The sequence below is a fragment of the Chelonia mydas genome, chromosome 19 (assembly GCF_015237465.2).
Source record: "Chelonia mydas isolate rCheMyd1 chromosome 19, rCheMyd1.pri.v2, whole genome shotgun sequence".
NCBI lineage: Eukaryota > Metazoa > Chordata > Testudines > Cheloniidae > Chelonia > Chelonia mydas.
This window is the reverse complement of record NC_051259.2, coordinates 609,171-681,259: the sequence shown is the minus strand read 5'-3', so window position 1 is coordinate 681,259 and position 72,089 is coordinate 609,171. Positions and strand designations below refer to the sequence as shown.

General features: G+C 45.0%; 2 long non-coding RNA genes across 2 annotated transcripts; one reads left to right on the top strand and one right to left on the bottom strand.

Moving 5' to 3' along the window:
* Positions 1–39,584: 39,584 nt before the first annotated feature.
* Positions 39,585–68,222, bottom strand: LOC122463301. The gene is made up of 3 exons (XR_006286516.1): positions 68,204–68,222; positions 67,046–67,052; positions 39,585–39,699 (listed from the first exon to the last, which is right to left on the bottom strand). It is a non-coding gene; the product is annotated as an uncharacterized LOC122463301 (long non-coding RNA).
* Positions 58,233–68,049, top strand: LOC122463300. The gene is made up of 3 exons (XR_006286515.1): positions 58,233–58,264; positions 62,498–62,681; positions 67,379–68,049. It is a non-coding gene; the product is annotated as an uncharacterized LOC122463300 (long non-coding RNA).
* Positions 68,223–72,089: the final 3,867 nt, after the last annotated feature.

The window sequence follows — 72,089 nt, the reverse complement described above, 5'->3', positions numbered from 1 at the left end:
GGAAAACATCAGCAAATAATTCCCTCTGTGGATGTGGGCTGAGCAGCAATTTCAAGCCCCAGTTTGTTTCTTACTTATGTGCTCTCTGCTCACCAGCTTGCAATCCATCTCTAATCTGCCTTTTCCAGACTGTGGGTGGTAGCTGCAGGGAAGGAGCAGTGAGACAATTACAGAATCAGCAGCATCCCTTTGGCCTGCCGAGCACCCCCTAGGAACTCCTGATTTTCCCACTCTTCCTGGAACAAACCTCACCTTCAACCAGAGCCCACACTAGATTGGAGGGAAGCAGAGAACATACTGGACGCTGCAGGGAGTCAGGCTGCCTGGTATTCTCTGCTGTCCTTTGTTATCGGCATGCTGTCTGCATGACTTCAGTCCAAGCTCTGGCTATTGCACTCTGGAGTGGGACCCTGACACAGGTACTGTGGGGACAAGACTTGGTCTGTGGTTGATGGTTCTCCTTCCGCTTCCTAATCTGGCTGACAAAGAGGGAACAAAGTACAGGTGGAAGTGGCCATAGAGAAGATTATATCTGCATTCGGTACTAAACATAGGTTGCTACAGATAAACAATCTGAGGCCCAGGTGTGTTTATTCCTTCCACTGCTGCATTTCCTTGCTTGTGCCTGGGAAGTAGCATTGACATGGACTCTGTGAAAACAGGATCTAGCAAGAAAAACAATGCTGCTCATTTGCATTTATTATTCCAGCTCAGAGTCTGAGTTTGCAAATAAACCTGCCACTAAACCAAAAGCACAAAGTTTTGATTTAGAAGCCATTGTTTTAAATACCAGATACATGCTGAACCTTTGCCTTCTTTCCAAGTCAACAAAACAGATTTGAAACCCTGCTGTAGATTCCAGCGACATTTGATAAATAAATCCAGAATGAAAAGTCTGAGCTGACCCACCCCTGGAACGCTCAGCAGCTCTCCCACTGGGGTCCAGGCTCTTTTCACCAGTTTTACATTGAATTGCCCCTCCTGCTGACCACAAATCCTGAGTGTCTGGTTCTCTCCTAGCCTTCTACATTTATTGAAATGGGCTCAGGCTGATTTACTGAGACAGTTACAGAATCACAAAATCTGCAGCCCAAAGTAAACCTGTGCCAACTAGTACCTAGCTCTGTGTGAAAAGCCTGTTTCCAAGTTTCTAATTGTTCTTATTATTTACAAGTTCATAGCATCTCAAAGTGCACTGGGAACACCAAGGAGGACAAGGACACACAAGGCCTGTGCCCCACGGAGCTCACCATCTAAGTTCTGACATGATGCAAAAAGGTAGGATCGGGCAAGGCCACAGCAATACAGTCATTCAGTTTAGACACGTGCACACCCTGCGGTGGGGCCATTATGGGTTATTTTTAATATACAGAAAAGATAAGGACGAGCAAGCTCTCAGTGAGTGAATTCGCCTGACTCACCAGCATCACAGAAAAGGTGAGTTGTCAGGAGGGATTTCCATAAGGAACGTGCTTCAGACAGAGACACTGTGGCTAAGGGCAGTCAAGGAAGCCCCCTCCCTTCTGCTCTACCACCAGTCTCTTCTTTGGCCTCTTCCGTGTTCTTGGCAATGCTAATCCCCACAGCTCCTCAGCCATTCCATTTTGCAGATGATATGTTGAAGTTTGCAGCTGATGGGGTCCCTGGGACATTTCCAAACACCCTCTTTTGGTAATGGACGCCCTGGTTTAGAGCAATATAAATGTTTAGATCTGTAGATTAGTTCTGTGTTTTAAAATCAGATCTTTCCTACCTATTCCGATGGCCTAGGTATACTTGCTCCTGCCTCAGTCCAGGGGACCCCTTGAGGTCCCTCCAGCACTACATTTCTATGATTATATAATTATTTCACAAAAGCCACAAACTGTATTTAACCTTTGTGTAGCCATATAAGGACCCTAGGAACAAACCTGAGCAGACAACCACTGGCTGCATAGTAGCCTAAGCTAAACCTCATAATAAGTTTACTGGCTTCAATGAGAGCTTTGTTTGATTAAGGGCTGCAGAATGTGGCCCAGAGAAGTATCCTGCCACAACAGCAGCCTAGGGGTAAGGTGGAGGTTTGGAGAACTATGTTGTTGATTTGATTCTTCATGTATTTCTTTTAAAGTCAGATACACAAAGGGACAAGGAGAGAGGCAGCAGTTTGATCTATAAAGACGTCTCATTTGCTTCTCCTTTTCAGACAAACATTTGGAAAAGGAGGGTGGGAACTGGCACGGCACAGCAAAGTCAGTAAATATGTACACACCAAGTTCCAATCCTTCTGTTAAGTTCTTCTAGGCAAGAGAAATGGTGCTCCAGCAGAGAGGGAAAAACCCTGCTATTCATACTGACAATTCGCTTTTAAGACACAGAGCAGCAGCAAAAGCATGGCTCATGCTACTGATAACACACGCAAGCTGCAGGCCACCCAGAACAAACCCCTTCACGCACGCAAGGGAACAGGGGAACAGCTTTTTAGCATGATGAGAAAAATTAAGTGTGCTTCGGGAAGCTGCAATTGGACAATAGGTATCCCTTTATGTCAGCATTTGCCAAGGAGAGCACATGATGTCACGAGGAGATCAATCCCTCGCACAGCATTGTATCCCAAGGCCTAAGCACAGGGGGAAAGATAAGGGGGCTACCCCAGGGAACAACCGAGTGGGCTGATGTGGGAGACTTCAAACAAGAATAGTTTTCCACGGCTGAAGGCCATGACAAAGCCCTGGCTGGGATGATTTAGTCGGGGATTGGTCCTGCTTTGAGCAGGGGGTTGGACTAGATGACCTCCTGAGGTCCCTTCCAACCCTGAGATTCTAGGATTCTCTGATTCTAAGGCTGCTTGTTGGCGCAACTGCAGAGGCGGCACTGATAAGGAGTGTCAGGGATCTGTGACCAGCATGTGTTTGTATGTGTGTTGCACCCACTCGCTGGGCAAGGGCACACGTGTGCTGTTGGAGATCTGGAGTCTGGGTTCCATTCTTAGCTCTGTTCATAATTCCTTGTCTGACTGGGGGCAGGTCCCTTCCATTCTGTGCATCAGTAACAAGACGCTAACTCCTTGCTCCTGGGATTAGCTGCAAATCCGTGTCCCAGATGGGCTAATGTGCAGGGTCCATGCTAAACTCTTTCATGACTGCTCCAGTTGATTAAGAACCTTCCCTCTCCTTTTATTCTAGCTGGTAACATTGCAAGTCCTGATCATACCTTAAAAACCTAATGTCCCGACTCCACTGACCAAGGCAAAATAACAACCAACCTCGAGGCGTGGGGGAAGCTGTTCCTCTGAAATAGTCAGTTCTATTACAGATGGGGATAAATGGAAAATTCCCTCTGCAAGTCCAGAGACAGGCCAAGGATGCCAGGCTCTTGGCATTCAACTGAAAGCAGCAAACAGTTACACAATATCTGTTTTTCTAGCTGCTTCCTCTGCCAGCCCTATTCACCACCTTCCCAAAGAGAACAGAAGCCATTTGAATGCCCAATTCCATGTGCTGTTTCAGTGAGGCCACACTGCGGTGTCTGGGGGGGGAGCGGGGGGGCTGGACGTATCTCTTTGAAACATACCAGAGTCGTGGTGAGATTTTTGACAATCTGTATGTGCAGTGGTACATGTGTTGTGAGTGTTTAGGGAAGAAACCCTGCATGGTGCCCTGCATGTCGAGTCAGAGCTCAGAGGAGATTCCTGTTTGCCTTCCCCTGTAACAGGAACCCAAAGCATTCAAAAACCATGAGGTGGGCCCTCCCCCCACAAGCGTAATACATTTGGGATTCTCTCTCTTTGTCCTCTGCTTTCTGAACCGTTGGTTCTCACTTATGTCACATTTTCTGGGTTCTCTCTAAAACCTCGGGAGCCAGAAACTTACTTATCGTTGTTAAAAAATCTCAGATATTTCTTGGTTATAAAATCAGGGTTGGCAACCCTTCTTCCCCTCAAGTTCCATGCCTAGACTACCTTCTGCCAATGAAAGGAAAGGTATTTGCAGCAGCTTCCACAAGGGATCAGAGAGAGAGAATGGCCTAGGGAGCTTGCAGTGGTCAGAACAGGTGTCTGGGAGCCAGGACTCATTGATTCTACAGCCAGTTCTGCGAGGAATTTGCTGTGTGGCATGGCCATATTCCGTCTCCTCTCAGTCTGTAAAATGGGGATAATCAGAACCCATGAACCCTAGAGGGGAGCTGCAAGGTTTAATCATTGTTTACGCTGCACTTTCAAGAGATGATGCCGTGCTAAGCATTAGCATAACTGTTAGTCTGCAACGCCGCTTGGGCAAAGAGCTGGGAGAAAACCCAAGCTCCAATCCCTAGGGATGGGTGAGAGACACGTCACAGGTGTATCCCAGACTGGTGAGTGTCACCAGATCACTAGGGCCTTGCCAGCGCTGCTGCTGGCTTTATACAGTTACAAGTGTCCTGTTTTTTGTAACATTTGTCTTTAGCCGATAAAGGTGAGGCTGCCGTAGGTGTGTAGTGAACTTTATTACCCTGGAGCTATTGCCCTTCCTTTTTCTGCCAGCATCCTGTTCTTTGCTCTGTTTAATTCCAGCAAATTGCAAAGCCTGGTTTAGAGAGACCCTTTTTATTGCCAGTGCAATCACCAGTGCAAATTCTTTTCTGGCCAGAGAAGAATTTTAGTTCCCACTGATTCATGCTCTGCCTTTCTGCCCTGGGTACTCTGATGCTGGACTATCAGGCAGCAATTAGAGGTGGGTACTTACTACTGGACATGAATAATTTCCAAGAGTCAGTGCATTTTGAAGCTTCGCAGAGATACATTGTCATAAGGTGGCATGTTATATAAGCTTCCTTTAAATATACATTATTCTACATTCCTGGAAGGAGACCACATGAAATCTTCCTTCAGATGGTGGGTAAAAAAAAATTCATAGAGTAAATTAAAAAAAAAAAAAAATCATATAATTTACAATGCAAATCATGGAAGGAAAGTTAGTAAATTAAGTTAGAGAATTGCCTAAATTAAGCTGGCATTCTATTCTAGTGCATCAGAACTCGGAAAACATTTCTGGCTGACAAAACAAGCCCTGGAATGATTAGCTAAAACCTCCTTCAGAGGCAGCAGACGAGCAATCCCTTTGAACCTTCGCAGCACATCATAAACGCTCAGCAGACTTACAGTGTGGCAGTCCCAGTGCTATCAATTATTTACCCTTTTTTTCTGTTTACCTTCAGGCAGCAAGTAATTATTTTTAAATATTAATTTAGTTGTGTCATGTACAGTTTGTGGTTTAGCCCTGAGATCTGAGATACAGAAAAGCAAACTGCATCTCAAATCACATTTAGCCAGTGAGGCACTGATAGTCGATCCCTCTCTCTCTCTTCAGCAGCTGCACTGAAGTTTTTGCATCATTAGAAAAAAAAGTCTATTCATTCATTGCAGGAAAATGAAAACAATTTTCCTAATGAAAATAAGACACTGATTTATTGGCCTGCTATCCTAGAAGCAGGAAAATCTAAATGGCAACATTCTATCCTGAAAAGTTTTAATTTTTAAGACTGAACTTTTTTTCCCTCTTTGTTTCCCTCCAGATTTTTTCCCAGGATGTTTCATTCTTTTTATCCTGAACTAATTTAAGTTAAAAAGAAATCAGCTGTTGTTCCTGCAGCCCTAGGGGAAAGAGGCTCCACTGGGAGAAGAGCTGCCTTCCTGCACTGAAAACATCACCTCTCAGAATATCAGCAGGCAGGATGGGTCTTGTCAACTCGCACGAACATCCCTCCATGGGAGACTGAGTCTTTCTTTTAAAAACTTTATATGGTAAAAATAAATATTCATTTCAATATACTTGTATAAAGGCCCAGCTCTATTGTGTGAGAGAGGGCAGCTCTGCAGCATGTTTGGGGCAGACTTGTTGGTTCTGATAGACAAATCAAGGTGAATCTGTCTGACCAGAACTGTTTGAGGCTTGGAAAAGCCTCTTAAGCTGCTGTGAGAGAGTCTGATCTTGGGCACTTCTGCTCCAGGTAGCACTAGGGAGAACAGGAAATCTGACCAAGCAGCCTGGTCAAATGAGAGTTCTCCATCAAATAAATTGAGGTCAGCTTTGCACCAGCACAGACTCAGCTTCTCTGTGCTTATCTAAACCAAGCCTCGGTGGGGTTCGCCCACTAGTGCACGATTGTTGTTCGTATTACTTTGCCTCCTGGAGGTCCCAAGTGAACTGGGCCCTAGACTGCTGGATGCTGTACTGTCCCTGTCCCAAAGAGCTTATAACCTTAGTTTGAATCAAGATGCAGCAAGCGGTGAAACAAATAAATGGGTGAGTAAAGGACAGGGTGGCAGCATTACAAACAAGGAGCATTTATACCATGACCTAAAACGTATTCACAATCCACCAGGGGAGACAGACCACCATGACCCTGGACGAACAATAGCACTCAGTCAACTTATCTCCCCTGCCTCCTCTGAGCACCTCTTTTGTCACTGCTCCTTCGATCACCTAGAGTCTCCTGCTGGCGCAACCATCTACAGACTTGGTGAGCGTGTTCGTCTTATTACCATGCGAAGGGCACTTTAAGTGTCTTATCTTAATCTAATAAAGGAAATTGCAACCCCTGAGTCACCTCTCTTTCCCTCTTCTCATTGCACTTGGGGATTGCAGAGCTCACCAGTCAGACAGTGCTGTGGCTTGGCGTGTGTGCTGTGCAACCTAAAGCAGCACATCAGGGTGCATTACAAAGTCTGGGGTTTCAGTAGCCTGGGTGACAACTGGGATGTGTCATTGGAAATGCTGAGAACTTTGCAGCAGCTAAGAGCAGTCCATAAGACATGTCATGCTTTCACTTGGATCCTTAATGATAACTGAAAATAGTTTTTTTATGGCTCTACTGCAAAGGACTTTCCCTGAACTGAGGGAATCAGAAGACTGTTTCTTATATCCTGTTCTGAATTCCTGTTTGACCCTTGGATCAGCTACTGGGACATGCATTTACATATCATGCATTATGAAGCCACAAAGTCTCTTTGCCCTGGATGTCTCTTGATATATCCTTATCTCTGATTCCAACACAGGAAGAAAGGACAAGGACATGAAAAAGGGAGGTTTAGCAAAGTAGTAAGACAAGCAAAAGAACTGTCCAAAAGCAAAGCAAAGGAGATCTGGGATAGAAGGTGCTAAAGCAAAGCTTTGCTATGGTAACGGAAGTCTACATTACAGTGACAAGAAGAACAAAAGAAGCTTTTTTCTTTTTAAAAAAAACCACTAACTCCATGATGAATGACCTGCTGGGTAGCAGGTACCTGATATTGGACTTCCCCTGAGCATCATTCTGTTTTTAAGGGTCTTTGTCTACAAGCAACAAGGAAAAGGAAGAGAAAATTAGCATAACAAGTTCACAAAAGCAGCAGAGAAAAGGGGAAAAGCAGGCGCCAGGAATTCATTGACAGTGACTAGAGGGAATATGGTTGGTGTTGTCATAAATTCAAGTCAAGCTCACTTCTTTAGACTCTGACATTATGACTGTGGGTGGGTTATTTTAACCTGCCTCTCTGTTGTACCCTACATAACCTTCAGGCACAGCACACCCGCCAGAATGAAACGAGCCAGGGCAATTATTGCATTTATAGCTTGCTCTGCAATGGAAATGCAGAATGTTCTGTAAAACCTGAGCCATGGGCATCTTTCACACCTCTCCCGACCCCACTAGGAGCCCAGAAAATAGCCACAACTTTGCTGGCTTGCCTCCAATCCACCTTGGTAGCAACACTGACCAAATGATGCTGCCTGGAGTGATGCCAAGTTTCTCCTGCCCTTGGTGAGGAGACAGATCACATGGTTTCACTAAATCTTTCTGTCCAAGGTGAATGAGGATAATGTCTGAAGAACCAACTCAAGTGTTAAGGGTAACGGCGATGACACAGCCCTTGTCCCCTAATAGGGAGACATGCCCTTGAGGCTTGACATCTTACCAAGAGCTGGCTTCGTACGTACCACTTCTGAAACAAGTAGCCAAAAGCCACAGTCCTCAAAGGCAAGTCCGGTGCCTTCTAGTAGTGTGAGAACAGGACTCAGCAAAGACACAGGAGAGCCAGTGGAGTACATTGTACTCTACAGTGACAATTTATTATTCACACTAAGTCTTTCTTGCCTCTTGACATAGAATCTTACAGCCAGCTGAGTAGTGAGCTGGCTGTAGGTCAATTCTGGGCCAAGATCCATTTTTTCTGAGTCACTTGGTAGATGTTTTAATGGCAGCAGCTTCAGCTTGCACAGGAGAACAAAGCAAAAGCAACAGAGGGTGATAGGGAGGAGGAAAGGCTCAGTTATGAAAGTAGAGATTTGCCCTCCACTGCAAATTTGCTCTAGTTCTTTATCTTTATGTGCCGTGCATTGGTGCTACTTCCACTCTCCAGCATTTCTCCTCTGCCAAGTGCTGTCTCTAGTAAAATCATTAACCAGCCCTCAAAATAACTCCATAGGCATGAGTAATTGAAACCTCAATAGTCATTATTTCTTCCGTTCGTGACCTGGGAATAGAATTTTAAGGCTAAAATACAAGCCCAAGCTGTGCTGAAAATCAGGTCTCTGGGTGACTGTAAATCAGAGGCCATTTCAGGGAGCAGTAATTCCACAGAGCTGTGTTTGGGCTTCTCTGGTTTATAACACAACACTGCAAGAAATTTATTTTTAGAACACATCAGACCAGTAAAACTGAAATTTGTGATGTGATTAAATTGGCCAAAAAAGAAAAAAAATCTTGTGAATGAGCTGAGCAGAAGCCATGCAGCAAGGTTTCTCATCGAGAGCCTTCCCATCCGCCCCACCTCAGGTAACCCAGACAGCAGCTGTCCCCCGTCTCTCGTTAGAAAGGGTTGCTGGTTTGAAGGCTGGCTGGGAACTTCACAGCAGACACAGTTCTTGAGCCAAAGAGCCCCAGGCTAAATGTTGTTCATGACACAGTGAGCATGGGCCAGGGTTCCAACACCATTAGTTCAGGCCTGGTCACGACTCAGGGGTTCGTTAATTTTTTTCAGTAACTAAGACGGTGTATTGACTCCTTTACTGTGGGTTTCACAGGAGCAGAGAGGGTTTGGGAGGGATTTAAATGAAGAAAGTCTTGTTGCAGCAAAGGATGGAGGGCATTCCACCCATCAGATGAAGGAAGGGGAAACACTGACACGTCACTATGCAATGCCTGCTGTTTGCCTCTCCTGGAGAGCAGCACCCAGTGCTTGGGAAACAAGTGACACCAAGGCCTTTTCCCAAGAAGGATTTAGTGGACATAGCAAGGCACTGGCAGGGAGATGGGCACTCTGCTAAGGCCGTTTCCAGGTGGCGGTGAGAGTATCTGGCTCTGCCTATTTAGAGGCACCAAACACCCAGCATGCATTTCAGGAATAATCATGTAGGTACTTGGAATTTTCTCTCTAGTCCTTGTCCACTTCTGGTGTGGGCAGGATTGTCTTGCGCTCAAGGCACCATGCCGGGGAATCAGGTGAGCTGGTTTCAATTCCCAGCTCCGCAACAGACTCTATTATATGCAGGTTCTGATAGTGTCCTCATACCCATAGTGTCAGAGCCCCTTCCAGGAGTGCATTAAGCAACATAACTCACGGCTGTCATGAGTAATTCATTCTCTCTCCTCATGTCTCCCCTGGGGGAAATTGTGTTGGGGTTTTTTGTTTTTTGATTTAGCATATCGCCTGTGCTCTGCATCTACATTGGCAAAGGCCGGTCGAAAAGGCGCACCTTGCACTTGGAGCAGAAAGTGGTGAGGGAGGTGATGGTTGTTCGCTCCTGCAGGAGTTCATTCCACCGTCTGAAGCTCCGTCTCCTGCACGGTTCCACCATGCCCAAGGAGCAGCGCTGTCAACTGCAGCCCTCTATCCAGAGCTTTAGGTGTCCTAGGCCCCAACCCACTGGGTGTCTTGAAGATAAGGACTGAAGACCCTGAATGTGATCCTGTGTTATATGGGAAGCCAGTGTAGCGAGCACAGGCCAGTACTGATGTGGTTGCAGTAGCCCATGCCGCCGTGGAGTTGGGCTGCAGCATTCTGTACTATCTGATGTTTCCAGGGGGCTGATGGCTTCATGTCGTTTCGCATTGCTGCAGCCCAGCCACACGACAAAGGCACGTGGTACGACAAGGGGCAGGGGATAGTCTGTCACGGTGGGATGGAATCACCTCCCCAGCCATAGACGACAGAATGCGTTACTTGTGGATGCTGGTATGACACCTTGGGCCAATCACTCAGTCTCTCTATGCCTAAATTCCTTGGAAACAAAAGTATTGGGACCGACTGTTTGGCTGGTGACAATAGGGGAAGAGTCTAGGCACAGGGAAGGTCCCTATTGATACCCCATGAGGCCATCAGGCAGGAAAAGGAAAACAAAGACCTTTGGACTGGATTAAAAACAGAGCCCATGGAGCACAGGGGAGAGAGGGTCAGAGACTGTGGAAAGCAAATGGAACCCCAGTCCCCGAAAGTGGAGGCTTACCTAGGCTTTAGGTGAGACAGTTACGCATGTAGACTATTCATTGTGTTATAGACCCTTTGGCTTGTTATACTTTGTTCCTACCGTTGGATTAAACAATACTTTTAAAAGGCTGTTTGGGGTCATTATTCACACGCTCACAGTTCCTGAAGGGAAGACTTGCAGGCTGCTGAATCCATTCACAAACACAGCCCAGCATGTGGCCAGAGCGTAGAAGAATTCTGAGATTCCACCCCAGTGAGGCAAGGGCATGAAGGCAAAAACCTTGGAAGGGGGCACTAAGAGAGGAACCAGAAGTTCAGTTAGTCCTGAACTGTAACAGTCACTTTAGCTTTTCCATACTTTCTATCTAAACAATGTTTGAGGGGTTTGCCAAGGCATTCAGGGTTCTGCCCAATGTGGAAAGGGCTGCAGGTCCTGAGAGCATTTTCTTCCTCCACTTAATTTTTCTGTGCCTGTCCTGTTCCAGAGTTCAGTCTCTGTGCTCTGGCCGTGGTGCTGAAGTTACATACACCAATGGTTGAAGCAACCCTGGGCAGCTAACTGCAGACGTTGAACCTGGCTGGGAGTTGGTTTTAGATACTGGTGGGGTTGCGGAGTTACACAGTTTCCCTTGGACATTTTGGTGGTGACTAAAATTACCAGAGTGGCTTAGGAATTTCAGTTTTACACCATCACCAGCTGTTATCTAAATGAAAGGGAAACCAAAGAGTCAGTGATATCTGCTTGGATTTCTCTTTGAAATGAATTCTGATTCCCACAGAAGGTTTTTAGGGACAATCAGGGCAGCTGAGAAAACAATGACATGCAGAAATGGCTGATAAAATTCAAATGAAACATCTGTTGACACTGATTTTGAGCCTGTGGCCAGAGATGAATGATTGAAACACCAGGCTTGTGAAAGCTAGAATGCTTTTGATTTCTCTTCTCTGCACTGAACAAGATTTAGCTGGAGGGAAGTTAGCAATCCACTAATTGACATTGAATTAACCATGAAATGCAGTATAACTACTTTTGTTCTGAATTGCATTTCAGCAATACTTTAACAAGGCTTTTAATTATTGATTATTACTTACAACACACAGTAGATCTCCTTTTATTTATCAAGTGTTGCATCCTTCAAAGGTGTCAGCTCCAGCATTGCCCTGAAATTTTCCCTTGTGCTACCACAAGCCGTTACAAAGAATCAAGAGAAAGTGATACCTTATGATCATCTTTAGCAAAAGGAAGACAAAAGGTACCATTTTTTCCATTATTCTGGCTGGATTAAGAACCAGTCAGTGTCCTAGCAATATAGGTAGATAAGAAACCCATTGCACCTGTGTGAAGGCTGGGAACTAGAAGAAGGAACTTGTGGGGGTTTTTCCACAAAACCCACTGGATTTACTGTTGCCTTGAGAAAACAAATATTTAGTATTCAAAGGATAGTCTCTTGCATGAACAGGAAGTTAAAACGCCTGTTTGCTGCATGTCTGAGAAGCTGGAAGTGGCACAGACGGCAGTGAACACAATTACAATCTGTGCAGCTGCATATGCACCATGTCAACTCCAACAGGGCTCCAGCTCCACACATGCTGAGGAAGATGGTGCAATCTGCATTACTAACTGCTGTGACAAGAGCGTGAGTGGAAGATGGCTAGGTCAGTGAGTAATGAGGAATCTGTTAAGACTGTAACACATCCAAACCGTGACCAGGAAAAATATGAATAAAGTCCAGGGCAGAGAGGGGTGCTCAGGTATTAGCATGCTCAGATGGTCTTTCTATTCCAGAAACCGGCACTCTGTCCTCCCGGCAGTTGTGCTATTGCTCATGGAGCCACCAGCTCATCTTTATTGCAATGCTGTGGCCCTGTCTCTGACATTTATGGTACAGCCCCAGCAGCCCAGTATTTCTGAAATGGTGGAAATATCATTCCCAGAAGTCCCAGTTGGGTCACATCAGGGGCCCTTTATCTTTGTAAATATCTGAGTTTTGTTCAGGGCACCCACAGCCCCTCTGCTTTGGAGTTAATTTTTTTTAGTGATAATTGATGTCAGCAAAATAATTTGCAAGTTGCCCCAATGTATTGTCCACCGAGTACACGCAGAATCAATGGCCCTTTGTTCCTGAGGCTGTGGCATTTCAGGAACAGAAGAGGTTTATTTCCTGATTCAGCCATTGCAGCTGCAGCATTGTACCAAAGTAGAGAAGAAGCTAGACAACCAAACCCAGGTCGTGAGGGCACACTGAGTGTGTGAGCGGTACCAAGTGTTCTAGAGGGTGCCCAGTGCACTGATAGTGTGTGATGCTTCCCAGAGGTACCCAGAGTTGTGAGGCACCTCTCTACCACCTGTCTTTAGCTTGAGGGAGCCTGTTTGTGCCTGAGCTCCCAAACACAACCTGCCCCTGGCAACACAAGCACTGCCTTCCAGGCCTCTGCAGGCCCTGCTCTCTCTGTAGAGGTTAACCACAGGCATACTCCAACGCCCCAGTGGTCCGAGCAACTCCCTGGAGTGACCAGTCCCTGATCCACTGGATACTCACAGAATTCCCAGATCCTCTGTTCCCACTGGCACAGTCCAGCACAGCTCCCTGGTTGTGCTGTGTAACGCACAGCACTTAAAGTGCTTCTGTAGAAAGCAACTATGAGTTTATTTAACACAAAACAGAGATTCAAACGATAGCAAGCAGAAATATTGGGAAAAAAGGGCAATATGTAAACCAAATCATAACACGCATACTAGAGCCTAAACTTAGCTCATAAAGACACTGTCCAGTCATAAGAGCAAAAGGTCACCCCAAATCCTTCCAGCGTATTACAGCCAGGCTTAGCTGTGATGTTCCATTCATTGGCTTACTTTCTAGGTAAAAGCTGCAGAGTTTGTCTGTCTCTACAGTTATTGTCCAAAAATCCACTGTCTGCACCCTCCACCCCACACATCTGTGTTTTCCTGGCTAAACAACAAAGTCAAAGAAGCAGTGAGAGGCAAAAAGGCATCCTCTAGAAAGTGGAAGGTAAATCCTAGTGAGGAAAATAGAAAGGAAAATAAACACTGGCAAATGAAATGTAAAAATGCAAGTAGGAGGCCAAAAAAGAATGTGAGGAGCAGCTGGCCAAAGACTCAGAAAGTAATAGCAATTTTTTTTTAAGCACATCAGAAGCTGGAAGCCGGCTAGGCAACCCGTGGGGCCACTGGACAATCGAGGTGCTAAAGGAGCCCTCAAGGACGACAAGGCCATTGTGGAGAAACTAAATGAATTCTTTGCATCGGTCTTCACGGCTGAGGATGTGAGGGAGATTCCCAAACCTGAGCCATTCTTTTTTGGTGACAGATCTGAGGAACTGTCCCAGATTGAGGTATCTTTAGAGGAGGTTTTTGAATAAATTGATAAAATTAAAGAGCAATAAGTCACCAGGACCAGATGGCATTCACCCAAGAGTTCTGAAGCAACTCAAATGTGAAATTGCAGCCCTATTAACTGTAGTCTGTAACCTATCATTTAAATCAGCTTCTATACCAGATGACTGGAGGAGAGCTAATGTGATGTCAATTTTTAAAAAAGGGCTCCAGAGGTGATCCCAGCAATTACAGGCCTGTAAGCCTGACTTCGGTACTGGGCAAACTAGTTGAAACTATAAAAAAGAACAATATTCTCAGACACATAGATGAACATAATTTGTTGAGGAAGAGTCAACATGGTTTTGTAAAGTGAAATCATGCCTCACCAATCTACAAGAATTCTTTGAGGGGGTCAACCAGCATGTGGACCAAGGGGATCCAGTGGATATAGTGTACTTAGATTTTCAGAAAGCCTTTGACAAGGTCCCTCACCAAATGCTCTTATGCAAAGTAAGCTGCCATGGGATAAGAAGGAAGGTGCTGTCATGGATCAGTAACTGGTTAAAAGATAGGAAACAAAGGGTAGGAATAAATGGTCAGTTTTCAGAATGGAGACAGTAAATAGTGGTGTTCCCCAGGGGTCTGTTCTGGGACTAGTCCTATTCAACATAGTCATAAATGATCTGGAAAAAGGGGTAAACAGTGAGGTGGCAAAATTTGCAGATGATAGAAAATTACTAAAGATAGTTAAGATCCAGGCAGACTGTGAAAAGCTACAAAAGGATCTCTCAAAACTGGGTGACTGGGCAACAAAATGGCAGATGAAATTTAATGTTGATAAATGCAAAGTAATGCACATTGGAAAGCATAAGCCCAACTATACATATAAAATGATGGGGTCTAAATTGGATGTTACCCTCAAGAAAGAGATCTTGGAGTCATTCATAGATACTAAGGTCAGAAGGGACCATTATGATCATCTAGTCTGACCTCCTGCACAACACAGGCCACAGAATCACACCCACCCACTCCTGCAGAAAACCTCACCTATGTCTGAGCTATTGAAGTCCTCAAATCGTGGTTTAAAGACTTCAAGGGAGCACAGAATCCTCCAGCAAGTGACCCGTGCCCCATGCTACAGAGGAAGGCAAAAAACCTCCAGGGCCTCTTCTAATCTGCCCTGGAGGAAAATTCCTTCCCGACCCCAAATATGGCGATCAGCTAAACCCTGAGCATATGGGCAAGATTCACCAGCCAGATACTACAGAAAATTCTTTCCTGGGTAACTCAGATCCCACCGCATCTAACATCCCACCACAGGCCATTAGGCCTATTTACCATGAATATTTAAAGGTCATTGTGCATAGTTCTCTGAAAACATCCACTCAATGTGCAGTGGCAGTCAAAAAAGTGACCAGAATCCTGGGAATAATTAAGAAAGGGACAGATAATAGGACAGAAAATATCATGTTGCCTCTATATAAATCCATGGTACGCCCACATCTTGAATACTGTGTGCAGATGTGGTCGCCCCATCTCAAAAAAGACATATTGGAATTGGAAAAGGTTCAGAAAAGGGCAACAAAAATGATTAGGCGTATGGAACGGCTTCCGTATGAGGAGAGATCAATAAGACTGGGACTTTTCAGCTTGGAAAAGAGATGGCTAAGGGGAGATATGATTGAGGTCTATAAAAATCATGATTGGTGTAAAGAATGCAGATAACTTCTCATAACACAAGAACTAGGGGTCACCAAATGAAATTAATAGGCAGCAAGTTTAAAACAAATAAAAGGAAGTATTTCTTCACACAACGCACAGTCAACCTGTGGAACTCCTTGCCAGAGGATGTTGTGAAGGCCAAGACCATAACAGGGTTAAAAAAAGAACTAGATAAATTCATGGAGGATCAGTCCATCAATAATTATTAGCCAGGAATGGTGTCCCTAGCCTCTGTTTGCCAGAAGCTGGGAATGAGCGACAGGGGATGGATCACTTGATGATTACCTGTTCTGTTCATTCCCTCCGGGGCACCTGGCATTGGCCACTGTCGGAAGACAGAATACTGGGCTAGACAGACCTTTGGTCTGACCCAGTATGGCCGTTCTCATGTTCTTATGCCTAGGGTTTGCTCTGGAGATTTTGCAATCATTTGATCAGCATTTTGCTCAGACTCTAAATGTGTGCCCATCGTGAACCATACAATACTCAGCTTACATGTAGACAGACAAACATCTCTGGCCTGAAGTAAACTTGTTCCTTGCTTAAAGCCACAGACCTGAAGAACACAATTTTCAGTATATGTACATAATGCCTTACATGCCACCCATCCATACATTTCACAATGATTATGAGGACCAGTATGAGACAGGCTTTTGTTAGCGGCCTCACGTGACACTCTCTGGTGAACTAGGATGTCGATACCACAAGCAGCTGAGCCCAGTAACCCTTATGCGCCCAGACGCCCTCTGCCAGCTGGTACCAAGCAGTCCCTGGGTTGCAGTGTGCAAGGGTTACCAAGCGAGCCTGGGGCACGGAGCCTGTCACGCACGGAGCCAAGTGAGGCACAATGCGCACGGGGCACGGGGCAGAAAGCACCGGTCACACTGCGCACAGAGAGGGGCACTGCGGCCATAGGGCACTGGGTGGGCTGGGTAGGGCATTGAGCAGACGGGGAGTGCAGAGCTGCTAATTCATTTTAGATGGGGAGACACTCCTAAGGAAGCAACCTCTCTGCCTGTTCTCCTGGTGACTCAGCTCAGAGTTTCTCCAGCCGATGCTGTGACCATTAAACCCTCCGTGGCTGTTCAGACACGCTGCGCTTCTCAGCCTCCATCTCAGCAGTGTCTTCCACCGGCCTTCATTGCAGTCACTGCCCCATTCCCTCACCCTGCACGCCTTGACCAGTCACCGATCCCCTCCCCTCCCCTCCCCTCCCCTCCTCACTGCCGACACAGAGCCCGTCTGGGAGCACAGATCAGGCAGCGCAGGCCACTGGAGCTGCAGCCCCAGAACACTCTGGTGGCCAACGGGTTGATTTTCAGACACAAACCAAACTGCCCCTCCAACAGGCCTCCCATCACGTTTGTTTCTCTCTGCCTGAATCTCTCCCGCTCATTCTGCAGCCAACAAACTCAGGGTTTTTTTTTAAAGAAGTTTGAGAGCAGAATGTTATCAACCAATCAGCGCTGCCCCCAGGGAGTGGAGAGCAGAGAAAGGGAGGATACTGTATCACTCGAGGCTCAGAGTTCACACACAGCACTCCCATTCAGCAGGTGTAGAGATCAAAATAAGTTACCCTCTGGCTATATTCCAGATGGCCTAAGTCTCCAGTCAACCTGATTACCTTAGACTTTTTTCAGGCTCCTCTCTGCATTTACGTGTTATACAACCCTTGCCTGCTACACAGAGAGCTGTGTCTGGCCTAGGGTGTGAACATCTGGTTCTGACTATCATATCCAGCTGTGAATCTTCTGCAGTACCACTCCATTAGATTCCAGTGTAGACAAGTGCAAAGCAGTGCGCAGTGGGAAGGAACAATTTAAACTACTAATACACACGAATGGATTCTGAACTAGAGATCCAGGCATCACTGTGGATAGTACAGGGAGGATGTCTGTGCAGAACTGTATGCTGCAACGGCCACAGAAGGAAGGAGAAGTCAGGCTGTGTTGAGAGAGGGATGGTGAGTGCTATTCCATTACTATAAAATGATTATATTTTAATCTGCTTTGTCCTGTGGTGCAGTGTCTCAGCTGGGGTTGCACACTCTAAATTAAATTATTACTATTATTAATCCATGGCATGATGTCTTCCCCTGGAATCCTGGGGTCAAGCTTAGTTCCCACAGTGCAGAAGTCGGGCGCTGGCAAGAATGAGAAGAGGTGAGAAGGGAGGATCGGGTTCCCCTCCTGCGGGCACGGGGGATCTGGGAACAGCTGCCAGGCTAAGCTGAAGAGTCTCATGCTGCAGCTGGCACTGCCTGCACTACGCGGGTGCTGGGGGCACCTCTGCGGCGGCTGCTGCCTCTTCCTGAATCCCAAGGGACAGCCCCAGGATGTGCTGCAGAGTGGAGAGTTTGGGTGTGGGGTTTTCACACATATAAGTGCTGAGGCTTTCGCCTGCTTGTGTGAATCATCCCTCTGGGCCAGACTGTCTCCAGCCTTGCCCCAGCGAGCAAAGGAGAGGGCGGCGATACAAGGAGCTTCCCTTCCACCCCACCCCATCCAGGGGCTGGCCAACGTGCCCTGCGTATCTCCCAGAGCTCAGCACAGGGCACGTTCTACACTAGCACCTGCTGTGGCAAGAGCTGTGCTGAGTGTTTGCAAAATCCTCTCCGAATACACAGTCCTTGTGTGCAGTTCCTCTCTGGGAAAGGCCTGAGCATTCAGCGGCTCATGTGCGCGTTCCGCCTTTTTATGCTTGTTAGCTCGGCCGAGGCAGCACAGCGAGGGAGGGGGACTGGCCTGTCTTCTGCTCATGTACCAACAGAACTATTAACTAAAATCCAAGTGCAGGGACTAAATTCTGTCCTCAGGGATCTGTACAATCACCAAAGAAAAGGGTCTACTTTATGCTTCATTCTCATTGGAGCTGCTTTTTCTTCTACACCCCACACCTTCTGCCTCCCCACGCACACTCTTGGTGTGGAAGTTACACTAGCTTTGCACACCCACTAAAGCTGGAAACACTGCGAGATATGCCACTTCCCATAACACAATCACTTCCACACATTCTACACCACTGTGGAACTTGGCCCAGAAACGCCCAGGTCAGTTGCACATTTGCAGTGAGTTTAGATGCAGCAGTAGGCAATGAGGCTCTCACCCAGCCTTTCTAATCAGGGTGCTGCTTTTTTTCTAGAGGGAACAAGCATGAATTCCACTCAGTGATGAAGATTGTTTCTTTGCTCCCTTCCTATCCCAGCGCCAGACATCCAGACTTCGAGACTCCCGGACGGAACACATCCCTAGTGCACCAGTCCTCCGGGTGATTTTAAGCTGGTGGATGGTAGGGGATCTGTAGAACCTAGATCCCTCCCTTTCTCCCCCTCTCCCTCCTTCTTTGCTTCTGGATGAACATACTTGTCGGGACCAGATGGGGAATGTAATTAGAGGAAGCTTTTCCCAGAATGCCTCTCCCATTTTGGCAGCAGATGGAAGGTGTGAGCTCAGTGCTGCTGAATTCCACACCTCCCCCTCCCAGACTCCCACCCACACGCCCTTTGGAAACACTGCAGTGAATAAATCACACCAGCCCATTAGGATGTCAAGCTCTGGTGATCGCCCACAACCCCAGCTCATGGAGCTTATAAACAGAGTTCTCACTTGCTTCCTGGAAGAACCTTCTCCTTCAGTAGAAGTTTTGGGAGGCTCACTTTCCCTGGCCCATTGCTCCAATTACCAAATCACCAGTTAATATGGCTTCTTTCCTGGGTTGTGGGCAGTTGTCTATCTGTTCCCAAATCTTGGCTCGCTGGTGTTCCCACACACTAAAATTATATAACCATGGTACAGAGCTGACTATTTCTGTCTTCCCAAGCAACGCAAAGTAAAGCTGAAACAGCTTCCTTCTCCAACCAGCTGAGTCTATGCCCTAGAGCTCTGGTAGGCTGGGAGGTTCCCATTATACCTGCCAACTATTTAATTTCATTTTAATATAAAATATAAATAGTAAGTTGTTGTATTTAGCCTAGAAAACACTTATGGAAAGGCCTGAAAGTCAGAAGTCTTGGAAATGTGTTATTCTATGGCAAGTCTACAGCATTGGGTCCTTCAGAATTGCTGCACAGATTTAGGGAAATTTTACACTGCCGGGAGATTGACAGATTTAAGGCCAGAGGGATCATTGCAATCATCTAGTCTGATGTCCTGCACAGCACATGCCATAGAACTTCTCCAAAATAATTTTGCAAAGGAGAGTCCAGAAAGTCTGCCTAGATCCCATAAATTAATTTGTTTGGCATGTCAGGAACTTAGGAATTCTTACAAGTTTGTCAAACAAGTACTTGTGTTTGTACAGAACCTAGCACAATGGGACCTCAGTCCTGTCTGAGCTACCTTAATACAGTTAATCATAACAGCCTACATGCCTGATTATCTTTGCCAATGCCTCCCCCTTGCACAGTATACAGTCACAAGCAATCCTTTTGCCTAAACCCTCCCCAGCATTGCAGCTGGGTGTTCAGAGATCGTGTTCCAGCAGCCTCTGCCCTTTTTATTAGCATCCTATGGGAAGCAGTGCACGTGTCATAGACAATGCAGATGGAAATGTTGCTAATTTAAAAAAAAAAAAAAAAAAAAGCCTCCCCGCCGCAGCCATATCTCACTTCTCACACATCTGGCCTTTGTACCGCTGCACCCCCGAAGAAAATCTGAAGACAGTCAGAGCCGCCCGAATAAAATAACCCTGTGTAGATAGTGGTGACAACCCGAGGCACAGCAAAGGGTAAATCGAACCTTAATTTCTTTCTGACCAGCACTTACTGTACATAGAACACTAGATTAAGCTCCATTTTTCTGGGCAACAAAACAATGTAAATGATAAATTGTTTAAAACACAAGTGCATCTTTATGTAGAAAAATGGTGCCCTGCACACCTGCAGCTCTGTTTGTCTTATTTATAATCCAGTGAGAGTCCATGTAACCTGAAGGATAAGGATTACGCAGAGAGGTGGAGCTGTGGCATTTGTCTTTTCTGATAGCACCTAATGAAGCCCAAATGACAAAAGGTGACATACTGTATGTGTTTTAGCTCATTAATAAATAAGCATATTTATCTCTTAAATCAGATGTGACTTGCACCACAACATCAGTAATTAAATTAAATATTGATGTGTGATGGTGGTGTGCCGAGGCTGCACGGTAAGTGGAATTGCCATATCTAATTAACATCTTGCAGAAGTGGCCCCATTAGGGTTGTTAGTTAATCCTCCAAATGGTAATACTAGCAAAAGAGTAACTAACACTTAACCACCCTAATTAATAGGCATCTCATTAGGTTTGACTAACATCCTTTTGTTTTGGGGGGCTGCTGGCTGGGCTTTCCTCATGTCTTTGTAAAGTTGTGCGCTGTTTGGGAGTGGGGACTGCAGTGCTTTGCTTCCACGTCTCAAGGAGACATGCTGCTTATTGGTTCTTTGAATGAACACATGGTAGCATGATAGGGTTAGAGATCCTTGGAGAAAACCACACTGAGATTATTTTAATAAGAGCTCCAAATTCACCCTCTGCCCCTGAGAGAAGAAGCATGTTAGAGGGGTGGGAGGTTGGGTGTATTTGTCCTTTGTCAAGCATGCAAGATTGGCTAGTGCCCTAGGTTTTGAAGCTTTACCACCTCCTTACTATACGCAGACACTCTCTCCTTGGAGAGGACTGCAAGGATATTTTGTTGGAATGCTCATTAAATTCCAGGGTCCTGTAAGCAGTTCAGTGGTGCCATTGCAATTCTGATTGCTGTTCGACTGTATGTGGAGCTGAGAATACAAAATAACCTCACTTGGGATGAGAGAGAAATTCCAGGCCAGATTTTAGGGATAACTCTTAACTATTAATCCTCTGTGACTATCACTCCCTTGTATAATATAATCCATATAGTGGCTGTTACACAGACTGGATAAGTTACATCATCTGAAGTGATTAATACTCATGTTCATTTAACTACTACAGATGCTATTCTCAGCTGTGACTGAGTGAACAAAAAATCAACTGTATTAAAAAGCTATTCCTCAATTTGAGCTTTAGAAGCTGTTCCCGGGCTGCCCATCCTTCTCAAGCATCACAGGAAATAACTTCATAGAGGACTCTTCCTGCTGCACTTTAGACCAAAACAACAACATCAGGACTTGTGTCCATCCAGCTGCCTCCAGTGAGGCTGCAATTCCATCCTAGCATGCTGGGGACATCAGAAAAAAAAAAAAAAAAAAAAGGGGGACCCAATTCTTGTGCTTTCCTCTCTATCACTAGATGCAGAATTGCAGCTGGAAATTGGATGGGATGGTTCAGGGTATTTTAAGTTCTTGATAATGGAGGGAAACAAAATATATTTTATTATCCTTTATCACCCTTCGTTTCCTCCTCCTCTGCTGTTTCACCTACAAATCTCTTCCTCCCTTCTTGCCCCATCCCAGGCACCACAAAAGCTGCATTTCTGATTTTAAAAATGCTACTCAAGTTAAACAACAAGACAGCTGGTTTGTTTTTAAACTAAACATGCTGGTCCAGGTTCAAGCCTGCTGTAACCCTCCAAGGCCAATGGAGTCACAACTAGGATGAAACTGGTCTGTTGGCTGCAGCCTCTTTCTCGGAGAGCAAAGCAGGGACACACCCATTTCCAGAGCCACCACGGTCATTTCAAAGATCTATATGGAGAGTAGCTGTAAAATAAAGGGAAGTGTAGCATTTCTACCATGCTTTACATCTTCAGAGCCCTTCAAGCGTTAGTGGTTTAACCCTGGCCGGAGCAGAGCATTTAGCTGTGCAAGTGTCAGGTTAAGATGTCCGGACTCCCTGGGGGCCCAGGTTCTATTCAGCTCTTCAGCTCCCAAGGGCAGAGAGTTTACCGCACGTGGCGCTTTCAGACGAGACTCTCAAAGCCAAGATCCCACATGGTCTGTGAGAACATTAAACATCCCTTGGTGTTTGTGGGCCCTGCGGTTTGTTCCAGCATCCTGAACACAATCCCCCTGGTCTCCCCCCTTGCACAGCGCTGCTGTGCACCTGTTGTCTGCCTGGCTGTCCTTGTCCACCCAGGGATGGCTGCATGTGCCAGGAGGGGAAGTGATCCCTTTCTGTGCCCAGTCTGTGAACTGTTGGCACGCAAAGGCGCCAGAGAAGCGTGAGCTGCTGTTAGCAGAAGAGAGTTATATTGTTTGAAGTCTCATTTCCCTCATTGCTCAGCAGCAGCACCAGGGCTGAAGCACCACTGACTACAAAGTGCAGCAATTTCCTGGAGTCCCAGTGGCACCAGACACTACTGAAATCATGGAGCAATAACTTGCACCTGGGGTTCTATTCTCATAGCTAATAACCAAGCACAACTATGCAGAGGAACATGCAATTCCTATTTGTGGCCAGGATCTTCTGGCCTCTGCCCCAGCCGCAGAGTCTCCAGGTCACAGTGACCCTCCTTCCACTTGGGAAAGGCAGAAAGCAGCAGTGAGGCCCATGGGCCAAATACCCTCAGCAGCTGCTCTCAGAGACCACCTTGCTCCCCTAGGCTGTTTGGCTGTCCTCACTAGGGAATGTGCAATCTCCTCAGCAGCGTTTGCAGTTCTAATAGCAGAGTGTGAAACCCACCCCCAGCACAGCACACACACCCAGATCAGCATCCAGCCTTGCCTATCAGCTTCCTGGGTAACTCAGATCCCACAAACAACAGCCTAAATTCTCATCCTGCAAATTCTCTGTAAACCTGAACCTAAGCCTTTGCTCCACCCTTCCTGGGGCACCTCATCCCTCTTTATAGCCTGGCTGGCTTAATGGGACACACCTGCCAACATGACTCATCACTAATTACCCTGACCCTTAATGCAGCATTTTAGCACCCAAGAGTGCCTTAGTAGAAGAGCCCTGCATCCTTCTCCAGGGTCTGGCCTCTTATTATACAGCATGAGGAAAGGTGAGGTTCTGTAGCCTGTAATGTGCAAGAGGTCAGACCAGAAGATCATGATAGTCCCTTCTGACCTTAAAGTCTGAGTGATAGGGCCTGCAGTGCTCAATCTCATTCCAGGGGACTAGAGCAGAGGAGACTAGAGCAGAGGAAATGGCTGTTGCATGCCCCATGCATGCCACGAAGCCCAGCTAGCTGGGTGCAGAAACTCTTCTTGGCCAGCCACAAATATACTTTATAGCTGTTTATTTAGGAGGGCATCAGAAATTTTACAAACCCTCACCAAAGAAATCCCACAATAACTCGCACAACAATGAATGTATTGCTTTTTGTTTAGACATATATATTAGCAGGGATGCAGCCACCACAGTTTCGTATATGGCAGGGTAATACCTTATTACAGGATAATCTGCCCTGTGTCTTTTAGGTCAGTGGTTCTCAGCCAGGGTACATGTACTTTTGGGGGTACACAGAAGTCTTCCATGGGGTACATCAACTCATCTAGATATTTCCTAGTTTTACAACAGGCCACATAAAAAGCACTAGCAAAGTCAATACAAACTAAAATTTCATACAGACAATAACTTTACACTATATATTATACACTGACCTGTAAGTACAGTATTTATATTCCAATTGATTTATTTTATAATTACATGGTAAAAATGAGAAAACAGGCAATGTTCAGTACTTGTGTGCTGTGACACATTTATATTTTTATGTCTGATTTTGTAAGCAAGTCGTTTTTAAGTGAGGTGAAACTTGGGGGTATGCAAGACAAATCAGACTCCTGAAAGGGGTACAGTAGTCTGGCAAAGTTGAGAGCCCCTGTTTTAGGTCATGTTACTTCGAAGTACTTTCTCAATACACTGAATTACAAATCTCTTTACTAGTCCTGACAAACCAAACTGAGCCTATTATGCTTATTAAAATTTTAAGAAATTTGCCAAATACTTGTTTTTGTTGGCAAGTATACTGTCTCCATTTTGAACAAATCCGATATTTAAGTTTCTATTGGCCTATTTTGCTGTGTGCATACCTGATGTTTTAATTTCCCCACACTCACATCATATCATGTATTGGAACCATTTCTCTAATTTAGGACATTTTGTCCTTTTGCCATGACAAGCAATACTCTAGTAGCTACTAACTGTTGAGTGATTTAGGCTATGACTAAACAACAGCTGATGTCAGCAAAACGTGTGTCGCTCAGGGGTGTGAATATTTCACTCCTCTGAGAAACATACATTACACCGACATAAGCGTGTGTGTGCACAGTGTTATGTCAGCGCCTATCGGCATAGAGCGTCTTCACCAGACGCACGGCTACAGCACAATGCCGCTGCAGTGCTAAATGTAAAGACATACCCTTAACGACTTCCTTGAATGAGATCCCTAAAGGATTTGGTAATAAATGCCCAACCATTTGTAATATTTGCCATGAGTCACATCCCAGTACTCTTCCACAATGGGCCATGCTCAGCATATATCTATATAAACTCATCTCTTCCCCCCAGTTTCTCCAACATGCTCACCAAGTCTGGATTTTTTTAACTATGCTGGTGTAATGTCCCTTAGAAAGAATATCTTAAAGACATTTTCTCTTAATCTGCTACAAATCCAGGCTGTGACTCCTCTTTGTCAAATCAAGGAGGAGCTACAACTTTGGCATCATTAGGGCTAACACTAATCAAATTCATTTCCCCAGCCTATCACATCTGGACATTTCCCACCCAAGGAAGTTGCCAGCAGAGCTGACTAAAGCTGGGAATTTCCATCTTGCAAAATACAGACATTTTAAAATTCATTTTTGTTCAGAAAATCTTTTAGAAATTTCCCTCGGAGTGTAAATTTTGGGGGGAAAATTGTTTATAAAATTTTGTACTGGAAAATATTTGCAATTAAATTTCATGATAAAATTTTCATTTTGAAATTTTTTTCTTACATTATTTCATAACATGTCAGTAGTAGTAGTGCATAATGACATGTCACTTTGTAAAAGAAAATAAGATAGCCACTCACTACTAAAATGTCAAACGGTTTCATTACAACACAGACAGGAGCCGCTTTGATCTAGAAAATAAGGTTAGATGTTACACTTACTACCAATTAGCAGCTGCCTTTAATGATTTAAAAAATAGAATATAAATAATTTAATAGACTATTTCATGTTAATAGTTGTTGGGCCTGCCAGGACAGGTCATATTATTTAAAGTAATTCCATAATAGGATATGACCTGTCCTGGCAGGCCCAACTACCACCGACATGTAATGAAATAATGTAAAAATCATATAAAACTGAAAAAAACCTTTCAAAACAACATTTTCATTTTGAAATGACATTTCAATTTTTTGCCTAAACTCAGTTTTTGAAAACTTTTTTTCAGAAAATTTCATCAAAATTTATGATTTTGTGAAAAATTTTGACAGGTTTCAGAGTAGCAGTTGTGTTCATCTGTATTCACAAAAAGAAAAGGAGGACTTGTGGAACCTTAGAGACGAACAAATTTATTTGAGCATAAGCTTTCGTGAGCTACAGCTCACTTCATCGGATGCATTCAGTGGGAAATACAATGTAAAGAGAGTGATCACTTTAGATAAGCTATTACCAGCAGGAGAGTGGGGTGGGGGGGAGAGAAAACCTTTTGTAGTGATAAACACCCATTTTTTCATGGTCTGTATGTATAAAAATATTCTCACTGTATTTTCCACTTTATGCATCCAATGAAGTGAGCTGTAGCTCACGAAAGCTTATGCTCAAATAAATTGGTTAGTCTCTAAGGTGCCACAAGTACTCCTTTTCTTTTTGAAAAATTTTGGTTTATTCAAAATGGCATTTTGTAACAGAAAACTTTTTGGTTGGAAATGTTTTGATCAACTCTAGTGGCCAGAAAAGCCCACCTTTTTAGGGATGGAATTTTGTCTAGGCATAAGCTGAAACTGCCCTTAACTCCAGGCAGCTGTTGGGACATTTCCACCTGTTCTGTTACAATAAGCTCACTTTATGCTTACCCTCATGGATTTGTTTGCAAGTGTCTACAGTCAGGTATTGGCATGTTATTGTGGTCACTCACAAGCTAACTATATAGCTCTCTAAGGCAGAAAATCCCAAGTGAGTATTGGTTGAAATGGACAACCTACCCAGCGTATAGGTCATCTAGCCATGTGGAAGCATTGGGTTTCTGTGTGACAGATTGGTCACCAGCTGTTTATTAATTGTTATTAGTATTATTGGGAGGGAGGAGGTTAAAACAAGATCGAGCCTAGGAAAAGATTGGAAACGAACAGGGATTCTGCAGTAGAGAGGGGGTTGTATGGCTGTGTGGAGGAGAGGAATGATTCGACAGCAGGAAAGGATAGAGAACATTCTTCAGCAGGGAAGGGAAATGGTTTTTCTAGCTTAATCGCTCACTTGTCAGATTCACATCAGTCCCTGAGTTTGTGCTAATCAGAAGACCTACCCTCTAAAGCCACATGTCATCCACACCTGCACTGGCCTCTGCCCATTCTAGACTGGTGCTGTTTGGCTGGTTCTGTTTTCATGCACAGTGTCACTTGTTCCAATAATGTTGAGCTCCGAGTTTCAATCTTCCAGGTAGAAGAGCTTTGATAGAAGTGGAACTATCCAGATTTCATGCTTTTAAATAGCACATGCTGTATTCAGTGAATTTCAAAGACATGCTAAACCCAAATTACTGCTATCCATGGATCTTGAGAAGCTTTTATAAATGGCTGCATTACAGTGTAGTACAAAGCAGTGATTTCCATAATGCTTGTCTAATGTATAGAGCATTTTACATAGAGCAGACCCTGTTTCATCTTGAAATGCTTTTTAATTAATTCAATTCATTAATACTGCTTGTCATGGCTAAACTCTTGAGACTTAACAAAAACTTTACTTCAGCAGTTGTCAACACATTTCATTAAAACGTATGTTTTCGAATGCTTTCTGATAACAGCTATTCTTGATATGCAGAGTGCACTACTTAGATGTATTAAATTGAGAAGGGAAGCCCCGTAAAATCTCTATTATATATTGACAAAGCTGCATTTAGAGATTACAGCTGGGTGAGCCAGCCCAGGAGACACTCACCCACAGCCCCTTAATGAACCAAATCCAAGCCTCTCAGTGGGTTTGGATAGGGACGCCCCTTTCCCCAACTCTCTCTCCTTGGGATCCTCCAGGAGGCCCTGGCTCCCTCCTTCCCTGCATCACACACAGAGCCGGCTGGAGAGAGCTCTTTGCAGTGGTAGACAACTCTCTGTTTAGCAACAAGGCAAAAACCTTTAAACTTCCTCTTGCCATTGGGGTTGACCTCAAAAGGAGTCTCAGATCACCAATGAGCCTCCAGGTCTATGGTAGTGGTCTGAGTGGTAGAGGAGCTTACCTGCCAGTGATCCATGGCAGCAGGAGAAAGGCCATGGAGAGTAGGCAATCGCACTGCTTGGCCAGCCCTCCTGCAGCTAGGGAGCATTTCTACCAAGCAGTTTGGAAGCTCACTGGGCCCAGGAGTCCTTGGGGTAGCGTGGACTCATTGGTTCACTCCCGAAACGGGAAGGCAGAGACCGCTGATCGTTTGAGATGGACATCAGACCAGATTAGGGGTGCCGTTAGTATGTCCCCAAATGTCTGTACTCAGGCTGCAGAGCAGCCTAGGGAGCAGTCAGCTTTAAGAGACTGTTCTGGAGGAAAACAACGAGGAGTCCGGTGGCACTTTAAAGACTAACAGATTTATTTGAGCATAAGATTTCGTGGATAAAAAACCCACTTCTTCAGATGCATGGAGTGAAAATTACAGATATAGGCATAAATATATATACTGGCACTATTTAAACTCCTACATGCCACAGCGGCCTACAGCAGTGGTACCCTTAACTCACCCAACAATATTGTTAATCTATCCAACCACATACTTAGCCCGGCAGAAGAGTCTGTCCTATCTCGGGGACTCTCTTTCTGACCCACCACCCCCACGCACATGATACAGTTCTGCGGTGATCTAGAAGCCTTCTTTTGCTGTCTCCGACTCAAGGAATATTTTCAACACACCACTGAACAGAACACTGACCCACAGGAACCCTCCTATCAGCACTACAAGAAGAAGAACTCTGTGTGGACTCCTCCTGATGGTCGAAATGACAGACTACATGTTAGTATTATTGGGAGTACATAGAGTGCTTCCGCAGACGTGCACAGGCTGAAATTGTGAACAAACAGCATCACTTGCCCCATAACTTCAGCCATGCGGAACACAACGCCATCCATAGCCTCAGAAACAACTCTGACATTATAATCAAGGGGGCTGACATAGGAGGTGCTGTAGTCATCATGAACAGGTCAGATTAAGAACAGGTCGGAGGCTGCCAGGCAACTCTCCAACACCATATTCTACAGGCCACTACCCTCTGACCCCACTGAGGAGAACCCAAAGAAACTACACCATCTGCTCAAGAAACTCCCTGCAACAGCACGGGAACAAATCTACATGGACACACCCCCAGAGTCCTGACCAGGAGTATTCTATCTGCTACCCAAGATCCATAAACCTGGAAATCCTGGATGCCCCATCATCTCAGGCATTGGCACTCTTACAGCAGGATTATCTGGCTATTTGGGCTCTCTCCTCAGACCCTACGCTACCAGCACTCCTAGCTATCTTTGAGACACCACCGACTTTCTGAGGAAACTACAATGCATTGGTGATCTTCCTGAAAACGCCATCCTGGCCACCATGGATGTAGAAGTTCTTTACACCAATATTCCACACAAGGATGGACTACAAGTCATCAGGAACAGTATCCCTGATGAGGCCTTGGCACACCTGGTGGCTGAGCTTTGTGACTTTGTCCCCACCCACAACCATTTCAGATTTGGGGACAACTTATACCTTCAAGTCAGCGGCACTGCTATGGGTTCCCGCGTGGCCCCACAGGATGCCAACAATTTTATGGCTGACTCAGAACAATGCTTCCTCAGCTCTTGTCCCCTAGCGCCCCTCCTCTACTTACGCTACATTGATGACATCTTCATCATATGGACCCACGGGAAGGAAGGCCTTGAAGAATTCTACCTGGATTTCAAAAATTTCCACCCCATCACCAATCTTAGCCTGGACCAATCCACACGAGAGAGAGATTTCCTGGACTCTACAGTGCAAATAAGTGATGGTCACATAAACACCCTGTACCAGAAACTTACTGACTGTTATACTTACCTACATGCCTCCAGCTTCCATCCAGGACACATCACACGATCCACTATCTACAGCCAAGCCCTAAGATACAACCGCATTTGCTCCAATCCCTCAGACAGAGACAAACACCTACAAGATCTTTATCAAGCATTCTTAAAACTAAAATAGCCACGTGGGGAAGTGAGGAAACAGATTGACAGAGCGAGATGGTTACCCAGAAGTCACCTACTACAGGACAGGCCCAACAAGTAAAATAACAGAAAACCACTAGCCATCACATACAGCCCCCAGGTAAAACCTCTCAAGCACATCATCAACAATCTACAACCTATCCTCGAAAATGATCCCTCACTCTCACAGACCTTGGGAGGCAGGCCAGTCCTCACTTACAGACAGCTCCCCAACCTGAAGCAAATACTCATCAGCAACGACACACCACACCACAGAAACACTTACAGGGATTGGTTCCTGGGTTAAAAACCCAGTTGCCTTCTCTGTCCCCATATCTGCTTTAGCAGTATTATCATAGGACCCAACCACATCAGCCACACCATCAGGGGCTCATTCACCTGCACATCTACTAATGTGACATATGCTAGCAATGCCCCTCTGCCATGTATATTGGCCAAAACGGACAGTCTCTACATAAAGAATAAATGGACATAAATCAGACATTGGGAATAACATACAAAAGCCAGTATGAGAACACTTCAATCTCCCTGGACATTCAATAACAGATTTAAAAGTAGCCATCCTTCAACAAAAAAACTTCAAAAACAGACTTCAAAGAGAAACTGCAGAGCTACAATTCATTTGCAAACTTAACACCATTAATTTGGGCTTGAATAGGGACTGGGAGTGGTTGGCTCACTACAAAAGCAATTTCCCCTCCCTTGGTATGGACACCTCCTCATCAATTATTGGGAGTGGACCACATCCACCCTGACTGAATTGGCTTGTCCACACTGGTTCTCCACTTGTAAGGTAACTCCCTTCTGTTCATGTGCCAGTATATATATTTATGCCTATATCTGTAATTTTCACTCCATGCATCTGAAGAAGTGGGTTTTTTACCCACCAAAGCTTATGCCCAAATAAATCTGTTAGTCTTTAAGGTGCCACCGGACTCCTCATTGTTTTTGTGGATACAGACTAACATGGCTACCCCTCTGATGCTTGTTCTGGAGGGTTCTTTGGTTGTCACAGTGGATGCATGGGCCTCATCCTGTGTGTAACAGGCACTGTCAGCTGGGTACTGAAATTCCCATCCCCTTAACTGCCGCACCTTCTAAAACACCCCACCTTCGCACCTGTGGTTTGTAACCTCACCTCTGCTGTCATTCTCCTCCCTCATCAGCATTTCCTTCTTTTTGCCCTTGTAGGTCAATTGCTTCACTTCCACCAATAGCCCTTAAACTGCTTACAGGCAAATATAACAAATACCCCAGAGCACCAGGGACAAATGTACTAAGGCTACAAAGGTGTCATCACAGGACTCCCATCCCATTGTCACCTCTTGCTCATGAAACGGACACTGCTGCTTTGTTGGCAACACCATTCGCTGCAGTGCTGGGGCCTCATGTCTTACTCGTCCCACCCAGGGATTTAGCCTTTCCATTGCAAGTTGGTATAACAGGGCCACACAGCTAATGTTCTCCTGCTTGCTTTGAGGGTTATATTTTCTCTTTTAACTTTGCCCCAAACACCCATGAGTGTCAATTCACAACTGCATGACATGCTAGGCTGATCTGATACAGCTTAGAAAATCCCATGAAGAATACACAAATAGAACATGCTCGGAACAAATTATGAAGAAAGGCTCTTGCAATTTCCCTAGCTGAGCCCCATCTGGAGCGCTCTGATCTGGAACACTCTGTAGTTGCAGACTGTGTTTGGACTGACCCAGGGATGACTTCATCGCTCAGACAGGAGGAGCGTTCTCCACAAAGATCACACAAACACAAGGCAGCCTGCTGGCTCTCAAGCCTCCTTTTCATCCCAGAACACAAGGCTCTTCATCTTACAGCTGTGTGCTGTGCAATCCAACACATCTGGTTCGCTGGCAATGAGAAGAGAGGAACTTCTTTTCCAATGTTGCCAAAAGTCTCCTTGCTCCTGTGACAATTGACACTAAAGTCAGGTGGCCTGAATAGGGTGACGATTAATGCCCCAAGGGTTGGGGGTTACTGTTCAAGGGTCCAAAACAGACTGAGCACCTGAACATGTCATTAAGCAGCTGCTCTGCTCTGCATGTCATTAAGCAGCGTACAGTGCTGAACTGCAGAATCATGAATGTCTCGCTACCCTACAAAGAGAACAGGGAAACCTGATCCTGTTGGACAGTATGTGAACCCTGATTACAGAACAGATCCACTTGAAATAGACCAAAGGAGTTTGGGGGAAAAAAACCAAACCCACGTCTCTCCCTCTCTCACGCCCCACCTCTACCAGACTGTATTCTGCACTGAGAAAATACACGAAGGAAACAAAATTGGAAAGCTGACCGTGTATGAATGTGGGAACTGGAAAAACTATGTTTATCTTAAGTAGTAGGAAGGAAAAGTTTCAGTTGTATAGCTACAAACTGAATAGTTTTTGAAGGCAAAAGGCAGTCCCAGGAGAGATGTGTTAAGACTGTAAAAAATAATGTAAAATATTGAAAACATTTTGTCATAACATTTCCAATGAATATTTAGCATGTCCTGCTTATATCCTAGGCTATGCTGTCAGTCTGTATTTTATGTCACCTTTCTGTCTTACTGGATATGGGGACCTAATGTTTTTAATGCAGTCTCCTGTGTGTGTTTTATATAGTGGAATACTTTACAAATCAAAATGTTATTGGGGAGTAAGCCCATGATCTCCAGTGTGACATTTCTTGGCTCTACTGAACACACATCTATTGTTCAAGATTGAATTGGTCCCAAGAAGCATCAGAGCATGTGAAAGCCGCTGTGAATTTTGCAAAGTGGCTTCAGGGCAGTAAAACACGTCAGAAGAATAAGGTGCAAAATCTGAAAGTCCAAATTTAGGAATCTCAGACAATACTAAACTGAAAAAAATGAGTCAATGCCCCTGGTTATAGCTCACGCACTTTTATCCTCTGACACTGCTAATATAGTTGAAAGCTACATGCACAGCCAAGAAGCAAAATAAATCCAATTATTAAATATGTTTACATGCAATTAAACTGTTAGTCTTTCACTTATTACCACATGTGATTCACAAGATTGTGATTTCATTAACAGATTTTTTTTTTTGCATACCACTCTTATTTAATAAGTGTTTTTTCACTCCCCTTACAATGTGCCTTCTATTTAGTGCTCAGGAAGTTAATGTCTTTTGAAAAGTCTAATACATTGCTACTGGAGCTAGCTCAGTTGAAAATACTGAGATTCAACTTTGCCCAGCCCATTTTTCCACATATAAGAAAATGAAACCTGTCAGGGAAAGACCCCTGTATCCAGGACTCAGAAAGAACAATGGAGTTTATAGCATGAACGTTTAAAAATATCTGTGATTTACAATTATTAATCCACGTTTTTATATTAATTCTAATGCAGCATCCAGTAAACTGATCAGCATATTTCATACAGGTGCTTAGTGAGAATACTTTGGTCCATATGTTTCTCAGGGCTAGTAATTGGTCCTTAGCACACAGGCTAGAGGGCAAGCATGCTGGTATTCCAAATGCTAACTACCTTTGTTACAAACTGTTATCACTTGACCCTATAGAAAGCAGTGGTATCATTTTTGGACAAATAATTATTGCTTGTTTTGTTCTTCAAAGCTGCATTGCACTGAAAAGTAAAACAGCAGACGGAGGGAGGGTGAATTAATTATATATTTATATCTAAAAAAACCTTTAAAGAGAAAAAAATTTAAATTCAGCAAATGAGATACATTTTTCTGAAAATACTTTGAGCAAATCCATCACTCAGGTCTGAGCCCAATTTACCCGTCTAAGGCACGTGCAGAATAGTCACAAACTAAACCAAAAACTAACAAAACAAAATCCTTATTTGAAACTCCCCCAAATGAACTCAAGTTTCTATGTTTACTGAGATGAATTCCTCAAGGACATGGTTCAAAGAATTATCCTGAAAAAGTGGATATGAATTATAGACAGAAATATATGCAAGAGGAAAAAAGAATATTATATGTGTAAATAAGCACAAGGAATAGTAAAAATAAAAACGAGTAATAAGAAACTATTTCTGAATTTGCTATGCACAGGACATACAGCCCAATGCAAAGTTATATGTTGCAGTTACTTAATATCTCTCTCTTCAAAGGATTGCTAATAAGTCAATGACTGAACATCTAAAGGGAAAAAATATTTCTCTTTATAGTTTTAGATAATTGTCCCTGAAAAAAATAACAAACCTTTAATTACAACTCGCATGAAGAAAGCTTGATTTGTGCGCTGTGCCCAAATGCTGAGGAGTCGGATGTAAAATATTTGTAATATTTAGGGAACCCTGAGTTTTACATAAAAGTAAACAGCATTGCCTGAAGGCACAATTTCCAGCAACACAATAAAATGTGCAGTGAATTTATGGCGGCCATCCATTAGCTCTTACCAAGGCAACGTCGCCCATATCTGTCGTCCATCATTATAATAGAGGGTTAATGCACCGAATTTACATAAAAAAGTCATATTGTCTGCATGAATTATTTACACTCTCAGCTGTTTTTACAGCTTGGTTTCAAGCTGGATTCTGGGAGAGATTCTGCCAGTAAATTACTCTGTAGAGACCCAGCTATAACTACAAACAGAGCTAGCAATGAAAAGAAAAGAAAATGGGAATGCACAAGTCAGTAGTTGGAATGGGAGCACAGACTGTTGGCTTTCCTTTCATATGCACAAGAGGACTAGGCGGAGAAGGCTTGTGCAGCAAGAATGCTCTCCCAAGAAGTTCTGCACATGTGGCTCTGTATTAGCACCTTTCTTTCTCGCAGCTGAAAACAGCAGTGTAATTTTGTCGTAGGTATTGTTATTTTCTGTGCATAACCGCCAGAGAGCTGCATAGCCATTCATTCTAGACTGACTGAGGAAAAACTGACCAGAAAATGAAGTTGATTTGCACCCCAAGACAATACCAATCTCCAACCCACACATTAAACCCAACTCACAATCCACATCCACAGGAGAATGGATTTAGTAAATTCCAATCTCAGTTATGGACAAAGGGCCAGCACCAGGCCTATGCATGACATAGATCCTACTGCAACCTCCATGGCTTAGGTTGGGACAAATTCTCTGCTGGCATAAAGGGACACAGCTCCATTGATGTCACGGGAGTTTTCCACATTTACAGTACCAATGACTTTGGCCCAACAGCCACAAATGGCTCAGGTTTTACAGGTGGGCTGATGAACTTGGGCCAGGATATACCAGCCCCAGGTCTGGGGCCAGTGAGCTGACATTCTCACTGACGCCCCCAGCATAAGCCATTGTTGTCTTCATTTCAGAGGGACCTTAGCATACACAGCAGCTGTAAGGAAAGGACAGAGGACCCAGGCTAGCTAAACTTTGTAAAACACTTGAAAGATACAGAGCACCTCATGGGAAAGCCCTACAGAATTTGGTAGGGAAGAAACGAATAGTGTCCAACCGAAATTTAGTAGGCTCCTACAGAAATTATCATATAAAGTTATAGAATTGAATAAAAAATGGGATCCTTTCTATAGGTTTTTTTGCACTATCCTGTAGAATTCTCTTGTCAATTCTATAGGATAGTTTAAAAACCTAGAAATGGTTTACTATGCATTTCTATAGGGCTTTTCTTCCTGGATGCAATATAAGTGTTAGCACCATTTTCCTCACTCTCCATGCTGAGCATACTCCTGGTTCCTCACATGGAAAAGGTCCCTCTCTTGGAGGAGCAAAGACATTTTCTAAAGCGCCACAGAAATGCCTTTATTCCTTTAAAAATAAGAAATCTGTTGATTTCTTTTTTAAAAAGGAATTAAATGACTCCCTCTTTTCCCTAGTAGTGCTGGAGACATTTTCCTCACGATGGTCACAGACCTGCAAGCTTTTGCCTTCGCTGCCCCCCAGACAGAGTGACAGTGCCGCAGTCTATTATTTATTTGATTGCTGCTCAAGGTGACATGTCTTTTCTGCCCAGAGGGGTTAGACAGCAGCCTGCATTATTGAGTGGAGTGGGTGCAGGGATTCTCGGGGACGCTGCATGCTAGGAGGGGAATGGATCAGTGTCTCATCTTCACTGTGTAAAGAGACTGCCCGCATGTTGTTGCAGAATCATAGGGGTGAGATCTGGAAGAAACCTCTCAGGCCATCAAATCCAGCTGCCTGCCTGTATTCTCCCTAGGTGTGGGATTTAGTCTCTCTGTGGACATACCCAGTCCTGGGACCTCCTGTCCCCTACTGCTGCCTTCTTTTTGCTGAAAGGGTCTTACCGTTAGGGAGAGTTTCTTTCAGTCTAACCTGAAGGCACCTTCTTTAGCTTTAGGCTATGGCACCTCGTCACCCAGCCCTTGAATACCGATCTCCTTCCTTGGTTTCACTCCTTCTTGAGCCTGTGGCTAGAGCTATTGCTATCATCATGTTCAGAGCCTGCACACCAACTGCCCATGGTAAATACAGGGATGCAGAGTGTGCCTCTTATCAGAGCCAAGACAGCACCAGGCTTCCCCGAGTTGGTGGGGAGTGTAGGGGAGGAGAAGCCTCTACAGGTAACCCAGTGGAACCTGTCCTGTGCGGGGGACAGTACTCTGCACCCCTTCAAAGGGTGCAGCAGTGGCTCACTCCAATTGTACCCCAGGAAGCATCAGTGGCTTTATAGCCACAATATGGCATTTGCTTTTACAACCTTCAAATATTTGGAAGCCATTCTCATACCCTCCCCCCGTTTGTTGCCATTTTGGTGAGCATAATGTATCTAGCTGACCTCGTCTCTCCCTGGGAACCCAGTCCTCCAGCCCCCCATTTTTGGGGCTCTGGTCTGAATCGCCTCCAGTTTGTCAAAACCTTGTGTTTGTTTGTCCCCTCCAGTTTGTCAACACTGAGGTGCCTGCATTGAAGGCAGTATTCCAGGTGCAGTGTCCCAATTACACTGACGATTGATCGCGCAGAGCACAGGAGCTGGATTTACACAGATTACAAACTTGCCTGTTAATCTACAGAACCAACCTACGGCCTGGCGTACTCAGAAGGTGACGTGTGTTCTGGGGGAGAGCTGTTGACTGTCCCAGTAGCTGTGGTAACTGTTGGAGACGGGAGGGTGAAGGAATGAAGCCCTCTTTCCCCCTCTTGTCTCAGATGCTGCTTGAAAAATGGGAACCATTTGAGTGAAAATCTTGGCAAAAAATTTTCTTGTTGAAATATTTCAAAATTTTCCAACCGGTCCTATGGCTGGTGGAACAATGGGAAGCTCCATACCCCAATTTACCAAGAACGTCCACAGACTTTATGTGGCTATTTGCTCTGCTATTCCATAATAATCAAGTACCGTGGTTACTATGGCAACTGATGTAAGTGATGTTAACAGAAATTTCTTGACAGGTTTCAGAGTAGCAGCCGTGTTAGTCTGTATCCGCAAAAGGAAAAGGAGGACTTGTGGCACCTTAGAGACTAACCAATTTTTTGGTTAGCTCCACAGTGGTTTACACACTTTGAGTTTAGCTCCAGGTCAGGAAGCCTCTTCAAAGCCCTGGCCACAGGGAGCGGAGTGAGTGACCTTGCAAAGTTAAACTACTTAACACCCCTGAATGCCAGACTGTCTCTGGCTCAATGCAGCAGTGGAGATGCAGTGCTGCTGTGGCTGCCAGGGGGGATTTATAAACATGTGCAAGGGGGGAGCGCAGACTGCAGAAAGAGGCTTATATTTTATTCTTTGACATTGTTCTTCAGTGCAAAGGTGCCATTTCTCCACCTTGGGCAAGCAGCATCCCAGGGTGAGGGCTGGGGCTGCAGATGGAGGGACAGCTGGCATGGTCCCCAGTCTCCTGAAAGCCAAGTGAAAGACCTTTGATAGTTTGGGGCTGTGTAGGGGGGTTTAATGTTGCATTTACAAATATTAGACTCATTCTCCTGACACACAGACTCAGGTGAAACAAAGCCGCACTGTCTTCGTCATACTTGGCTACTTCCTTGTGAGCACCAGCCCCGTGAATTCCCCCTTCATACAACACTGAATCCTTAGCTTCCAAAAGTGCCTTTTCCACAGGGAGCTCTGAGATGGGCTCTGCGGCCAAGACAGGTTGTGAAATAGCATCTTACAACAACAGCATGTAAAGTCACAACATTATAAATCAGAATGGACCAGCACAGGTGACTCCTCTCCCCCTTGGTTATTTACACCCTTTAAATATTTGCAGACTTATGTCCCCTCCTTAACTGCTGGTGAGCCAAGCTATACATATTTATCTCGCTTAATCTTTCCTCATAAATCACTCTCTCAAGTTAATCTCTCCACTCCCTAATTATTTTTGTTGCTCTTCTCTGAACTCCCTTCAATATATCAATCAATATCTTTCTGGTAATGATGTGCTCTGCACTGAGCACAGTATTCTGGGGCAGTTGCTCTGGAACTGTAAACAGTGTATCTGTGCAAGTGATATTGATTTTAAGACTGGAAAGGAAGGATGGTCCAGCGGTTAGGACACTAGCCTGAGACCTGGGTTCATGTCCCTGCTCTGCGAAAGACTTCCTGTGTGACCCTGTCAAGTCACTGATCCCATTTTACAGATAGGGAAATGAGGTACAGAGAGGCTAATAGCACTTCCCTACTTGACAGGGATGTTGTGAGGAATAATACATAAGAGCTTGTTTGGTGCTTCAGTATTATGGTAATGGGGCTAGGTAAGGTCCTAAGCTAGATGTAGACAGGAAGCACTAGTCCTCACCTGGACTGTTGGCAGCCTTCTTGTAGTATGGAAGTGCCTATACACATGATCTATTACCTGCCTGTTCTTTGATGTGATGCCCTTATGTATGCAAATCTCGGATTGAACTATTCAGTCACATGAGACATTGCAAACCATCGACATCATAGGCTGCAATTCCCACTGCCTCGCAGATGAAACAATGCCCAATTTTAAAGAAGATTAGAAGGTGATAAGTAACAGTCAACGTCAAATCGTGTCCAACCAACCAACCTGACACAAGAAATAATTCTGACACAAGAAATAATTCTTCCACTCTACTCAGCGCTGATTAGGCCTCAGATGGAGTATTGTGTCCAGTTCTGGGCGCCACATTTCACGAAAGATGTGGACAAACTGGAGAAAATCCAGAGGAGAACAACAAAACTGATTCAAAGTCTAGAAAACATGACCTATCAGGAAAGACTGAAAAAATTGGGTTTGTTTAGTCCAGAGAAGAGCAGACAGAGAGGGGACATGATAACAGTTTTTAAGTACATAAAAGGTTGTTACAAGAGGAGTGAGAAAATTTTTTCTCCTTAACCTCTGAGGTTAGGACAAGAAGCAATGGGCTTAAACTGAAGTGAGAACGGTGCAAGTTGGACATTAGGAAAAACTTCCCAACTGTCAGGGTAGTTAAACACTGGAACAAATTGCCTCAGGAGCTTGTGGAATCTCCATCATTGGAGGTTTTTAAGAGCAGGTTAGACAAACACTTGTCAGGAATCGTCTAGTTATTACTTAGTCCTGCCTTGAGTGCAGGGGACTGGACAAGATGACCCACTGAGGTCGCTTCCAATCCTATGCTCACCTCACCCTCTCTCTAATATCCTGGGACCAACACAGCTACAACAACACTGATTACTGAAATATTATGCCATGATATAAACCAGTGGGAAGCCTCACCTGGAATCTTTTGCTCATTTCTGGTCACCCCATCTCATAAAGAACATAGTGCTAGAAAACCCTCAGTGATGGACAATGACAACGATTAGAGGAATGGACAGGGTTCCATAAGAGGAGTGAGTTTCAATGAAGTCACACAAATGAGGGTCATTCTTGTCAGTTGCCAGCTTGTGCAGATCAAGGAGTGACTGGTTCACATTCTTTTCCAGGTGCAAGGCACACTCCACTGCTGTCAGCCCATTCTCCCAATCATCACGATCTGGTTTCTTGATGTCCTGCAAAAAGATGCGACCGCCCCTCTGGTTCTGCAGCTTCATGAGTTTTTCAGCATGCTCACGCTCCTCCAAAGGTGTATTTGGCTGACAAAAGAGACAAATGGAGATGACCACACTAAAGGTATATAGAACAATGAATGGAAGAGAAAGTAAATTTGGAGCTCCTGTTTACCCTTCTCAGAATACAAGAAGAAAGGGACATCCAATAAAATTAAAAGGCAACACACTTCAAGCTGATAAAAGGAAAAAATATTTAAATAAACAGCCTGACTTCCTTCTTAATTGTTCAAACATCAGGAATGTTGTCTGCTTCACATAGTGTCTCTTAAGATTTCACAGCCACTTTCTCTACTGGTGGATTTTAATAATTTTCCTTTCTAGTATAGCATTCGGAGAATGGAAAATACTATATATGTGCTACATGGTATTATCATCAATCCGACAAGGCACTGCTACCAAATACCAGACCCACAAGCTGTTTTGGGGGACCGACCTGCTATATTAGTGTGGTACATTATGGGATCAATACGTTGTATCAGTGTGCGATTCAAATAAATACAGATCCAGATTCTCCACTACCTTGCACCTTGTGTAGTCAAACCCATGCTAAGTGTATATCAAATGTTCCCAAATCAGAATGGTTATTTGACACTCACTTAGCACAGGTGTCACTGACTACACACTGGGAAGTCAGGACAAGAGTATTCAAAATGCTTCATATGTGGTTATTGTTTCAAACCCTGCACAAACATGAAGCGCACACACACTGTGTAGGACATGTAATGAACATTTGGTTAGAGAGTCTCTAACTGAATTATTGCAGTTTTTTATCTAAGGATAACCTGGTCTTACAAACAAACAAAGAAAGGGGAGTGGGTTAGAAACGCCAAAATAAACTGAAGAAAGCAAAAAAATCTGAGCGTTGCAGTTATTATTCATCAGGCTCCCAGAAATGCATTATAATGTACTATATGCGGTAAGACTAAAAATTATTCCCCACTGAAATGGTATTCACACTGCTTCTGCTGTACTGAGGCGTACATCGTAATATAATCATAATAACTAAAGTAAGTTTCCCTTGGGGATTATACCTTTGTGTGATTTAATCCTTAAATTTGTTTTTGCTTTCATCCCCAGGAGAAGAGAGATTTCAGTTATAAAGTATTCTTCCTAGGAATATCAGATGCTGTACATGCATTCGTAATCTGCACTTACACTTGCAAACCCCAGGCCAAGGGGTGAGCAGAACTGGAAGCACAAGTGTTATCATTTTGTGTGAAGAAACCAGGTTTGTTTTTCAAAAATGAAAGGCAAGGCCAAGGGAGGAGTCCTGCTTATTCAGGAACCTTCCCCACACAAAGCAGAAATCAGTTTGCTTTCGAGAAAGGTCTATCCCTCAGTGTGAGAGTGAAAAGTAAAGATCAGGAAGCCAGGATTTCTCTAACCTTGATACAAAATATAAAGGAGTGTGGCAACTTGTTAGAGTGACCACAGTGCTACTGCCTTGGCTTTTGTTTACCCGGAACACAAAAGTCAGTGAATGAGGCAGTTCTGTGTATTGTTCCTCGGGCCTAGACAAATAGCTGGAAAGCAGACAGAAAACCCCTATGTTGTCTGTCTCTGATTTCCCTATAAAGAACAGCAGGAGGCTGCAGGAAAGGGGAGGTGGATGCTCACTTGCTCAGGGAGAGCAGAGTAAGTAGGCTCCTGCAGAGTGTCTTAGGACTTAGGCCATGTCTACACTACGCACCTTTTAGCGACACAGCTGTGCTGCCACAGCCATGCCGCTAAAAGATGCGCAGTGTAGCCGCTCTTTGTCGGCGGGAGAGAGTTCTCCTGCCGACAAAAAAAAATTCACTCCCAACGAGAGGCAGTAACTTTGTTGACAGGAGCGCTCTCCCAACGCTTTTAGTCGGTAAAACTTTTGTTGAGGGGGGAAGCGTGTTTTTTCACACCCTGAAAACAGAAGCTTTGCTGATGAAAGTCCAGTGTAGACAAAGCCTAAGACTCCAGGCCAGGAGTGGCCTACCAAAGCAGGAAAGTCCCGCACAGGAAGGCCGTAGTGTAGGAAGAGAAAAATTTGTTTTGTGTGGACTTTTACTGAACTTTAATTTGGCACTTGGAGTTTATTTTTATGTTAAAATATCTAGACTCCAAGGAGGGGTGTTTTTTGCCACACAAAGCTTATAGGTGAAGTTTACTGAGCAGTCCAAGATGGAAAACTGAGGTGAGAGGCAGTTTGCAGGGTTCCCCTGAGGTCACCATGGGGCACTGGAGGATGGCCACTCAGTGACATACACCAATACACTCCTCTTCCAAATGTATGGGGTAGCTATTAGGTTGCAGACTGGCCTTCCACAGGAAGTGGTGGATGCCCTTATGCTTGAGACATGGCAAAAATAATCTGTGGAAAGAACTAGGAAATCTCAGGAACAGTCCTGAACCAGACCCTGGGGGCGTTGGTGAAGAAGGATTAGATGTACTTGTATGCATCACTGCATGCGATCCATAGTTGCAGTTGCATTCAACATGCAACACTCAGCACTACATGCAGATGTGACATCTCTAGCAGGCATGCATATGGCTGTGCTCACTGTCGTGGATGATGCTCTTTATTTGCAGAGGGGATAGCAGCAGCATCCACTGGACAAACATATTATCTGTATTGGCTTTATAAAGGTCAATCGTTGTTCATTCTCAGTCATCAGAATCATTTATTGATCAGCAAAATATTCCCAGCTGCACTGAAAATGCTGCCAGAAAGGCAGCTGACATGCCTGACAGCTAGGCTAGCCCAGGCAAAACCACACTTACATAATTTCCAAAACCAGGTCACAAAGGGATTTTCCCTTTTGCTTTTGGAAGAGTTCCTCCTGCAAGATACCAGCCGCGAGATCAGGTGAAGGGAACTCCCCAGGTGTCTTGGTCACTCACAGAAACAGCCTCTTGCTGCTCAGGTTCAATGCTGAAGCAGTGGCAGAAGTTTGTAAAGCCCAGGATGAAAAAGGTTCCTAGCTGGTCTCTCCCTGTCACTTGCCGGCAAGGGCTTGCTGGCATAGTCTGTTGGCCACGTGCTTTTGCTTCCCTGTTCAGATGCGAGTCTAGAATTAAGTAAGATGGAGTGGGAGGAGGTTTTGTATATGAAAATATCCTGGCAGGAAGTCAGACTTAGTGCATAAAACATCCACTAGCCCTTGCTAGTAGGTTTTCAGGGCATTGTAGAGGAGGTTAATATCAGCTTGGTTATCGCTGACTCCCATGGGACCTCCTCCAAAGCTCATGAAATTGGAGACATGTCTTTAAATCTCCATGGGACTTCGTTCTCTAGGCAATCAAGTCCCAGGACGCCAAGTCCGTCTGAGTGTTTGTGAGAGATTGTCTATTCCATGGATGGCCCTCTAGCATTTCACAGGCTTTACACCACGTGAAGTTGCATCCAGTGGTATTTCCTATTTTAACTTTGACAATCTCTGTCTCCTCTCCCCTCCAGTTATCAGACGTGTGTCTGTGTCTGTGTGTGTGTGAGAGAGAGAGAGACTGACCGTCTCTCATGGTTATTACAACATTGGAGCAGAGGATAGACACTGATTTGTTCCTGACACTCGGACAGGATGCTGGCTGCCGTATTATTTTCATGGAGGTATAAGATATAGAGTCTTGTGGAGCCTCTCTGCCAGTCACCCAGATGGAGGCTGTTTGCAATGACACCCCGTGGAGCTGTAGCTGACACCAACGTTGTCAAATGTTTGTCTAGATCAGTCCAAGTATTTGTTGCTCACAGGTTGTCATTCTGTGACCCTGTGTCATGGCCAGTTTTAACAGCATGGGCATGGTGTCATGCTGAAGCAGCCTTTGTCAGACTGCACAATCTGCCTCAGGTGGTTTGGTGCAGTGGCCATGAAAGCACCACTGAGTCTGACAGGTAACCCCAAGGCATAGATCTACCGTGGTAATTCTCTGAGTGGCCAGAAGACTGACAGGTCCCTGTCTACTCAGAGCTCCCACTCCTCATTCACTCTCTGATTTTTATTGCAGTAAGACATTGCCATCTCCGCTGGCTACATCAGCAACTGTGCGAACAGTTCAGCTCACGAGCCTTCTGCCAGTCTGTACCATCAGCCCCTGTGCCAAGAATCCAAGCGTGGCGTTCCCCATTCACTGCTGAACTGATAGGAAAGCAAATGGCCTGGAGGCCACATCACACTAGAGACTCACTAAGGACAGACGCTGATGCTTCTTCCTCTTCCAATAAAGAGACCCACCACATTTGTCTCCATACTCTCTGTACTGCCAACTGTCTGCAGGACTAGGCACTAAGCTGTCAGGACCCAGACAGGTCCCTAACCTTTTATTTAAGGATGGCTGAAGCTTTTGGTTTCAGTGACACTTCTCAGGCTGTGATGTGGTTAATGTCCATTACAGTAATGAGATCTCAGTGCCACGGCCTGCAGTCAATTCCAGGGGCCTTAAATTCATAGTGAAATCTATTAGCAGACAAAGTACTTTTACTTTAGTAACAACCTCGGCCGATAGAACAGAAGCCCTCTTGTTGCCACCCACCCTGCATCATAGACACTGGCCATGTGAGCTACACACTCCATCCCTAACCCACATGGCCCAGGCCCAGCCCATATTTCAGGTATCCCACCCATTTTTAATCACAGCAACATCTTGCCTCTTATCCCCATAGACTGACTCAGCCCTTTGCCATTCCAACTAGCCACTGTGGTCAAGAGACAACAACAGCTCACATTTTGCTCTCCAGCCACATTTCCCTATTCATGATCCTGCTACAGGGCAGAAAAGTCAGACTATCTTATCCATTTTCCCTGTACAGCCTGGAGATCCCATCCACCTAGTGAACAGTCTTCTTCATGCTTGGCAGAAAGCAAATGCTTTTCTGAAGAGACTCTATTGCCACAGACCCGTGACACAGTCACCTGATGAGCTGAACACGAGGCCCCTAAATACAAAATCAGGCCTCTCGTGACCTAATGAAAAAGAACAATTACTGACCCTCCCATAACTGTAGTTCTTCCAGATGTTGTCAGTGTGGCTCCTGCTGCAGGTGCACATAATACAGTGAAATATTAATGACGTAAAAGAGATGAAGAAGGATTTCTTCTCAAAAATAGTTTTAGAAATTGAGCTTGAGGAGACTAGCAGGTCAATCCCTGCCAGGTTCTGTCTCACTGCCCCAGGCGGGAAGAGGAAGCTGAGGGAGGGTCGCAGCCGCTTTGCCCTATATGTCTTTATATGGAAGCACAAGGTACATGTGCGGCCCCAACAGATGCTGCTGTTCAAAAACTCCATTCTCCCAGGCATGAGGCACAGTAGCACCTGCAGTGGGAGTCACACTGACACCTACTCGAAGGACAGCATCAGGTATACTGGTGAAGTATAAAAGGACCTTTATTTTCTCTCTCAACTGCAACTAGCTACATGAGTGCAAACAGCTCATGCACGTGCTACAACAAGATACAGATTCATTTACAGCTTTTTTCTTCCATCACCACCTAGGCATGAGTTTTCAAAAAGATTTCAACATGTGGAATGTTTGGAGGGGCAAAAACAAGTCATTTTTAAGTAAAAAGGTGCACAGAAATGTGAGACCCAAGTCAGAATCTCAAATCAGGCTAATTTTAAATCATCTGTAACTCAGAAGGCTTTGCAGAAAAATTCTCAACCTTTGGAGTAAGCCTGGCATGATGGAGTACCAGCACCAATTTTGCTAGTGCCTAATACAATGGGTCCTGCTCCAAGCCTAGGGCTCCCGGATGCTATGGTAATACATATGATAAATAATAATAGCTAAAGTTACGGGGGAGGGGGGAGCTAAAAATCAAGCTTGTAATTGGGTCTGGTTACTACAACAAACCACAACTTTGGAGGAAACTATTCTATTTCTGTATTACGCTACGGAGCTTTTCTTCAGCTGTTGTACAGTGTGAAATGACTTCCACTATATTGCATTTGTCTGTACTGCAGCAGTGCTTAGGGGCACCACGCAAGGGCCAGTGCCTCCATTGTGCTAGAGGCTGTATAGACACACTGTCAATAATACAGTCCCTGCCCCCAAATGCTACCCACTGTCTAGGTTAGGACAAGGTGAGACAACCAGGAGGGGAGGGAGGAGCAGGAAAGGGAAGGTGAACATGTGTTTACACACTAAGCGGAGTTCTTGGTCAGCTCCTGCCTAAGCTTTGCCAGCTGGCAGCGATCTGCAGGGATCTGGGCTGAGCTGAATCTTAAAAGGGCCCTAACAAAGGTTAAGGTAGTGACTTTTTTCAGGGTTCAGAGTAACAGCCGTGTTAGTCTGTATTCGCAAAAAGAAAAGGAGGACTTGTGGCACCTTAGAGATTAACCAATTTATTTGAGCATGAGCTTTCGTGAGCTACAGCTCACTTCATCCGATGAAGTGAGCTGTAGCTCACGAAAGCTCATGCTCAAATAAATTGGTTAGTCTCTAAGGTGCCACAAGTCCTCCTTTTCTTTTTTCAGGGTGTTTCTCCCAGGCAGAAGTGGTCACCTGGGAGAAAGCAAGAGGGTGCTTGTGGATGGATCAGAGCAGCAGTCCTTTTGCCTGTGGATGGGTGCTGGGCTACAACACAGAAGGGCTACTGGTTCAAGTATTTTGCCCACTAAGTGTATCTGATTTTCTTCTGTGCACTCAGGTACACCCCTCTGTCTCTGAATTTCTACCCCGCTCATTTAGAAGATAGTGAAATAACTTTTAAAGGTGCTAATGATGTAATGATGAAACACACAAAAAAGTCTCAGCATTTCAAGACAAACTCAAACCAAGTGCTGCCAACATGCCTCGCTCCTCACTTCCCCTTTGAAATAAAGGGTTTCATGCATTTCAAAGGGGGCTTTGTTTCACTTGTTTAGCACAAGATGCAAATATGTTGGCAGGTAAAGCTGAAGGGAAGATGCACTTCTTATGTGTTGGGAGCAAAAACACCCGACCAACCATGCAAACAAAAACTGAACTCCCAGGCAGTGGGAAGGGAATGATCTGAATTCCACCCACCTTGTTTGTTTCATTTTTAATTACAAGTATTTTTAAAAATTAAACCTCACTGAGAGAAGGAGAAGCAAATGGGTTTCCTAACAGACCTCTCCCTGCACTCCAGCAGGCAGAGCAAGAACCTCCCTGCACCTTGGAATGGAGACAGGTCCGCAGCACATCTCTCCATTCTGCTGTCTAAGGCTTTAAAGATCTCTGATTAGCTAGAGACAAAACAAAGACTTCAAACATCACGCATGTAACTGAATGTCTTTAAAGGGCAGAAATTTCCTGGGGACTCAGGGGGAATGGGCTCAACAGGCGTTTCCATTCTCCTTACTCTCCTGACAAGGATTTATTTTAGAAGGGAGAGGGGACAATTTGGAGGGCAGAGCCCCATGTTAGATCGGCAGGAGCAGGTCTAGCATATTGGCTGCCTCTCATGTCGCTGAGGATGCTGACATAGTTCCTGTGGACTTTGTGCCTTGTGTCATCGAATGAAAGTTACAGTAGCAACATGTTTCCTGCCTTCTGTTCTTCCACTTAGCATTTCACAATAGAACTCTCACTTTCATCTCCAAAGTACAGTGATGCTGGGGTTTTATATTTCAGGTGCTGTGTGGATCAAAGCCACCCTGGGGAGGATGTGTATTTGAACTGGCAGAAATTAATCAGTACCTTGGGTGTCAAAGCTCTAAGCTATCATTAGCTCAAAAAGCTCTTCTAATGCATGCCACCTTCACCTACTAAACCTGTCATCAGCAGAGATGCCAGCTATTTGCCAGGTATTACCTGATGAACATCACCAACTCTTCAGCCTTGACTACACTAGCATTTTTATTAGTTTCACACCATTGCAGCTCTGAGCTGGGTCATAGGATATCCTGGTTAACATGCTGGTGGCTGGTCTGCACTGGCTCTCCCAGCTCGATGTAACATAAAAACCACTAGCGTAGCTTTATCATCACAACCTAGTATGTCTGCTAGTCACGACGCTCATGGATGGCCACAAAACCTCCAGTGATCTTTTCTAGACATAGACATCCTGCTTGTCCCAAGCACTATTACCTCCACTCTGGCCCAAAATAAAGTTAATTTCTGACTGAACCACATTTCAGACATGAGTGTGAAATGCATTTCCCCTGAGTGCTCACACAAACCAAATTTTGCTTGTACAAGCATCTGTGGGAAGGTGATACAAAAGAGGTGGGAACATGGCAAAGCAAAATTCACTTTCTAATTACCGCAGCATTTGAGACTATTTTTTCCATTTGTCATCCGGTCCTCGTCGTAACTCAGCTTCAGCAGAGCTCTTTGGAGTGGGTCATTCCAGCTGTGAGACACACACAGCAGCGTGATGATGTGGGAATGCCCAAGAATACAGCATAGCACATCCTTTCAAACAGAAACGTGGCCTAGTCCAGGAATGCGTGTGCAGGTTTGCACAGGGCGTCCATCTACACCAAGGCAGAGCTGGTGTTTTACTCCCTGGCCCCATGTCAGCCAGTCCCACTGGGCTACGTGAGACCATGTCTGAACCATCAGGGGAGGAACTTAACACAGGGAGGAGCCTATGACCTCGCACTGCTGGCTTGTCCTTGATCACAGAGCTCTCTCTGGCTTGCCCACTGCTGTTTGGCTAACCAAGAAGCAGGTATTTCAAAGCCTCATTAATACTCCGAAAACATGGAGCAAAGAAGAGTAATTTGCAGGGTTTCGAAGGGTTATTCTGAGCCTGTCTGAAGTGAGACTGGAAAGAGGTCGAGGCTTTTCATGTTGAGCCCAGTGTGCTAGCGGTTGCAGTTGACACTGGATATCTTCTCTGTGCACTGCAGGTGCTTCACTTCACACCTATAGTTTGCTGCAGCCTTTCCACAGGTTTTGCATGCCCTGGGCACAGAGGGTGGGATGTTGAGAGGGGTGGAAGGAGAGAGGAACTTGATCTTGCTTTGAAAACCCTCCCAATCCAAACACTTGGAACACCAGTTTCATTCCCCTACGTGTCCCCAGCACGCTGCAACACCTCTGGCATGTGAACGACAGTCCTGTCAGGAGCTTCTCCTCAGCCCCACACTAACAAACCCTAGAATGTCCAGTTCTCCTGGGCTTTGTGACACGTCCCTCGTGCTCCACAGGGCTAGCTGGTGGCACTGCCAGCTCATGCGGCCTGCCTCACGAGCACGCTAACTGCGGTAACTGCGAGTGCACAGATTCTCCAGGAATCAAGGGGAGCCTCTGGTTTGCTCCTTCCTGGACATGTTGGCAGACCCATTGCTGTGATGATAGATCTGACTAGGTCCTCATTATGAAATATGGAGCCATTTCAACCCCCTGCTTCATCTTTAATTTGCGCATTATAGCTGCTACAAGTGCCCCATTTATCATAATAGAATCCCTTATTTATCTGTTCATACAAAAAATAAAATTATGAAAATGGATTTAAAGAGAAAAATAAGTTTAATGAGTAGAACTGTCTACATCCCTCTTTTCTGTGCTGGGAGGAACGGCTGAGACTCTGGCATGAGATGCGGAGCTCAATAGCTGCACTTCAATGCAGCTGCCAGCAGGAAGACACTCACAAACAAAACTGAACCTTAACACTAAACCATATTTCTTCCAGTCAAAAGCTTCCTGTGTATAATTCTGTTGGCAGGTAAATGCTTCAAGTCGAATTCCTGTATCCATATCTAGTAACTAACACAGCCTGCACAGAAGCTTCAATTTCCTATTCACATCCTCCCGGCAACATGTTCCCTCCCTCTGAGACCAACCCAAAGCAAAGGGGGAGCTGAACTCCTCCGGCAGAGAGAGCAGAGAGAGAGCAGCACTTGACAGATGAGGGAGATGAAAAGTGGAGTTTCTTCTCTTTGCTTCTTTTTTCAAAATTTTACATGAATTTAGTGGATGCTGAAAGGTGCTAGCCTGGCAGCTCTGGATGAGGAAATATCCTGTTCACCCACAGGGCAAAGGATAGCCCAGGCAGAAACACTGAAAGCTCCCTATGCTGTCCCTTCACCAGCATGTCTCAGAGCCGAGAGAGAGGAGCAGGCTTTCCAGGCCCATCCTATCTTGGGACGGTCTGCTGAGGCTACCAAGCCATGGGCCAACTCTGGTTGTGAGTAATATCATGGACCACCTACTGCCCTCAGAAAGAAGGGCAAGTTCTTTCAATGAAGATACCTCATTCCATATTATTTTTACAACCTCTGAGTCTAGACACAGATGAAATAGCCCTTAATGTAGTATAAGGGAAAATAAAATAAAAGATGTTTGAGATCGTATCTTACCGAGAATAATGTGTGCCTGGCTGACCTGCCTGTGTATATATCCTTTCTCCATCAGTGCATTAAAAGGCATCCATAGAGCAAAATATGGTTGATAATTTATTATTATGCAAGTCTTCATGAGCTAAAGACCATAATCTTTGTATCTCTTCTTTTTCATAGTGTGTTAGAAAAATCCTTTTTGAGCAGGGAAACCAGGAATGGAAAATTCTAACTTCCCTTTCGTCATTAAAAAAAACCCAATAACCCCTACTTGATTTGATTTTTCTTTCATAGGTCACTCCCTGGCTTGCAATTTTAGCTGACCTTGCACTGGTTTTGTAACGTGTACCCTTGTCCTAACAGGGAATGGCTGTGATCCCCACACCCACTTTATGTACGAGCTAAGGGCATATTAGAACCTAACCACACTGAGGTGAAAGGTTAACACACTTAACACAAGCCCTGTAAACCAGGGTTTCTACAGGTGACTAAAATCTCTCTCACCATTTCTTCACCCTGACTTGTAACCTCAATTCTACTCTCAAACCATGATGATAATTATAACTGGAACATTAAAATCAACACCCATTCAATGGGATAATACAAACAAACACCTGATGGCTGACCCCGCAAAAGGACTTCCAGCCTTCAACCTAGCCTGGCAACAATGTTCCACAGTGAACCATATCAGAACATCGCATGGCAGATGCTGTCATCTTTTACACTTCTGGGCGCTGAGAGACAATGCACAATGTTACGATGGACCCCACTAGCAAACTATGGACCACATTATAAGTCAGCACCTCCTTCTGTCATTGCTGGCGGCATGTCAGACTTACACCGAGCCACTTCCGAAGCTACTCTCTGGCTTATGAATCTGGTCTTGGGTATTTAAATGTTGCTAATCACCTATCTTGCCATACAAAAGAAGAAGAAGAAGAAAAAGGAGGAAAACCTCAATCCGACCCTCAACTGTTTCTCGGGATATGTCTACACCAGAGCAGCCACATCAGTGCAGCTACGGTGTTGCAGCGGGAGCGCTATAGGTAGATGCTTCCCACATCAATGGAAGCGGTTTTTCCATCGATATAGGTTAGCCACCTCTCAGAGGTGATAGTGAGGCTGTCGACCTCGTTGCGTCCACAGCGGGAGTTAGGTCGCCTAACTATGTCTCATAGGGCACAACATTTTCCCCAGCACTGAGCAACTGAGCTAGGTTGAGCTAAGTTTTAGGTGTAGACCAGGCCTCAGTAGTTTTAGAAAACTGGGTAAAGAATGCAGATTCAATGCTTAAAGGGAACTTCGGTTACTAACAGAACTGCTGCTTGGCAGGTTGAGACCAGCTACAAAACTGTGCCCATGTGCATTTATTTACTGGTAGATAATTTGTGACTATTGCCGTTTATTTCTTGGATTTATAGGGTTATGTCCTGGACTATCCAGGGCAAATGGGGACATTCCTATAAGCAGACAGTTTTGGAGACAATATGATCATGAGGCCAATTCATTTCCAGAGAAAATGCACTGGGATTTTCACAAAGTGCTCTGGGACTCAGACCCTGCTCATTCTCCAAATGTATTCAGAAGAGAAGCAAACCATCCTCCCTGCCTGAGTTTTCACCTGTAGATAAGCAGATAAACTTATATCATCCCCTTCCAGGTTTCTGTGGTCTGGCATGTCAGCGATGGCTATACTGATTTAGTGCAATAGCTCCAAATGGATGAAATTACAGAGAGCGTCATTTGAATTTTACCCAGGCTTGTCACACAAATCTCAGAAACTGCTGTCTTGCATGAAAACTTCCTCTTGCTACTTCTGAGAATTTCAGGTTTATAGCGTGACAAGTAGAACGTATGAAATGAAGACTGTTAACATGGAGCACCTTTAGCATATTAGATGGACAAGAGCTCAGATATTAACAAATTACTATAGTTTATTCAACAGAATTTGCTCATTTTTAATACATTATGATGAATTTTATATTGTACTTAAAAAGTGAAGACAGTTGGTTTTCCCTGCTGTACATATTTAGTAAGGAAGGTTACCATATTTTAAGTGCTATAATATTTTACTTGCATAATATCACTAACCCTGTTGGTGCTGCATAGAGTCTAAGCAGGCACTTAGTATTTACCCAGATACCACAAAGATGGGCCCATTAAGAAGAATTTTGCCATTGACAGATTTCACCCTGTAGCCTTTGTTAAGGAGAGAACCCATGATGCCACAATTTCCATCTATTTCTAACTAGATATGGTGTTTAGTTCAACACTAGCTGTGCAAGTATATTTGAATCAGCTCAACAAAAGGGCACTTGCTAGTTCTTTAAGAGCTGAGTGAATGATTCATAGCATAATTTAGCTAATTAATTTATTTCTTTTCTATTTGTGGAATATGGGCAAAGAGATTGTGATTTTCTCCTATTTGTTTTTTACTGCAAGGTATTTTATCATTTTCTGTGAATTGCATTTACTCTCTGATTTGCTAACAGAAATTCAAGCTCTAGTACTTAATTATGTTTGATCACATAAGTTACATGGTATTATTTCTGTTCACTGATTGAATGAGAGTAACTCATAATCAGTTTCCAGGTTCGAATGCTCCCAGAAAATCTATGTTAAATTTGGTTTCTGTAAGTATTCAGTCTGAGAGCCTGACGTTCGTTTTCTGCGAGAATTCCTGCTAATGAAACTCAGGTACATGAGTGCATGAAGGGACTTTGGTTTGTTAAATACGCATTTAACCCAGTTTTGCTTTATTACCAGCTTGCTGACGTGAGAAGTAGGTTTGGTGAAGCCTTAGGGCTGTCATCGGGTATGTTTCCTCATGCATCCCAGCATGGAGCTGAAGCCTGAGGATACGCATTTTGTGTAAGCCTGGCTCCTGTTCTTTCCCGAGGAAAGGCAGCAGCATGTCACTCTAGATAGATATTTTGAAAGGTACAGTGGGAGCTAGTGCCCAGCTCTCACTGACTTTCAATATGGGTTGGGCAACTACCTGCCCTTGTTTAGCAGACGGTAATGAATGTACAGAGGAATTGCTCTGATGTGATGAGGGGAGCGAGGGGAAAGTGGCAAATCCAAAAACAACAATGAAGAGTTTGGTTTCACTGCAAAGTTCATTAGATTGTTGCCCCAGCTAGAGTTCTGTCCGCACACAAAAGCCCATCACTTGAGCATGGTGGTGCTTTAAACTGAAGTTGGGTGGCCAATCAAAGGGTGTCGGCTAAAGCTCGAGTTAACACAATTCATCAGCTGCAGATGTGACCACCATAGCATGGACACAGACTAGCACGACTAAAGTGCATTCCTACAATTCCCCCATGTGCCAGGAAGGAGAGACAAGTTCTCCTACAATTCACTGGGAAAGAATCATAGAGCGGCTCATCTTACTGCAGCACAAAAAAAGAGGGTATGCAGAGTGTCCGCTCTGATTCAAGCTAGGCTAATTCAAAAGAAATCATGTGAATGTCGATAACTCAAGTTAACACTGCAGTGAAAATATACCCTCGAGGATATAGTGCTTGTTCTTGTGCCCACAAATCCCATGGGCCCATCCAGAGAGTCCCTGCTCTTGGAACACCATTGTGGTTTCCCATCTAGGCTCTGCTGTACACATAGCCAAGCCTACTCTATAGAGTACAGGCTAGGGTGACCAGACAGCAAATGTGAAAAATCGGGACTGGTGGGGGAGGTAATAGGAACCTATATAAGAAAAAGACCCAAAAATCGGGACTGTCCCTATAAAAGCAGGACATCTGGTCACCCTAATACAGGCTGATCATCTGGGAAGTGTCAGCAACAGTTCTGTGATAGATATGATACAAGAGATGGGCCTAATGTTGCTCTCACCAACACTGGTGTGAAGCTGGAGTAACACTACTGACATCAGTAGTATTACAATGGTGTAAATGTGGTGTAAGTGAGAGCAGACTCAGCGCCAAGTGGTATGAGATGGTAGCAAACTCACACACCTCTCTCCCTCGTGTCAAGGCACACACCCACACACCTATTTTTTCTTTTGGCAAAAGATACACGGCATGAACTGGAAAATGCCACTTGCCATTACAGACACTTGCTAGACCATCTCAAGGACTGTCCCAGCTAATGCCTGCTGCAGTAACCCTGCGAATCCCTTTTCTTTGCTTTCCAAAGGCAGATTTGTCTGCACCTAGATGAGGGACTGTTCCGGCTGCCTAATTAACCCACGTTGCGTTGGAACTTAATCACGGATACCTTATAAAATACATTTGAAATTAACAAATTGGGAAGGTAAGGCAAGAAAACATAAATATCCCCATTAACTCGTACATACGTACACAAAACTTTACATAACATAAGCAGCAGCTGGAAAGACGCCCACAAACCTAATTGGATTTCTGTGCGGAGAGAACTTACACTCTCTGATCTCTGCTTTCCCCATTCAGGTTAGTAATTACATGGAGCGAAGCGGCTAACACACTTGTAATTAAATCCAACAGAACCAACAATGAAGCATTTGTAGGTGCCTTTTTACAAAAGAATCAAAGCGGGAAGCAAGATGAACTAGGATGTGAGGATGATCCCAGCTGAATAAAACCATTGGCCCTGGAGAAAGCCTGTGCATTGCTGCCAGTGGCCAGTTCTAGTCTTCCTGGTACCAAGGGTGTCTGGGGGGGAGGGTGCGAGTTGCCCTCCCATTTCGAGATACACTGCAGAACATTTTTCACCCTCTCTTTGGATTTCCTGTGAATAGATGTTTTGGGGGGCAGGGAGCTCTCATCCTGCCTGTGAACATTCACGGAGTGGAAATCAGAAGCTTGGCACAATCCAGCCTGCAGCATCTACCCATTTCATTTGGCACTTTATTGGCGAAGTCTGCAACATTTATTTCAGTTGGGTGGGCGGAGCTGTTATGCAAACTCCAGTTCTCATTTGAATGATGAATATTCATGACTCACGCAATCTGTACTAGCCAAACTCTGCCGCCCTCTCTTTCTCATACTTACTACCCGACTAGTAACAACGCAAGACGCTATATTTAACGTAGTCAATTTTGCAAGGTCTGTGCAGAAGGGGGAGGCTCAGCATTTATCAAGCAGGCATAAGGCATGTTTGATGACACAGGTGTTAACACCACTCAAAGGGAAATGGAGAGACTGTAGAAAGCAGGGCTGGTGAATCAGGAGGTGACATCTTCCTCCCTGAGCCAGCGTCCCAGCAGCAGGGCAGGGGGAGCCGTGCTGCTAGAAGGGCTGCCATTTGGGTGACTCATAAAAGGTCTTTAAGTTTTTTCATGGCCCTCATCAACATAGTATCTGAGCACCTGGCAAGTAGTTATGGCGCCCCGATGAGACAGGGAAGGCCCTAACCCTCTCATGCTGATGAGGCCACAAAGGGTTTTTTTTGCAAGACTAGAACCATTATCCCTGGATCAGACATTCTGCTCTTCCTGACCTAAACTTATTGGCAATGGCGCCGTGCACTGTTAAACAGCTGCTGCGTTTCACTGAGGCAGTGGGTGCATTTCAGTGGTGGTTCATGAAGTGATCCCTGTGTACAGTCTGTGGGTCAGTTTGTTAAGTTTGTAAAATAGTCTGAGATTCTTCTGGATGAAAAGTGTTGACTAAATGTAAGTTACAGATGGGAGGCCCACCTATCCCACACGGGAGCCTACACCATACCGGCACGCGCTCCACATCATTTGGCTAGGTATATTACACTTAACGTTTAGTTTGGACTTTAGATTTCAAACTCCAAATTACATATATAGCAAAGGGGAGCAGGTATCCCACAGGGCACCATTCTGATGAAACACAGCAGGACAACTTGTGCACTATGAAACCACACAAAGCCCTGTGCACAGGGTGGTTGGTGTGTGTATCTACTGCAAGGTTATGTACTTTATATTCACACACACGGCAAATCCACCTGCCTAGTGATAGACATTCTGAACTGCCTCCCATGTCTACAGATTCGCTCGGAGAAACAGAACAGCAGGGACGCACCAGGAAAGAGAGCCTAGATAGTATTTTATCAAAATAGTAACATTAAGATTTATAGTGATTAAATCTGAGCTGTAATTAACCCATTAATGTTTCCTGGCTGATGCTCTCAGTTAAACTGCGGGCACTGGGCTCAGGCAGGCACAACACTGTCTGAGAAGGGGCACTCTGTGACTCGATGGCACTCAGCCAGTTTGCCAGGGAATGCCATCCACCCTGATCACGCTGCTGCTCTCTGGCACACTGCTCAAACCCACAGAGATGTAACCACTCCTCATTTACAAATATGCAAATCTGTATCTTTTCTGATATGCAAATAGGGAAATTACAAACAGCTAATTAGGGTCAAAAGAGCTATTCATACCAATTAGTGAAAGTGATGCCCCTTTATTCCGCATAGTCATGCCCTCTCTGCTCGCAGCTCCTGAGATAGTTCAGTAAAGCTGCTTAGGTTGAGAGCTTTCATTTCAATGGCACAATCATTCAGTAGCATTCAACTGCCTGTTTTTTATGCAATGGAAGGAGTGGCTTCAGGTGAATATTTGAAACTAGCAAGAAGAGGGATCCTGAGTTTTTAGTGGAATTGTTCATTGGAGAGAATATTAATCAGAATGTCAGGGAAAAAGAACATTGTATTTTAACAGAAATAGCTGGTGCGAAGGATGAGAGGATCCCCATAGCTGCAGCAGGCACAGGGAAACTGCAGACAGAGAGACACTGATACCTCAGTACTATGAGGCTCGGAACCCGAGAAATCCAGAGAGAGCCAGAAAGAACTGCAGTAATACCTGCTGTAGGAAGGAGGACTTCACAGAGACCAGCTTCCTTTACAGGTTTTGTGATTTGTTCAGCTCTAGCTCCTTCTCCCACATATATAACTGGCAGTTCCATTTTAAAGGGAGAAAGTGTGTATAAGATGGAACAGCCTCAGGGCATTTTACCCGGTGCATTATAAAGATCCAGGGAGTGTATTTATTGTGCTATTCAATAAAAAACCACAGTGAGAAATACTATGTACCAGTCATGTCACATACACAGCACAAGCACCTTCTTAGACACAAATGTCCTCACTAGCCGGTCACTGAAGGGCTATTTACTTACGTGGCCATTGGTAGTGTGGAGAAGATGTGTTGGGTCAGTCTGTGAGAGCAGCCCAACTCCCTGAGTCCATGTGACCAACAGGAGACCCAAGAAACCATTCGGGGGCCGGAGCAAAGGACGCAATGTCGTTCCCTCCAGCCTTGTGCCTAGAGCGTGATCTGTGCCCGATCTGCATCTCATGGCAGAGCTGGGAGAGTAGGCAGCTCTTGCTGCAACGTGGCATTTGGTGAGTGCAGCTAAGACTCAGAGAGCCCCCGATAAAAGAGATGGTTTCCTCTCTGCCATAAGAAGAGTAATTCCTAGGGCATGTCGCCCTTCAGTGCTTGCTTTCATAGTAATTTGCTTCACTTGCTCCTCTGCTCTGAATCACACACGTTGCAATATTCAAATTCATGTGGCCCAGACAAATGTTTTTAAAAAAACATCTGTAGGAACTTTAATGAATGCCGCCACGCCACACAACCCCTCACACGTCACGGGGCTAAGTGGCCTACGCGGCTAAGAGGACACAACAGAGCAGGAAAGGGAAAAGCAACACGCAGAGGCAGCAATTAGCAGTATTTCAAAAACCTACATTTAGAAAACATCTGCTTAGTTGACAAAACATGACCCTGGCTTACCTGTGCGCATGGGCTTCTCCGGCTTAACACATTTCATTGTGGTTTGCCTTTAAGATACTGTAAAAATCTCTTTGGACCCTCACCTCAGCTATTGCAGGATAAAAACTCTCCATGCACAGTGTATTCGCTCAATGAGCTCTTCTCCACTCAGGCAGCAGCCTCGGCTTCCTCTTTTCCTCCATTAGAAGTAGCTATTTAATAACTGCAAATATTTTTGTGTTGCTACATTAGTTTCAAACCCGTAGCCAATGCCCTTGTGGAATCTGCATGCCAGCCAAAGCCCATGGGACTGATCCCTCACCCAGCCCACCCCATTTCCCCCTTTCCAGCCCTGGAGACCCCAAAATGCACTTACCCCTCTTTGCATCGAGGTGGCTGGATGGACCTCTCCCTTGGCTCTCAGCAGGGAACAGCTGAGCCATTTCCTCCTGTAGTGGGGCAGCTGTCCCAATCCATGAAAAAAAGGGCTAGAACAGGCCAGAGAGGCTGCACAGACCAGCAGCCAATCAGGAAGGGCCTGTGGAGAGCCAATCAGGACAAAGGGCAAGGCAGCCAATCAGGGCCAGGCTGGGTCCTATATAAAGGCTGCCTAGCAGTAGAGAGGGCAGTTTCTCCCTGACTAGCAAGGGAGGAGGACTGGCTCCTGAGGTAAGGCGGGAGCACCTTGGACAGAGCAGTGCTGGGAAGGCTCGGGGGAGCAGAGGAGAGCTCTGGCCCAGTTACCTGCCAGGCTGCGGCCCCTACTAAAAAGGGTCAAGAAGGTGCATGGGGCCAAAGGGGAAGTGGCCCAGGGAAGATAGGTAGACAAGAGGGGAGAGAAGGAGGGCAGAGAGAGGTTTTCACTAGAGTAGCGGGTGGGCCTGGGTCCCCTGCCCCCACACACTGCACCTGGCCACAGAGGAGTGTGACCGAGACAGATTGCAACTTGCCTTGAGGTGAGGGGCTAGACTTTGGGGTTGTGGTTGGCCACTGAGGCAGGTGCAAGCCGAAGGACTGTTACAGTCCCCTCCTCCCCAGAAGGGGGTGAGAGTGGAGTACTGAGCGCTGCTGGAGGGCAGTGTCCTGAAGCGGACACTGCCGCACAGGGAGCAAGGTGGCTCCCAAATCGGCAGAGCAGACAACGGGTGAGATACCACATGCAGAGGGCACTTCACAGCTGATGAGCTAATTCCTGGAGCATCCTGCAGGAGGCGCCAGCAGTGGTGAGTCCTGACCCTGTTACACCTCCCCATGACTGTGACAAAGCCTATCAGAACACGCTATGGCCTCACTTCTCCACCCTGTGTGACCTGAGGGGGATTGCAGGGGAACAGCTGCAGCTCGCTCAGGGACTTTATACCAGTTGAGGATGAGCTCTGCTCTTCCCCACCCCCTCCGCTCTCTGTCCTGGCTATGCCCTGCTAACGACGGGGTGGGGGCAGCACCTAAAGGTGCTGGGGAAGACTATCTCTGCGCTGTGCTGGAAATGGCATCTGGCATTTATGACTCAGGTTCCCAGTGTCTGATGTGGGGTCCTTTTAGAAGATCAGGTGGCAAGTGCGTGCTCACATGGGCCTGGCAGGGAGTGTGCAGCCCTTTCTTGCCAATGCAGACCTTGCCACCGCCACTCCACTAGCACCTCAGAGCTAGGCTACTGCGATGCGCTCTCTATGGCCTGCCTTTTCAGGAGGTTGGCAGCTCCAGGGTTATCTAGGGGGAGACCTTGTGGTTCTGTGACATGACTGGGCTGAATGTCACTTGGTTTAAGAGACTGTTAATTGGAAAGTTGATGCAATAGCCTATTGCATGAAAAATATTTAGATTCTCTAATGGTGAGTTTCCCTAGGTGGAAGGATGGTCTAGCCTACAAGGGCACTAGGCTGGCCCTCAGGGGACCACTGATTTCCTTGGTGACCTTGTCACATCACTATCTATCCTGTGCCTCAGTTTCCCATCTGTAAAATGGGCACAATGCCTCCCTGCTGAACAGGGGTGCTGTGGGCCTCAATGATTTGATTGTGAGGTACTCAGATACTATGAGAATGAGGGACATAAGTATCAGCTGGCTAGATAGAATGTTTGGAAGGTTCCTGGCACACCGGGTCAGCACCAGAGACCAAAAAATAGCTTGTAAAAGGATCTGAAAATAATAAAGAAAGAAATTGCTTTTGTATTTTTTTAAATAAACTTGTACGTGAACATAGCGCTCGTGAAAGCGAGACCGAGGCAGATCGCCTGTGTGTGCCCTGCCAGCTCCCCCAACTCTGCTAACCCAGCGCTCACAACTTCAACAGAGTTCTGATCATGTAGCTCCCCTGCCTCCCCAAAGCTCTGTGTCTTGGGACAATTTGTCTGGCAAGTCTCTGGACAAGAAGAAGAAAGAGGAGGTCAAGTACACTGACCGGATTTGAACCCATGTTGCCAAAGACAAAATGGCCAGCCAGTGACTCACTGTCCCACTCTGCCTCTAAGAAGGGTTTGTTTCCTCTTGCTGTAGGAGTCATGCTATCCAGAGGGAACGTCGACACACTTGTGTTAGCTCTCATTGAGCTAACACCACTAAAAATAGAATGGAGCGGCCCCAGTGCAAGCAGCAGGAGGGGCTGACCATCCTGTCAGAGACCCGAGACGTGTTCTCAGGGCGGCTAGCTGCTTGTCCTGCCACATTCTATTTTTAGTGTGCTAGCTTGAGGAGAGCTTGTATGTCTCCGAGTTGGGAATCACATAACCAGCTCCCAGTATAGACGGATCCAGAGTTACAGCACTAATTTCCTTGGCTATGACACAGAAAATCGGGCTGCTACAAGCACTAATTTGGCCTCTTGCCATATCAGGGTGTGAAACTGGATTGAAATAAGTGGCAGGTAAATCAAGTGCAGGAGTTGTAGGGTAAATACAAATATTGCCCGTGTAAAAAGTAAAGATGTGAAGTGTTGGTGGGATTACAGACAACATGATTATGATCTCAGAATTCCAAGCTATGTCATCCCAGAGCTGGCTTGGTTTGGAAGATAAGGTGATGGGAGGATGTTCTCTATCCTTTCCTTGCCAAAACAGATATTGTAAACTGGAAGCTCAGTCATTTTCACTCCAACAAGCTGTCACTTATTACAAGATTTTAGTGATGAGGAATGACCATTTATTCCTTCAATTTCTACTTCCCCAAACTTCTCCTCCTCTATTCCTTAACTGAATCCAGCTGAATGTGCTGCAAACTTTCCTGTTCTTAAGAGCCTCCATCCCAAGTGAAGGGTACAGCTGAGCGAATAGTGGAAAAATATTTGGCCACTACTCAGTTAAATTTAAAAGTAAATTTCAATGGGACTGCATCTGCAATTCTCTTTGTTGAATTTGCTTTCTGTAAACATTTGAATGTCAAGCTTTGCAAGTACAACTTCTAACAAATTTTAAATGTGAATGTATGAATGTGAATTCACTCAAAATATGATCTTCGAGTTCTGATTTGTATATTTGACTAATATTTGGGATTTGCATTTCACGCTATACCTCACACTCAGAAAGAGATTGACCACGTGGAGAGTTCTGAACGGAGCAAAAGGAAAATGGATCAGGGGCTGGAAGGAAGGATGCAAATGCTAAATCAGTGTTCTTGGCTAGGGAACGACAAAGGGGAGACATGACAACAGCCTGCAAATATTTGAAGGGTGCAAAACTTCCAGGAAGCCAAGGAATGAGTTAGGGAATTATAACAGAGAGAAGTGAAGTAAAGAAATGACAAATTTAGTCTCAAGAGGTGAGATGTATCAGGTGCTGGAATCATCACCCAAGGGAAGAGCTGGATTCACCAGTGTTCAGGCATTTAAAACGAGGCTCAACAAACCTAAAACTGGGCTCACCAGCTAACAGTCCTGCACTGGCCTTTGGTGGATGCTATAGTAACACAAGACCACTCAGGTAAGGGCTCCCCATTCCCAAGGCTTCTCTGGACTTGTGGGTGCTCAGCACCTCTGAATATCAGGCCCTATGACTCTGTCTTTCCTCACACCTTGCTGGCCTGGGTCTCCTGTCTGCATTGCCAATTGTACTTGGGCATGCAGCAAATGAGACAATCGGGGCTCCAGGCCTCCCGCAGCTTGCAATACTTTTAAACTTCAGGTTTATTGAGACAATGTTGCTGGTGTTGAAAAAGAGGGAATGTAAGTCTAAGGGCAGAGGAGAGCTCTGCCCTGGGCAGCATGAAAACAAGGGGAGAGCAGGTCTTTCTCCAGAGTGCACCTGCCCTGCCCCTCACAGGAGACACATCAAAGAGACTGGGAAATCAGCTCCACAATAGCAGAGCCCACTGGACACCCCCCTCCCCCGCTCAGCGGAGACAAACTTAATTAAGGGGAAAGAGAAACCAGCAAGAGACTGATTCTGGCAGGGAACGAAGCCCCTTATTTCCTGACAAACAGCAAATGCTAATCCAAAAATTTCCCCCCTGAAGTCCCCTCTTTATTTCCACGTGTCAGAGGGAAAGGGAACGTGTTTCAGATCTGAAATCAACAGCAGCCAATGCTGGCACCACTGTCATCATCCCATGGTGTACCAGGGCCCGTCAGGAAACCAAAAAAGGAGTGACATCACTGTGTAGAAACCAAATGAGGGAGGGAAAAACAGCCGGAGGGAAACCCAGTCCTGCACTGTCCTCCCTGGAACATGGGATACAAAGGAAACAAACTGACATGGCTGTCCATTTCTGCCACAGGGGAATGAGGCTGCAGCCCCCCTCAACACCAGAGAAGCCTTAGGAATAGGGAGCCATGATTCTGGTGCCAGTGGTTTCAGGGTCAGAAGAGAATAAGCAAAAACAAAAAAAACACCCAGAAGAAATTAATTAAACTTGGGTCAATCAGGTGTGTTAAGAATGTGCAGTATTACCATTATCATTAAAATTCACAGTGCTTCTCTAAACCTGAGACCACACAGTGTTGGGAATGAGGAGATCTATACAATGAGAGAAACTGAAATATCAACATGGAGAACTACAGAGACCTGGGACTTTTCGGTGCTGAGGCTAAGGGGAGGAGCCCCGCAGAAATGCCTATAAATGTAATTCAATTACAGATGTGAAGCCATCAGTCAGGTAGGTGTCATCACTCCACCATTTTTCCTGGCTCATAACTCAAAAAGCAAACGAGGCATCTGAGCCCAGTTTGGGAATAATAATTCCTAAATCAAAGATAAACATGTCAGGGCTGCATAAACAGAAATGAGAGTGTGGCCCTATAAATAAGGCATTAATATTTGTGGGAGTCTGGACAAACTCCTGCCTTTTACCCAGCACAGCTATTAGGGACCTAGATGCTGATGATCACAGCTCTCTGGGCCCCCAAGTGCCCAGGTGGCCATGCTCACTGAACCCAGTGGCCAGTACTTTCTAGATGTGGCTATCCAGAGGCCACGGCTCCATCTAGACAGTCTCACATGGAACTCACATGTGTAAGTAATGAGCAGTTACTCCATCTGCATCATGGTTCTGAGCAGTCCCTAGGATTAAATGACAGACGTGTGATCTGCTTTTCATTATCTTCTCAGTCTCGGTTGCTTCTCCAAGGACTCAAATTGATACTGTACAAAGAATTTTCAGAGCTTCCCTAACAACTCCTGTGCCACCTCTCCCCACTCCTGGCACAGCGTCTCCGGCTGGGGCACTCCTACAGCTGGCGATATGCGGCTGTGAGGCACACACAGGCTAGAGCCTCAGGAACTGGCCCATCCGATGGATAGAACAGCAAACACTCCACTGGCATCTGGCTAATTATTTAGCAGCATAGCTCTCATTGCATCTGGAGAGGAGGGGTATATGCTTCCTTTTGTACAAATCAAAGAGAATGTTATAGCAGAGGGTTAATAGCTGATAAATTCAGCACATTTAATATTGCCAAACTGATTAAGAGGTGGTTTGCCAGGAATAGAGGTGAAGTCATGAAACACGAGATGACATGGTTACCACTGAGTAAGACATTCTCGTTTGCCCTGAACCCAGGCTAAGAGCATAGGAGACTGAGACATTCACCAGGCTGGAAGCCGGATTTATTTCATCCACAATGTTTGCAATGAAAATTCTAATGAAGTCCTCTTGAGACCCAGCAAAGGTAGGAGAACAGGTCTTACATGGAATCCATTCTAGGAAGTCCTTCCACCAAGGGCAGGTCTACATTACCGCTTAAGGCGATCTAACTTACGTTGCTCAGGGGTGTGAAAAAGAGACCCTCCCGACCAATACAAGTTACAACGACCTACATGATGTCCATACCAGTGCTATGCCAGCAGGAGATGCTCTTCTGCTCACACAGCTTCCGCATCTCACAGAGGTAGAGTAATTATGCCGATGGGAGAGTGCTCTCCCTTCGGCATAGAGCATCATCACAAGACAGGCTACAGCGGCAGAGCTGCACGGATGTAGCACTTCTAATGTAGACCTGCCCCAAGATGCACAAGGTTGGGGTGGGAGGGAGGCCCAACTGCTATAGGACTCTTTCCCTCCTCTCCTTGCTGTCTGTCATTCCCCAGTTTCCTCTGACTTCTTTGTGGGACCCCACTTCTTAGTCTCAGCCTTAGCTCATGCTCATACCCACTGCCCCTTAGAAGGATGGGACAGATACAGAATGAGCACACCGCTTCTCTGAGATGCAGAGTGTCCAAATCTTAAAACTCACAACTTCATGGCAGACTGTTTTTCTTCTCTTTTGAGCTCTTGGCAGAGCTGGGAACAGAATCCAAGTCTCGAGTCCTGGCCCAAGAACCTATCCACTAATTCATGCTGCCTCTTCAGAACACAGTACTGCCATCTCTGTTCCTTGCTGTAGTATAACTTGGCACAGCCCTAACCCTCTACCAGCCCTGTATTGGAGTCCAGCCCAGGCCACAGCCCAAGCCCATACCAAGGGTGTGCTATCCCTCCCTCTGTGAAATTGCCTGGTTTATAATTTGGCAGAAAAGCACACCTGGGAAGAAGAGGTGATAGGTATAATCAGATATTTTCTGTCTTCAGCTGCCACCCATGTGCACACCTTCCCCATAAGCTGTGGAGTGAATCTGCTAACAATTCTATTAATAACAGGCAGAGTGTAAGTAGGTGAACTGGAGGAACTTGTGAGCAAGCAAAACCCAAAAGCTAGATCAGTCGCTATGATCAAAGCGCACAGATAATGATCTTGGCCTGCAGACAGATTCCACCTCCCATCGGCCCATCTCCAAGCACGTCCAGGGTGGCGTAGCTAGGCACAGGACAGACAGACACACACAACCAATATATATACAGCAACTGCAAAGAGCCACTGATGACCCTGGGAAACTTCGGATGGCAGAGCTTTCTTTGGAGCAATTGTCTGCATTTCTCTTCCTTCTAAAACAGCGTGCAATTGCCTGAAAATCAGATCTTTTGTTCCTCAAGGGCTCATGTCCCCCTGCTGCTTAGCCCGCATCTGAAGTCACAGTCTATTTGTGGCATCAGAGTTAGCTGCTACAGAGGTTTCAGAGTAACAGCCGTGTTAGTCTGTATTCGTAAAAAGAAAAGGAGTACTTGTGGCACCTTAGAGACTAACCAGTTTATTTGAGCATGAGCTTTCGTGAGCTACAGCTCACTTCATCGGATGCATAGCATATCGTGGAAACTGCAGAAGACATTATATACACACAGAGACCATGAAACAAAACTTCCTCTCACCTCACTCCCCCGCTGGGATAAGCTGTTGCCAGCGGGGGAGTGAGGTGGGAGGAAGTTTTGTTTCATGGTCTCTGTGTGTATATAATGTCTTCTGCAGTTTCCACGATATGCTATGCATCCGATGAAGTGAGCTGTAGCTCACGAAAGCTCATGCTCAAATAAACTGGTTAGTCTCTAAGGTGCCACAAGTACTCCTTTTCTTCTTGCTACAGAGGTGTCACTGACATCACACACAGCATTCTGGCTTTGGACAGGGTGGCAGCAGCAGGAGTAGGTGATTAGTGTTAAGAAAGATTCAGCTTATTTGCTGACAAATCTCTGCAGCGATGAAAGCAGAGAAATACAGGAAACAGGGGACAGAGGCAGGACTAGGGTGCTCTGAGTTTCCCAGGCAGTGTTATCTGTTCTCTTGGGTCCTTCCACTGCTGAGGCAAAATCCTGACTTTCTTGTCTTTGAAGCAAGGAACAAGGGATCAGACTCTAAAGTTCTGGCTCGTTATTAACTGTCTCACTCAAAGGCAACTTTCACAGAGGCTCGACTGTTCACAAGCATCTGCATGTTGGCAGCCAGTGAGGGAGGAGACAGAGTGGGAGGCTCCCAAACAGGCCCTTATGAATACAAATGTATTGTTACAGGGATCACTGTAGCCACAGGGAGACAGGGCCACAGGCTCAATACCATAACAGTTGCTGGGAAATTCAGTCAGAGGGGCAGGAGGAACAAGGTTACAGGTCCACAAAGGTGTAGCACTGGGGTATTTTGTCCAGCAGGATTTCAGGTGGCTTGTGCTCCTTGCGTATTTCTGAAACACCCCCACACGCTCTGCCTGCCCATTCCCAAGTCCTCTCTGAATTTGGGGGCAGAACCCAAAGGTGTCCTCTGAAAAAGAAGTATGACTCATTAATGCTTAGGAACAGTCAGAATTAATATGAAACAGCCATGTCCTCATCACCACCTGTTACTACTGCAGGTACAATCCGCCACTGACCCAAAATACTCCAACTCCCACATTTCTGTAAAGGCTGGGAAAGCCTAACCCATCCTCTTCCAATCCCAGAGCCATAGAGGAAGGCAGGACTGCTTGAAGGAATTGTGGTCTCTGACATAGCTCTGGTTCTGCTGTGCTGTGATACATGATCTGAAAATTACCTCTTCGGAGACTTAGCAGCTGCAGAGCCTCCCAGCCCAGGAATGTTTGGAACCCGATGGTAGAAGACAACAATGTCCGTGTGCCCCTTAGATTTTAGAGACCCCTCTTTGTGTTTCCAGTTTTTCAGATGGTGGGTCACAAGTGACAGACACATCACACCAAGCTGCATCATCCATGCTGTTTCATGTCCCATAACTTAATGGAAAGCAATTGACAGGAGCCAGTGAGATGCAATATCTGGAACATTTTATGAGAGCTTTTTGGGAAAACACAAAACCCCAGAAGATTTCAGAATCCATTTTAATTATTTTGCTGCTGTTAAATATAAATGAGCCAACCCTATGCCTTTCCCCACTCTTGCAGGGTAGATGACAAGTCTGTGGGTCCTTCTTTAGGGCCCCTCTGAAATACAGATGCGACACCAAAATCTCTGTCCTTCAACAGTTTCTATGTCCAACACTTGTGCAAGGCTAAATATTATTATAGACAGTGCATAAAAGGTCATTTCATAGCATGGCCTTATTAATAATGCCAGTTCTGGCAATTCTTTCAAATGATTAGAATATTTTCCTTTGAAAACAAGAGAAGATAAAAAGTGTCACAATACTGGATGCTAAGGCCAGGTACTGGGAAGCTGGAAGGATGAATGGTGAATTGCTAGAGGTACTGTTCTATTAAAAGACATTTTCATTCTCAGAATGGAGTGGTCTATTACAATTCTAAATAGTCCTTAATTCCTCCGATGATGAATTATGCTGTTTAAAGACAAATATTGCACTTTTTGCAAACCACGAAGGGAAGCAAGGATGGACGGACATAGTCCCCACTGAGTGCTTCCCTGGCTCTGTGCCATTCCCTGACTGACAGCTGATAATTATCTTTGATTTAATGTTGCTTAATGTTCTTTTTCCTCCCCCTTCCCTCTCTTCCCCCCCCCCCCCCCCCACTCACATATAGCAGGATAAGGAGTGATTTGCAAGGAATATGTGGCTTCAGTGAGCTGCAAAGATGATGTGGAGTTTATCTCCTGAAAACTTTGAACATAGAAGGAGGAACACACTGGCTAAGAAAAGCAGAATTAAAGCTTCAAACATACGCAGAGAGGAGGAAAGTAGAACAATAAACTGGAGAAGTAAATGAACAGCCCTGGATGTGGATGCATTCCAAGCTAATCAATTCATCTAATTTCTATCCCCTAATGGTTGAACCATGCATCACTATGATGCACTCTGGAATTTGGATGCGCACGAGCTGGGCTTCTCTTCCCAGATAACGATGTGCACACCTGTACAGAACACACTGGTTTCTTCAGTAATGGAAAGCAGAAGAACACAGCAGCAGCAAAGCAAGGAGTTCTCTTAAGCCTGCAGCGGGCATGGGAGGGCGGGGGGGACTCAGAAAGAAAAAGGTTGAGGACCCTTGCCCTAAGCGAGCACCTAGCGCGGCTTTCCGACACCTGGAGTTCCACTGTCCTTATGTGAGAGTTCAGTTCACATCTCTCTCCCACTAATATTCGGCCCTTCCTTTGTTTCCCCCTGTACTGCAGAAAATGGGTCTGATGCCAGATCCCCCTCTGAGCTGATTATTTTAAAGAAACTAACTTGGGTCTATTAAACTGTTTTTGAAGCTTCTTTAAATTTCACTGGTTTTTCCTGATATGAAGACAGATGCAGGCACTAAAGTCTATAAGGGACTCTGCTGATCCCCAGAATGTGCTTATTACTGGGGGTGGTTCTCCATGTTGACCGAGTCAGTGTTTGTGCCAACAGAAAGACCACATGGCACAGCACACTCTGAACTCCTGAGAGTTTTCTGTTTTTATGTTACGGGGTAAAATCTGCAGGGCTGTCAAGCTATTAAAAAAATTAATTGCGATTAATCACACGATTAAAATATTAATCATGCAATTAATCACACTGTTAAACGATAATAGAATAACATTTATTTAAATAGTTTTGGATGTTTTCTACATTTTCAAATACATTGATTTCAATTACAACACTGAATACAAAATGTACAGTGCTCACTTTATATTTATTTATTACAAATATCTGCACTGTAAAAATGATAAAAGAATTAGTATTTTTCAATTCCCCCATTACAAGTACTTTAGTGCAACCTCTTTATCATGAAAGTTGAACTTACAAATGTAGAATTATGTACAAAAATAACTGCATTCAAAAACAAAACAAAGATAACTGTAGAGCCTACAAGTCCACTCAGTCCTACTTCTTATTCAGCCAATCGCTCAGACAAATAAGTGTGTTTCACATTTGCAGGAGATAATGCTGCCTGCTTCTTGTTCACCTGAAAGTCAGAACAGGCATTCACATGGCACTGTTGTAGCCAGCATCGCAAGATATTTACATGCCAGATGCTCTAAAGATTCATATGTCCCTTTGTGCTTCAACTACCATTCCAGAGGACATGTGTCCATGCTGATGATGCGTTCTGCTCGATAATGATCCAAAGCAGTGCGGACCAACGCATGTTCATTTTCATCATCTGAGTTAGATGCCACCAGCAGATGGTTGATTTTCTTTTTTGGTGGTTTGGGTTTTATACTTTCTGCATCAGAGTGTTGGTCTTTTAAGACTTCTGAAATCATGCTCCACACCTTGTCCCTCTCAGATTTTGGAAGGCACTTCAGATTCTTAAACCTTGAGTCAAGTGCTGTAGATATCTTTAGAAATTTCACATTAGTAACTTCTTTGTGTTTTGTCAACTCTGCAGTGAAAGTGTTCTTAAAGTGAACAACATGTGCTGGGTCATCATCTAAGACTGCCATAACATGAAAATAGAGCAGGAGACATACAACTCTCCCGCAAGGAGTTCAATTGCAAGTTTAATTAACGCATTATTTTTTTAACGAGCGTCATCAATATGGAAGCCTGTCCTCTGGAACGGTGGCCAAACATGAAGGGGCATACAGATGTTTAACATATCTGGCACACATGCTAGCTACAAAAGTGCCAGGCGAACGCCTGTTCTCACTTTCAGGTGGCACTGTAAATAAGAAGTGGGCCGTATTATCTCCCATAAATATAAACAATCTTGTTTGTTTTAGCAATTGGCTGAACAAGAAGTGGACTTGTAGGCTCTAAAGTTTTACATTGTTTTGTTTTTGAGTGCAGTTATGTAACAAAAAAAATCTACATTTGTAAGTTGCACTTTCATGATAAAGAGAATGCACTACAGTACTTGTATGAGGTGAATTGAAAAATACTATTTCTTTTCTCATTTTTACAGTGCAAATTTTTGTAATAAAAACAATATAAAGTGAGCACTGTACACTTTGTGTTCTATGTTGTAACTGAAATCAATCTATTTGAAACTGTAGAAAAACATCAAAAATATTTAATACATTTCAATTGGTATTCTACTGTTTAACAGTGTGATTAAAGCTGCGATTAATTTTTTAAATTGAGATTAAACTTTTTTAGTTAATCGCGTGAGTTAACTGAGATTAATCGACAGCCCTAAAATTTGCAAAAGCATCTAAGTGACTTAGGAGCTTAAGTCCCATTTTCAAAAGTGACTTGGGAGTCTAAGAGCAGGATTTTCAAAAGGGCCCGAGTAGATTAGGTGCCTCAGTGACAATGAAAGTCAGTGGAACTTAGGGTCCTAAGTCACGTAGGTGCTTTTGGAAATGTTACCCCAGGGACTGACCACTGAAATGACAACCTCACAGATGACATGAGCTCAGAGGGAAGTGCTTATTATTGATCACTATTAGGACAGTTTATCATAACAGTATTGGAGCAGCAAGGGCGAGACCAGCAAACATCACTGAAATGGAGTTTAAATTGGGAATTGGCTGAGGCTCTGAAGAAATGTCATGCAAATAACTAGAGCTGTGTTCGCACGGTGAAAATGGGACAGATTGTGCTAATGTTCCGAGCAGTTGATTACCATGAATAGTGCTCAGGTATTATGGTTACTTGAGCCAGTACAAATCCTGCAGTAGATAGCTACACGGGTCACAGTCAGAACAGGACAGCATCCTGTAACCCAGCTTAGTTCTCTACACGGTGCGAAATTTCCCCCTTCCTTTCTTGATTTCTCCACTCCCTCTACTAAAGTACAGCTAATGTCACTGGGAGATATGAAAGCTCCCCCAGCGGGCTCCCTGGCATGGTGATTTGTGTGGCTGCGATGCAGGTGGTGTGATTCTGCTATTACAGCAGAGTTCTTGGTGAGGTGGGTTCAGCTGACATAACTGCATCTGTCCACCACCAACCCCAATGACCCAGAAACCCAGACTGTATCTCAGAAAACACAAATGTCTGATGCCATGAGCAAAACGCCTCTTAGCCTGTAGACAGGGCCTTTGGGATGAGAAATGAGTGCATCTTCCAGGAACGCCATGGCCCAGGGATCCCGAGGTAAACCACTTCCCACAGCAGCCCCTGAAGCAAGGAACCCAGTTCCCTCCAACAGCACCATCTCCAGCAGGCATCCTTTTCCTTCCTTCAGTAACAGCCCTCTCAGCAGGGATCAGCGTCTCCCCACACAGTCACACCCAGCATTGCTCTTGGTGCATCCAGTAACACAGTCACTGCGCCCCATGGAGCAAGCCCCCACTAGCACATTCAGTGCCTTTCTCCCACCTACATCGAGGACCTGCAAATATTGTGTCTTTTCAGTACAGAGTGTTTAGTATTTTCCACTCGTTTGGGTATTTAGAAACTTGACCATTTGCCTCCCCTTCCAGAGTTTCCCTGCCCACTCCCTTATGTCAGGCAGCCTGGCAATTCCATGCCAGGGTCCATGTACTGGGAGGAACGTGGCACTATCGGGCTCAAATGCCGATGTCCCTTTGATATACAATGCCTCTCAATTATGGAGAAAAGGACCCAACAAGTTGGATTTTTTGGCTATGTAATAATAAAAGCGAGAGGCACTCTTTGCCCTTTCCCTGTGTCAGGATTTGTACTCACTGATGGCATCTTTTATAAACACGTCATGTACTCCACCTAAAGGTGCTGTGTGCTCAGAAAGTGCCAAATGTATTAGCATTCTCCAGCCATAACTTCTGGAGTCGGCATTTGACTATTTTTGCATTTCTTCCAGGTTGTAGTTAGACAACTCCTAATTCTTTGGGGAACGCAAGGACTATAAAATGCCGGAGCTTCACTCCGCTGAAATAACATTAGCAAAATATCAAGTCCTTTATGATGTCATGAGGGATTCCTTAATGTGACTATAGCTTCCTAATGACATCATAAAAAACAACTGCAGCATCAGAAAACAGCCAGAGGTCATCAATCAGCCCATTCTCTCTCCTACTCACCAGGGGCACCAGCCAAACTTGCTCCTTTCTGCTTTTTATGACCAGCGCTGTCCGCTGAATAGCACACAGAGAAGAGACTAATAATCATACAAATGTCAGGGAGAATGTGTCAATCATCACCTGAAACGTTCAGCACACCTGAGGGAAATTCGTGCCTGGGCCAAAGCAATCTGCAAGTTTAATATGTAAAGGGAGCGGCAATATTCAGTGAGAGGTGACCTCGTGCTCCCCAGGGAACAGAGACACCCAGGCTATGTCTACACTACTGCTGGATCGACGCTCTGATGATGGATGCACCGGGGGTCGATTTAGCAGGTTTAGTGAAGACACACCAAATCGACCATAGATCACTCTCTGGTCGACCCCGGTACTCCACCC